Source organism: Lutra lutra, chromosome 7 (assembly GCF_902655055.1).
Source record: "Lutra lutra chromosome 7, mLutLut1.2, whole genome shotgun sequence".
Taxonomy (NCBI): Eukaryota; Metazoa; Chordata; class Mammalia; order Carnivora; family Mustelidae; genus Lutra; species Lutra lutra.
The window spans coordinates 77,020,684-77,092,772 of NC_062284.1; positions in this window are offsets into that span (position 1 = coordinate 77,020,684).

Consider the following 72,089-nt stretch of genomic DNA (forward strand, 5'->3'; position numbering starts at 1 on the left):
GAAGCTTAACCAACTGAGCCACCCAGGTGCCTAGAAAACTATAACCTATCGTTGAAGCCTAAATATAAAAAAAAATTAAAATATTAAATATTAAGTCTCCTTGTATACTGAGGCACTTTTCTTTTTCCAGATAGCGACTACATGAGTAGTACCCCTTGTTTAGGGAAAGATGGTTTCAAGAGAATAGCAGAACAAAGACAAAAGTCTAATATTCTTGTCTTTGGTATTTTAAAGGATACTATGCAGGTATAAGACTACAAAATGAGGAAAAGGGTACATACCACACAGAAGCAGGTTTTTTCTCCTGGAACCCTCACCAGAGTAGAGAAAGCTCTTTAGAGCTGAAAGTAATCAAGTAATCAAGATGCTGTATGATTTTTGTACCCCTTCCTGTTCCACTTGAGGTGATTTTAAACTGATGGGGAGAAAGTGGAATCCCCTGATAACTTTAGGGACTTGCAGTTAGGTAAAAATTTGTGCTGCCATAGTACTGTGTGTCTTCTTGGCAGAAGAAAATAGAATGAAATGGCTAAATGGGTTCTCCATGCACCAATTTACAGGATAGGTGGATGGTTTTTCAAAATGATCTTGGCATAGCTTTGTGAGTCAGAAAAATTGGAGGAGACTTGCAGCAGCTTATGTGGCATGGATGGTATGGTGAGACAACATGAGAGTGGACACCTCAAATGATACCATTATGAGGATTTTAATGCCAGATTGGAGAATATACCTCAGTGGATATCACTATAGCAATAGTGATGGAGGATAAGATGCCACCATCTCCCATTCCACCTTTCACCAAAATGACCTTAGTATTTATATACAATACCAGAAAGAAAAGGAAAGGTAGGAGGAATCCTTGAGTCTGCCTTGAATTGGCAAAATGATATTTCTTTTTTGTCTGGGACAGAATGGGATTAAAATCAAAACTAGGTTGAGTTCTGGAAAGTAAAGAAAATTACTGTTCTGTACAGTTGAGTTTGACAGTGTTGTACTTACTACCCTTGTCTTGCTATTCCATTGATTGAGCTGTCTTCCTAACATAGAATTCACCATAGAACTCATTTTTATGTATATAAAACACAAAGCAGAAAGATAAGGAAACTGTTACCACCTTAACAAATTTTCTCCTTTTCCTTTGACATAGGCTAAGTTTATCTGTAAGGGAGGGATCTCAGTTCTGTCTAGAATCATGTTTGGATGCCAGGAATAACAGTTTATTTTCCTCTTTGCCTTTTATCCACTTGAAGATAATTCTCACTCTATCATAGATGGGTAGAAAGAAACATTGTTCTTTATTAAAATCCTTTCCAGGTAGGGGTGCGTGGGTGGCTCAGTGGGTTAAAGCCCCTGCCTTCCGCTCAGGTCATGAACCCGGGGTCCTGGGATGGAGCCTGGCATTGGGTTCTCTGCTCAGCAGGGAGCCGGCTTCCTCCTCTCTCTCTGCCTGCCTCTTTGCCTACTTGTGATCTTTGTCAAATAAATAAAATCTTCTAAAAAAAAATCCTTTCCAGGTAATAATTTTTTGGTTCTAAGTAATGATTTTTTGTTACAAAATATTTTTTTACCAATGGTGACTCCTAAATTTCTCTCAAGGAACGTAGGGAGGCAATCTGCCATGAAGATCAGAAGTGGCTGCATTTGCAAAGACACACCATATATTATTTCGATAGAGGTAATGGAAAAATTAACAAGGATTACTCATCAGCCCTCATCCAATGGCATCCACAGATGATGAAACATTTCATTATTAGTTCTCCTGTGTTCTGCCTTCTGCAATGGCTTGTATATTTTATTTAATTGGTAATATGTTCTGCTTCAAATTTGATCAAGGATTAGGTAGAGAAGATGATTCTCAGTGGTTTTAGCCTGACCATGGAAAAATGTCCATAGAAAGTACTTGGATATGTTAGTGCTGAGATTATGTCTGGAAGCTTCAAAAATAAAAGCTGGAAACTTTGATCTTCCATTTTTATTTTCTAGCTATCTTAAATTATGTCACAGGAGGCATTCTAGATCATTTATTGCTCTTCAGTGTACTGTACATTCCTTAATCCAACTTTCAGATTTAATTCTTCACTTAAATAAGACATGAATGTATCAATGTATTTAATCTTAAAATGGCAAGGTAGCAATCTCCTATTTCAGTGGTGATTGTTTTATCTAACTCTGAAACTTGGAGAGAGAAATATATTTTAGGACCTAGAAACTATATGACTTAAAAAAGTTGATTTAATTTTTCAATAAAAATACTGAGGATTTTGGTCCAAGTAGTAGAAAGTTCCCCAGCCTATTCATTTAACAAGTACCTATTTAACACATACAATGGAAAAGGCACTTGTTCTAGACATAAGGATGTAGTCATTAAAACCACCAATTCTCTCCTTCTCTCAAAATCCTAGTAGAATGAACAGACAACTAATAGGCTAATTTAAAAAATAACCCAAAATGAAAGCAACAACAAACAATAACAAGATTTTCTGATGAGTGCCTGAGTGGTTATTTTACAATGATTTTCAGCTCATGTTCTTCTGAGAAGTTAGTATTTAAGCTGAGTCTTAAATAATAATAAGAAGGCAGGTATGTGAATATAGTCTGGGAGAGTTTGGGAGCCAAAAGGATAATTTTATGAATAGCAGTTCTGGAATGTCAAAAGTCTACTAGATGAAGTGAATGGCAGCTTGAGGGAAATAAGTTTAAAGGGGTTGGTGTGGGCTGATATTGTCTGTAGGTGTCAGGGAAATTGGATTTTATTCCCACAGTGATAAGAACCTAGGGTAGGTTTTAATACAAAAGCATAAGGTGACTTGTTAGATAATTTAAAAATACTACTCTCTATTATAATCTCAGTGATTAAATAATATATCTAAAATTTGCTTAAAAAATATTTGGAGAAGTATTGGGTAGGAGCAAATGAGGTTCAGATGAAACTAGATTAGCCATGATTTTTTTTAAAAAGATTTTATTTATTTATTTGACAGAGAGAGATCACAAGTAGGCGCAGAGGCAGGCAGAGAGAGGGGGAAGCAGGCTCCCTGCCGAGCAGAGAGCCCAAAGCGGGGCTTGATCCCAGGACCCTGAGATCATGACCCCAGCCAAAGGCAGAGACTTGAACCCACTGAGCCACCCAGGCGGCCCAGCCATGATTTTTATACCTGTCGAAGTTAGGTACATGAAATTCATTATACTATTTCTACTTTATATATATTTGAAAGTTTTCGTAATACAAAGTTTTAAAAATATATAAAAACCACAACTTTCCCCTCAACGTAATAAGCAATCTAGGCCCAGATTTAGATCTATAAATAGTACCCCTCACAAAAATAGAGAGTTAATAGGATAGGTCGTGAGACAATGGTGGCCAGAAACATAGACTGGATGGTGGTGCCATTTATTGAGACAGGAAAGATAAATCAGACGATTGCAGATTGGAGAGGGCACTGGAAATTTAAGGTTCATTTTGGAAATGGTAAGTGTGAGATGTTTATTAGATATCCAATTGGAGTTATCAAATAGCTTCAGTGTGTATATGAACCAGGAGTTCAGAGAGAGGGTAGTGCCTTAGGTGGCATTATTTGTTCACAGGAATTTGTCTCTTCTTCTCCCTTGCCATTTCTTCCTATAGGTAGGACATGCTTTTTACTCAGTTACTTTGGATCTGGCCACATGACTGGCTTTGGCCAATAGGATAAGAATGGACTTGAAAGTTGCTTATCTGAGCAAAATCTCTAAATGTGCTAGCATGTTTTGGTTTGGTCCCATTTTTCTGCTCTCTACTGTGAGAGTAGTAGTCTTTGATTCTCACACCTGGGATCTGAGATAAGATGAGATGACACTGAGCTGCTCCTAGTCAAGCCCATCAGAGTTGTTAACACTGGAGAAGCAGGCACAAGAAATAAATATTGCTGAAAGCCATTGAGATAATTACAGATATTTGTTATCTCAGTAAAGTCACTTGATACAGTCAAAGATGGAGATATAAAATTGGGAGTCATTGGCTTATTAACTGTAGTTAAAGCCATGGTATTGGTGAGATGATCTAAGGAAAATGATGATTTTAAAATTGCTTTTTATATTGGGAAATAGACTTGACAAAACAAGACAAAACAAAACAAACAACCCCACAAAACCTAGAAGTTCTTGGAAATTTATGACTAAGAGGGCATTTATTTTTTGTTTCTGTTACATGTAGGTTAGTAGGATTTTGAAAATTGGCAAGTAGATACTTTAAGTCAACATTTGAAAAGTATTTTTTCATGATGTATATCAAGTCAAACAGAATGTGAAATGCCTTCTTAAATTAAACATCATCACAATACTGGAATTTCTGATAATTTTTCAAGTTTTCACAATGTAGTTGAAATTGGAGAAAGTTCACTTGAAATGAGTTGATTGCTCTGTGCCTAAAATTAGGTCACTAGCTTTAAAACATAAGAAATATGATTTTAGATTATATTGTTTCTTGGTGTAAGTTTCTATCATGAAATGTATTAGGCTTTGTTTTAATTAGATGAAATAAGGCATTTCTAAATTGATGACAAATGTTTCTTTAAAATGCATATGAAATTATGCTGGTTGGCAACTTGTTAAATTATTATGGAAATTTCACACTTCCACAATGATATGTTTCATTTGCCTTTGATTTAGGGTAAGTGTCCTGTTATAAACTGCCCACTCCTCTCCATATCCACTCTGCTTAGCAATTTCATGGACATCTACATGCACGTGTATTTTCCTTAGTGCTCAGGGTCCCAAAGAAATTATAGTCAAGATGGGGGGAGGTAGGGTTAGTAGAAAATGATTATTTTAGCAAACACTTCTCTTTTCATTTTTGAACTTATATTCTTTTTCTTTGAGTGGTTTTTCTCCTATGGTTTTAGATTTTATTATTATTAATTAGTATGGCTCTTTAAGGTACTCCCTTTCCTTAATCATTTTTAATAACAAATTTGAGTTTCTTTTACTTGCTTGTTTCTATGCAACTTATTAAAGTCCTAGAAATAATACTGAAATATGACCTTATACTACTATAATCCATCCTATCTAAATATAGTCTAGTGATAGGATTTGCCTCAATCCTTTGTTCTCAAATAAAAATTTTATCATGTTTTATTAAGTTAAGGAGAGATTTTTGGGTGACCTCATGAATTCTGTATTTTCAGTAGTTAACAACAACAACAATTATTATAACTGCCATTTTTAAGCTCTTACTATGTTTCAGGTATAACTATAAAAACATTACATAACATATTTAATCTTTATACAACCACCCTATTAGAGGTGGGTTTTGGTAATATTCCCACTCAACAAACGAAGGAATATGCTAAATAACTTGCCCAGTGTTATGTAGCTAGTAAATTATGGAGTCAAGGTTAAATCTCTGCTCTGTCAAATGCTAAAGCCTTCATGCTTAACTCTGCTTTATATAGTTGCTTATTAGAGTAGACTAACAGCTCTATCACATAAACTCCAAATCTCACTAGTTTAACAAAGTAAAAATTTATTTTTCATTCATGTCACAGTTCAGTCAGATAATTGTCATGAACCTTCTAAGCTCTTTTGATCTAGAGTCTTTGTTCTTCCCTAGAACCACAGTAGTGGTGGTCATTATTCAAGTGGCTATTAAATTTAAAGGGATTAAAATGAAAAACTCAACTCTTCGGTTGTAGTAGCCACATTTGGCTCATAACTGTTGGGGAGTGCAGATATAGAACATTTCTATCACCACAAAATTTCTGCTGGACATCTTTGTCTAAAACCTCTGTTTTTTCCTCTTGGACCTCTGTTTCAAGCCTCACTATGGTTTGTCAGGGAGATTTTTTGAGCCAGACTGAGGTCTGGTATATTATTTCATTCCACTTTCCATTGGTCAGAATTCAGACAAATAACTGCACCTAAATTTAAGGGAATCTGGAAAATGTGGTTGATCTGTATGTCTAAGAGCAAAAGGGAAATGGCTGGTGAACAGTCAGCCAGATTTTATATTAGTGTTGCTCTAAATCTTTCTTTTCTAAGCATTTGCTAAGTACTTATTTTAAATAGCAATCTCTAAGTATCTGAAGTGCATTTTAAAACCCTCACAAGAAATTGGGGGAAGATTAGATTATTGTTCAGATCATTGTCTTTGCTTTTCCCCTTACCACCTCTGCGGGAGAAGTTTTCTTCCACATCTTCTTGATGTTGGGCCTGCCATATAATTCGCTTTGGCAAATATGAGTGAAATGGCATTATCCTTGTGTAGAACTTGGGTCCTAAGAAGCAGCTTGTTTTCCTACTTAAACCTCTGGAAGCGTCAGAGCTCCACCATGAAGAAAACATGTCTCCAGGTAGCCACTGCCCATCCAGTTCAGGCCCAGAATGAGACACATAGAGCTAACCCAGACTTTATCCACTCACTAAGCCATCTTGCAAATCTTTGAGTTAGAAAATAATTCTTATTCTATGCCTACATGATTTTGTGGGGTTTGCTATGTAGCAAAAGCTAGTATAAATTTTTGAAGAAACTATCGTAAGGAAATTGAAACCTAGACTGGCTAAGTGTCCTATATCACATGGTTATTGAATAGCCAAACTGGGATTCAGACTAAGTCCCTCTGATTCCAATATACATATCTTTAATCATTATTCCATGCTGCCTCTAAGTAGGCATATTATTTTCCGGTACAAAGAAACATTATTTCGAAAATAGGGTTTCTTACGCTTCTGCTAAATATTTCTATTATTAATAGTTTAATTTTCTCACTCTACTCATTAAGCTCTCCATATTTGTAAACTTAATTTATGATTTGTACACATATGTGCATATATCAATGAACAAAATTTTGATGTTTTCTAAAGAATGTAATTCTTCAAGTGAATTGTTAGATTGGTTTCCAACAAGTTTCTCTTTTTGAAAGGTGGTGATCTCTTGGGTAGGTGATCCTGGTGGGTCACATTGTGGTCAAGTTGAATGAATACAGTGCATGAATTCAGGCAAGTATTCCTTCAAGTTGGGTTTGAACAATTATCTCAAAGAAGTAGCACCTTTTGGTGAGAGCTCAAGAGAGATGCTTTTAAGAATGTTCATATTTCCATTTGTGCAAAGGGGCTTTGTTATTACTTAAGTAGCATATGGCTGTGAAATGAGAGATGAGCTCTTGCTAAGCTGCCAAGCGCACTTGTGGACACTGAAAATACAAAAAATAAATAAATGAGCAAGATGCAAGGAAATCTTATGGTTGAGAAAGTATTAGTATAGTTGTGAAATGTTAGTGTAGTTGAGAAGTATTGGCTACTGACAGTTTGTTGCACAGTTAGGATATGTAAAACATGTTCAAACAGTGTAAAAGGGGGTTTTAAAAACTCTTAAAGTTATTATATTTCCCATTGTGTATTTTTTTCTTTTCAGATGTTGTTGTAAGTTAAAATTATATGGCTTTCTAATCATTGTAGCCAATATGAACTAAATGAAATGAAAATTGAATATTGCCCTAATATGACTGCAACCTTATTAGGCATCCCAGCAGCATTAGGCATCCCCAAGGAAATTTTTAGAACTGTGTGATTACTGTTCCTACCCAAAACCAACTGAATCAAAATATTTATTTTAACAATGTTTCAAGGTTTGATGAAAGGTAATGACAGAGAAATTATAAGTTATTGTCCAGAAATCACCAAATTGCAATTCTGTTATTAACCAGGCTAATATTTTCTTTTACAGTAGTCAGGAAAGGAATTACTTACTAAGGTCAAATGGAAAATAAGATGAGAAGAAATGCGAAAATATTAGCTCTCTTATTCTGTAATAAATACTTGACTACCAGTTAATGTCCAGAGGAGTGTGAAGAGAGGTTGTTTTTGTTGCTATTGATATTGTTGTTAATGGTCAAAATAGGGAAGAAAATGTGACAATTCCATTATTATTTGGTTTATAATCCTATCAAGTTAGCATACATTTTTTCTTAAATAGTATTAGGTACATAAATAAGAGAAATATTATACACTTACTTTATTTGACTTAAAACCTTGGCCAAAGCATTGAAATAAACAAAATGAATAGCTTTGGAAATTAGAACAAAATTAACATGAGTATCAATAATGTGCTAATTGTCTTTCCTTTCTGTTGACTTTAGGAGAACTTGGGCCATAATATACAAGAATATGACTTAGTTCTGCTATTTGATGCCTTACTTCCATATCTTTGTAATAAGCCAAAAACTTATTTATTCCAATAATGTCCAATTTAAGATTGATGTGATTTGCATAAGTTACAATAGGGCTCATGTTTGTTGAAATATCTGTAATAAATATTCAGGTAAAAGTGCTTAAGATTGTAGAGATTACAATGAGGTTCTTGATATAGTTTCTTTTGGCGAGGATTTTTAGAAGAGCAATTGGCATGTTCCTATTGAAATGGCTTTTAATTTATTTTTTAAATTTATTACAATTAGTCAAAGGATTGGTTGCCAGTTAACATCCTAATTTATGCTGTTGGGTTTTTTGTTTTTCTTTTCTTTTGATGGGTCAGTGTAAGGAATATATAATTCTTATTATAAAATGTTTTATTTGTTCCACAAAGGGAAGTTGTATTTTTATCCAACATCCAGGCTCAGTGTGTTTCATTAGCATTGCTTCTGCTGATATGTTCTTGTTTCTGTGTTTTAGTTTATATAACCATTGGTAGTCAAGCTAAAGAAGCTATCCCTGTATGGACACACTGGGAATAAAAGGAGTGTGACCTACTTATCTTTCCAAAATGAGGATATGGGTGGAAGCTTAGCAACTTTTCAAAAGTCAGTCACTATCGGGTGCTATTTGTCCAAACTTGGAGACTGCCTACAATCTTGTTCAAAAATGTCTTATTTCCTAGTGTCAGAGGTCACCTTTCTTCTTCTTTAGTGCTGTCAATTGGCTTCTGATGCCATGATTTCAAGGACATCAGGAAAGCACCTTTGTTTTCAGAGGACTTTTCTACTGCTTACAAATAGATTTTTTTTTTCCTTTCAAATACTTGACATTTAGCTATTTTATTTTATTTTTTCTTTCTTTTCCTAATTTTTTAAATTTATTTTTTAATTTAAATTCAGTTAGCCAACATATAGTACATCATTAGTTTTATATGTAGTTTTATATGTAGAGTTCAATAATTCATCAGTTACATGTACATTTATCTATTTTAATGAGATAGTCTATATTACTTAGAATGAACCTTAAAAATGTCAAATGTAATTCTTAATATTTACATGTGTGTCCACTTAAAATATTTTGATTACTACAAATCTTGAAAAGTTAACCTCTGATCTGGGTAGAATTTTTTTCTTAAAAAAAAAAATGCATAGCATAACTTGAGAGCTTAGTTAATTGAGTAGGCTAAATGCTAGTAGGAGGTTACATGGTGGGCCCTGAAGCCAGTGACAGATGTCATTGGGAAGGCAGGGAAACATTTTAAGACACACAGAGATACGAAGGAGAAATCAATGTGAAAATGGTGTTAGAGATTAGAATGGTATCTAAAAGCCAAGAAATACCAACTGTAGCTACCAGCCTCCAGAAACTGGTAGAGGCAAGAAGAACACTCCTCCAGAATTTCAGGAGGGAATATGACCCTGCAGATACCGTGCTTTTGGATTTCTGGCCTCTAGAACTCTGAGAGAATAAATTTCTGTTGTTTTAATCTACCAAATTTGTGGTAATTTGTCAAGTTAATCTTGGGAAATGAATACACTGCTATACCAAATTCCCAAACCTCATGACTTAGCAAAATGTATGTTCATTGCTTATTTACACCTCACAGTCTGTTGTGTTGTCATATATGAGACTCTGTTTAATGTGGTTACTCACAGACCCATATTCTACCCATTGTGTGATTCAGCTATTCTCAAGAAATGGCTTCTAATATCTCTGCAAAAGAGAAGAAGGAACATAGACAATCTCATGGGTTTTGTTTATTTGTTTATTTGTTTGTTTTTGCCATGTGTGAAAGTGACAACATCACTTCTACTCACATATCTTTGTCAGGTTTCAATCATATGACCCACACCCCTAGCCCTCAAACAAAGGGATATGTGGAAAATGTAGTCTTCCTGTGTGCTAAGGAAGAAGATGTGTTTGGTAAGTACATAGTATTTTCTCTGCCAGAGTCAGTCTATAGTATGAAGTATCTGTTTCACTGTTTCTTTTAAACATAGAAAACATTAATGACCTCTCCAGTGATGCAGACAACCCACAGTTAATTCAGTCACTGCTTCCAATTCAAAGTCTAGAATCTCTAGGTGATCTATCTTTTCCACTGGACCAGCATCCTATAAATTAAAATGTTTATTTGATTCCCTTCTCTCAAAACCCAACAGTGACAACATTCTCATATGGAAAGGTAAAGAACAGCCTCCACATAATAGACTCTGGAATAGAGAAATACTGAAATCTGCTTAGTGAGCAGGTGAAGGCCAACAGTCCTCCATTGTTTTACACCAGGCTCATGTTTTCTCTTTTTGTCAGTAGAATTCTGTCACAGATTTTGTGTCTTTTGACCTGTTTGTTTTTTGTCAGTTGCATGTGCCAGTAGTCACATCTAAAGATTTTCCTCAGATATGTTATTGATGGGAGAGTCTGTGTTGTGTGAATGGAGCTCTCCATTCTCGGATTCCCCACAAAAAGATTTATGTGAGGATCTGTGCTTGAATAAAGACAGCCAGAAGGAAAGTAGCAAGCAGAAAGCAGTTTATTAAAGAGGAAGAATACTCTTTAGTGCAGTCTTTAGTGTACTTAAAGTGGGAAAACAGACGAGTTCTACAAGGTGGAGCTGACCCCTAGGTTGTTTTGGGATTGGATGTTTGTTGGGTTTTTCTGGCCTGGGAAGAGCTGTGATGTACAGTGGGGTGGTCTCTAATGGAGCTCTTTCCAATCATTTGGGAAATCCTCCCACAGGTTGGGAGGGGGAGTTTTTGACCCTACGAGGTTCATATCAGAAACATCATGGCACCCTTTTCCCATGTTTTGGGGGGGGTGGTTAATCACAGTGCAAATGCATCATAATAAGTCTAGGGGTTACCCTGGGGTGGAGGTAGAAGAGGAGACCACATGCTCTACACCTGTGACTCCAAGGTCTTGGAAGCTCCAAGATTAGGATGTTATACCTCTGGGTTTCTAAGATGTACCCTATTTATCACCATCCTTTCCTCAAGTTCATGTCTCTTTCATTCCCCAATGAAGGACTTGGAACTCTGCCTTGGGCTGTTCCTTCTACTGCTCATATCTAGCTTCTACCTAACAGCTTATAGCTCACAAATCTGTTTATCTCCTCTCTTCTTCATTTTCAAGCATCTGACTCCCTGCTAATGCCAGCTCATCTCCTGAGGTTGTCAGGGTTTTTAGGATGGCTGGATTACAAATCTGAATTTGGCCACAAGAATGAGTGACTCTGTTCAAAGACTTCTATAAATTCCATCTCTTACCAGTTAGGGTCTAGAAGCATATAGCAAAGACCCCGCATTTCTAGATTTTCATTCTCTTTTATTTTTGCTTGCAAACCTTGCCACTTTTTCTTAGTCCATCTCTTTATTAGAACTATTACCAAACAAACAGCAGAAACAACTGGCACATACTGTTAATGGTTTTGTTTTCTAACCTCTTTCCCTATAATAAGTTCAGCAGACACAGAGTGTAGGTGACAGTTTTTGAAATGTGTGCAATACATAATATGGATCTCTAGCATTAAGCCTGTGGGATCTGTTTCCTCATCATCTACCATCTGACTGCTAAATCAATTCTATACATTTTATGCTTCTGTTATGGCAGTACTCAGTTTTCTATATTTTTTAGCATTTCTAGTTTCTATATTATTTAGAGTAAGATCTCTGCTAAAATAAACAACTTTGAAATTCAGTGGCTTATTAATAAATATTCATGTCGCAGTCAATGCAAGTTGCTCTGCTTGGTCAGTTAGGGACCCAGGCTCCTATTTTCAGTATAAATCTCCAAAAGACTGCTAAGGAGAATAGTGAAAATGCAGGATTTTTACAAAGGGTTTGTAGTTGTGTTTATACATCAATTCTACCCCAAATCTACTAGCAGAACTAAGAGATATAAACCCCAGTCTGGAGAACAAGACAGTCTCAGTATTAGGTCTTCCTATATTCCCAGGAAAATGAAATGGTTTGGAAAACACATAGCATTTTTCAAATGTAGGCTTCAGTATAATCTTCTCTCTTTTCTCTCTAACTAAATAGTCAAAGGTAGTTCCAAGTCAGAGGATAGGGGCTGGGAAACCATCATGATCCATTCATTCAGCTGTTCAGGGACCAGGCTGCATCAGCTTTATCATCCTCAGGTCACTCTGAGCTTTGATATCCAGACAATAGACAGTAAAGGAAATGGGGAGAAGGCATACCCATTTTTCAAATATCTGGGCCAAAAGTAGTACACATTGCTTCCATCCATTTTCTATCATTTAGAATAGGCCCCATTTAGAGACAAGAGGGGCCTGGAAGTGAAGTTCTGGGATGACAGCTTGTTTGCTAGCAATAATGCTAGCAATGGAAGAAGGAAAATTTGAGAGACTTTCATAAAGGGCGAAAGTGCCTATAAATAAGAGAAGCTTCAAGACAAGAGAACAAAGTGAGGCTGAAAGGCTTACTCATATATTTGCCTAGAATTTGTCTTGTGATTGATTCTTACAAAGGTAATATATTTTACCATCATTTTAAGTCTGTGATTGCCTGAATTTATGACACATTATTATCTTAAAGGATTTGTTTAATTTGCTAGTCTTTTTTATCTCACCGTCTTATTGTTTAGGTGAATGGGTGTCTTGCCTTATCAATTTGCCATGGGTGTGACTTTCCCTTTTGAATATCAGGGTGTGAGCATAAGGCTATAGTGTGACCATTCTAGGCCACACAGTGTATCATTTTTTTCTTTTCTTTTTTTTTAATGTAAATAACCATGATGAGTCTTTTTTAGGACTGAGAGCAAGATCCATAGCAGCAGTAAACACCAGCAACTTTTTAAAAGCAGTTTTCATTTAACAAAACCACAAGGACAATCAACCCATAGTTGCAAATTCATTGCGCGACTTTTCCACCTGGTGTCTGAGGCAAGGAGATCTGACTCAACTGCCTTAGCTACTCCACCAGTTAAGTTGTACATTTACCAAGATTCAGCGTGTGTATTCCTAAACATGTTTATGCGAAGAGTACTTTTTATGCTAACTATATAAGATATTATTTTGTATACTGTTAAAACATTGTTAAAATAATGCTGTTAGATACTGTTAAAAATGTGAGATAGAATTATTTGAGGGTAAAATGACTCTAAAGGTTTGGAGAAAACATAAAATTATGAAAACTAAATCATCTAAATGAATCTGCACTTTGCTTTCCAACTATCTTTAATTTCTCACTCTACTTAAAGGAATGGAATATTATTAAAAAAAAGAGAATAGCTTTTTTTTTTCATTTTATTTTATTTCTTTTCAGTGTCCCAGAGGTCATTGTTTTGCACCACACCCAGTGCTCCATGCAATATGTGCCCTCCATAATGCCCCCGACCAGGCTCACTCAATCCCCCACCCTCTTGCCATCCAAAACCCTCAGTTTGTTTCTCAGACTCCAAAGTCTCTCATGGTTTGTCTCCCCCTCCAATTTCCCCCAGCTCACTCCTCTTCATCTCCCAATGTCTCCCGTGTTATTCCTTATGCTTCACAAGTAAGTGAAACCATATGATAATTGACTCTTCTGCTTGACTTACTTCACTTAGCATAATCTCTTCCAGTCCCGTCCATGTTGATACAAAAGTTGGGTATTCATCCTTTCTGATGGAGTCATAATACTTCATTGTGTATATAGACTAGATCTTCTTTATCCATTCGTCCGTTGAAGGGCATCTTGGTTCTTTCCATACTTTGGTGACAGTGGTCATTGCTGCTATGAACATTGGGGTACAGATAGCCCTTCTTTTCACTACAGCTGTATCTTTGGAGTAAATACCCAGCAGTGCAATTGTAGGGTCATAGGGTAACTCTATTTTTAATTTCTTAAGGAATCTCCACACTGTTTTCCACTGTGGCTGCACCAACTTGCATTCCCACCAACAGAGTAAGAGGGTTTCCCTTTCTCCACATCCTCTCCAACACTTGTTGTTTCCTGTTTTGTAATTTTTGCCATTCTAACTGGTATAAGGTGGTATCTCCATGTGGTTTTGATTTGAATCTCCCTGATGGCTAACAATGAGGAACATTTTTTCATGTGTCTGTTAGCCATTTGTATGTCTTCTTTGGAGAAGTGTCTGTTCATGTCTTCTGCCCATTTTTGGACATGATTGTTTCGTGTGTGTTGAGTTCTTTATAGATCTTGAATATCAGCCCTTTGTCTGTAATGTCATTTGTGAATATCTTCTTTCATTCCACAGGTTGCTGATTTGTTTTGTTGACTATTTTCTTTGCTGTGCAGAAACTTTCGATCTTGATGAAGTCCCAAAAGTTCATCTTCGCTTTTGTTTCCTTTGCCTTTGGAGACAATCTTGAAAGAAGTTACTGTGGCTGATGTCAAAGAGGTTACTGCTTATGTTCTCCTCTAGGATTTTGATAGATTGCTGCCTCATGTTGAGGTCTTTTATCCATTTCGAGTTTATTTTTGTGTATGGTGTAAGAGAATGGTCGAGTTTCATTCTTCTACACGTAGCTGTCCAGTTTTCCCAGCACCATTTATTGAAGAGACTATCTTTTTTCCACTCTATATTTTTTCCTGCTTTGTCGAAGTTATTTGACCATAGAGTTGAGGGTCCATGTCTGGGCTCTCTACTCTGTTCCACTGGTCTATGTGTCTGTTTTTGTGCCAGTACCATGCTGTCTTGGTGATCACAGATTTGTAGTAAAGCTTGAAATCAGGCAACATAATGCCCCCAGTTTTATTTTTCTTTTTCAACATTACCTTAGTAATTTGAGGTCTCTTCTGGTTCCATACTAATTTTAGGATTGTTTGTTCCAGCTCTTTGAAAAATGCCAGTAGAATTTTGATCAAGATAGCATTGAAAGTATAGATTGCTCTAGGCAGTATAGACATTTTAACAATGTTTATTCTTACGCTCCATGAGCATGGAATGGTCTTCTGTCTTTTTGTGTCTTCTTCAATTTCTTTCATAAGTGTTCTGCAGTTCCTTGAGTACAGATCCTTTACCTCTTTGGTTAGGTTTATTCCCAGGTATCTTATGGTTCTTGGTGCTATAGTAAATGGAATTGATTCTCTCATTTCCCTTTCTATATTTTCATTGCTAGTGTATAAGAAAGCAACTGATTTCTGTACATTGATTTTGTATCCTGCCACAGTACTGAATTGCTGTATGAGTTCTAGTAGTTTGGGGGTGGAGTCTTTTGGGTTTTCCGTATAAAGTATGATGTCATCTGTAAAGAGAGAGAGTTTGACTTCTTCATTGCCAATGTGAATATCTTTTATTTCTTTTTGTTGTCTGATTGCTGTTGCTAGGACTTCTAGTCCTATGTTGAACAAGAGTGGCAAGAGGGAGCATCCTTGTCGGGTTCCTGATCTCAGAGGGAAGACTGTCAGCTTTTCCCCATTGAGGATGATATTCGCTGTGGGTTTTTCATAGATAGATTTTATCAAGTTGAGGAATTGAGATTATTCCCTGCATATTCGTAGACCACAATGCTTTGAAACTGGAACTCAACTACAAGAAAAAATTTGGAAGGAATTCAAACACTTGGAAGCTAAAGACGACCCTGCTTAAGAATGTTTGGATCAACCAGGAAATCAAAGAAGAACTTAAACAATTCATGGAAATCAATGAGAATGAAGACATTTTGGTCCAAAACCTATGGGATACAGCAATGGCGGTCCTAAGGGGGAAATACATAGCCATCCAAGCCTCCCTCAAAAAAGTGGAAAAATCCAGAATATACCAGCTCTCTTTATACCTTAAAGAATTGGAGAATCAACAGAAAATTAAGCCAACCCCACACACAAGAAGAGAAATAATCAAGATTAGAGCAGAGATCAATGAGATAGAAACTAGAGATACAGTAGAACACATCAATGAAACTAGAAGCTGGTTTTTTGAAAGAATCAATAAGATAGATAAACCATTGGCCAAACTAATCCAAAAGAAAAGAGAGAGAACCCAAATTAATGCAATTATGAATGAAAAGATCATGACTAACACCAAGGAAATAGAAACAATCATCAGAAATTATTATCAACAGTTATATGCCAATACGTTAAGCAACCTAGGTGAAATGGATGCATTCCTGGAAACCTATAAACTTATAAAACTGGATCAGGAAGAAACCGACAACCTGAATAGACCAATATCTAGTAATAAGATTGAAGCAGTGATCAAAAACCTCCCAAAAAACTAGAGCCCAAGACCTGATGGATTCCCTGGAGAATTCTACCAAACATTCAAAGAAGAAATAATACCTATTTCCTGAAGCTGTTTCAAAAAATAAAAATAGAAACAGAAGGAAAATTTCCAGACTCTTTCTATGAAGCCAGCATTACCCTGATCCCCAAATGGAGCAAAGACACCACCAAAAAGGAGAATTTCAGACCAATATCCCTGATGAATATGGATGCCAAGATTCTCAACAAGATTCTAGCTAATAGGATCCAACAATAGATTAAAAAGTTCATCCACCATGACCAGGGGGAATTATCCCTGGGATGCAAAGGTGGTTCAACATTCTCAAATCAACCAATGTGATAGAACAAAACAATAAGAGAAGAGAGAAGAAGAAGAGAGAAGAACTCAATTTATGCAGATAAAGCATTTGACAAGATACAGCATCCGTTCCTGATTAAAACAACCCAAAGTATAGGGATAGAGGGAGAATAGCCTTGGTTTAATCAAGAAGAATGATAAGAAATTCCAACCAAGAACCCTGCTCCCACCACCTGCCTAATAGCAGACACTGGGGGTGCTTAGTGCACCATTCACATCTTCTCTGTTTCCCTACAGTTTCAGTGCAGAGTACCCAGTACATTTACAGAATCGCCTATTAGGTTATTTGCATTCTCTGACTCTACTTAAGGACTACAGAATCAGTCCAGGACCAAGGCCACTCAAAATGCTAGGGATTTAATACCTGCGTGTGCAGCCTTGATTCAGTGAGGCATGGGGATCAGTGAATAAAAATACAGCCAGAGTCTATCTCTTTTTAGATGTACCACACAGTTTTTCAGAGGCTTCTAAGTATGATTGAATTTCAGTAGCTATGGCTTAAACTACACATTGTTGATTTTCTTACCTTCTCTGAATCTATTTTACTGCATTCTTACTTGTGCTTTCTGGGATCACTTCCCAAATAAGCCACCTGCACTTAATATTTAGATCAGTGCCTGCTAAACACAAACTGATATACCTACTGAAAGAAAAAGTTTGGTCACGTATGAAAATATGACCACATTTTTGCATATCTCAATCTCTCTCTCCATATCTGTCTGTTTATTTAATAAATTGCTTAAGATAATTTCTTACTTTAATTGGATTTTTGATTAACTGGTCAACTTCTAGTAGCCATTATTTTAGATAAGATTTCTATCAAAGTTTGTTTGTCTGTTTTGTTTTGTTTTGTGATCCAGATTGAGCTTAGTGACTAAAAACTCAGATTCTGGATACTTAACTGCTTTGTATATACCAGCTAAACATACAGATGTTTTAACAACATGGTATTTGGGGACAACAATCAGCTTTAACTTCTAGGAAGATATTTGGTGAAGTACTCCTTTGTAAATCAATGTCGAGGCAATTAATTACATCCATACAACAGGATATTATAGGGGGTCACCTGAAAGACCTAAAATTCTTGTTCCCCCCCTGCACAGTAAAACAATTTAAATTTATTTTCTGGTCAGCATGAGAATCCATATATTTTACTTTTTTTTAAACCCTAGATTTTGTAATTTATTGACGTAGACCTTCATAGATATATTTTTACAACTTTTTTTTTTTTTAAACTATGCATTAACAACATGGGACATCCACTTAGTTTAGGACAGTGCTGAGCAGATTTATTTTTTTTTTTAAAGATTTTATTTATTGATTTGACAGAAAGAGATCACAAGCAGACAGAGAGGCAGGCAGAGAGAGAGAGAGGAAGCAGGCTCCCTGCCGAGCAGAGAGCCCAATGCGGGACTCGATCCCAGGACCCTGAGATCATGACCTGAGCCGAAGGCAGTGGCTTAACCCACTGAGCCACCCAGGCGCCCATTGCTGAGCAGATTTAAACCAAATTTTATATCATACTGTTTTTGTGTCACATAAACATCTATAGGATCCACAAAATTATTTCAGAATGGCAATGCTCTGATTTCAAAGTTTCTCAAATGAAGAGAACCTTCCCAGATTAGTTTACCAAAAAACACAGTTATATGAAGCCTAAAATTTACCATCTATTTTGCATGAAGCATTTGTTGCTCACTTTTTTTTTCCATTTTATCTTATTTCTTTTCAGTGTTCCAAAATTCATTGTTTATGCACCATACCCAGTGCTCCATGAAATACATGCCCTCCATAATACCCACCACCAGGCTCACCCATCCCCCCGCTCCCCTCCCCTCCAAAACCCTCAGTTTGTTTCACAGTCCACAGTCTCTCATGGTTTGTCTCCCCCTCTGATTTCCCCCATCTCACTTCTCGTCTCCATCTCCCAATGTCCTCCGTGTGTTATTTCTTATGTAGCTCACTTTATGCAAGCACCAACAGGAAAGTGCTACAAGCATTAATCCAGGAGTGGTTTTACTGTATGGTAGAAATGTGCTAGGGAGAAAAAAAATTAGGGGTGGAAAGATTAGCTTTCTTTCTTTTGGATTTTTTAGTCATGAGGATCTTTGTTAAGGAAGGGAATTTTAAAAGTCTTTGGACAAGAAGAGAGAGGAAGAATGACAGCACTGAGCAAGAGAAGTCAAACAGGGTTTCCTGAATGTTCCTGAGTGGAACAATTGGAGAGATCAGAGAAGTCATGATAATTCAATGCAGTCACACAGTGTGTTTAAATAAAGTTTCCTTTGCCTAAAATAATTGTAAAATTTAAATTCCAGCCAGGTATTAGGTATAAAATGACTCTCTTTTTCTATTTAGTTATTCTGTGAAAGTGTAGAAAACCTTCTTATACACCTGTAAAATTGAAGGAGCAGACCATACTTTCCCTATCTATTACACGTTGATTTTTATAGAAAAAGAGAAAAACGGTGTTCAAACTATAATGAAATACAAAATATCCATTAATAGATTTTGATAGTCTTTGGGGTGGGGTATTTGGGAACATAAAGGAAGTTTTTCTTCAGGAAGATTACAACTCAGAGAGGCTAAGTTATTTTCAAAATTTCATAATTCTGGGTTATTTTCGGCAAGTTGCCGAAGTTAAACAACTGTTTTAAATTTAATAATAGCCAATTCTTCCACTGTTGGAAGCAGAGATGCAACAGCTTTTATAAAAGTTCTTGCCTTATTAACAAATGCTAATTATGAGTAATGGAAGTCAAATTAGTTTCCATCTCTCCAAGAGCTGTACTGTATTTGCAAAGAATTTTAAAGAAATTGAATTAATCTGTTTGTTTTAATTACAATTTGTTTTCATAACAGCCAACCAACAGGTGATACTTACACTTGCTTGAATTACATCCATGGGTTATGTTTTCATGTTTGTAGCTGTATAATTTATTTTAGCTCAATGATAGTATTTAGTAATAAAATAAAACATAAATATTTTAAGAACAGACTGAAGATGTTTATTCCCTATATAGATTATTACCTATTGGGCATGCACTTAACATCTGTGATATCGAATATAAAATCCAAATTACCTTGAATACTCTCTGCTACATTTCCTGAAAAGTTTACATTTTCCTCTCATGAATTGGGTTGCCATGTTTAGCAAATAAAAATAGACAATGACAGTATATTTTCCTACATTTTTTTTCTCCCCCATCCCACTGTTACCTCAATTACTATAAGGTGTATATTTTTACTTTTTAAAACGGTAGAAGCCAAACAAAAAAGGAAATTGCTTTTTCTGGTCAACAAATCATAAAGCTACTAAGAGATAGATGTTCCTCTTCCTTGCTTTAAAATTGAGTTCCTTATTAGACACACTACGAATGCTTCCAGATAAGGTTCTAGTGCAGTTCATTGGGGGAAGCAGAGAGAAGTATAGCTATCAAGGGCAGGTTTTATGAGGGTGTATTGCATCCTTAGGGCCAGGAGTTCGAAAGGTTCTTTTTGTTGTTTTTGTTGTTGTTGTTTGTTGTTTTAACTTCCTTGAAAGGAGTGTCTCATGGGGGAAAAATGAAATCTTAGGTTATAGGAGTTAGGGAGGAGGTTTAATTAAATATTGTGGGATAAATCATTTAATTTCCTTGAAGTTCAAATGGTGTCTCTGGGGATTCTAGATATTTTTATCAATCAGCATTTAATGATTATTCTGCACTAAACTGCAAGAATCATAGGAAGACTTGGGCGCCTGGGTGGCTCAGTGGGTTAAGCCGCTGCCTTCGGCTCAGGTCATGATCTCAGGGTCCTGGGATCAAGGCCCGCATCGGGCTCTCTGCTCAGCAGGGAGCCTGCTTCCCTCTCTCTTTCTCTCTGCCTGCCTCTCCATCTACTTGTGATCTCTCTCTGTCAAATAAATAAATAAAATCTTTAAAAAAAAAAAAGAATCATAGGAAGACTTGATTTCTATCAGGGAGCCCAACTGATTGCTAATCTTAATACTGTAAAATAAAATCTCAATACTTTGGTGAGCCTTGATTTCCTTATCTGTGATACTAGACTGGACCAATCTACTCTTAACCAAACAGAGGAGGTAACATTTCTTAATCAATTGGGGTCTTAAAATGACTGAGTTTTTAAATGAATTACATCAACATTTATATAAACCTCCTTGTCTTTGGATTTTCTTCTTATTTTTTTCACGTCGTTGTTTCATCTACCCACTCCAAGGTTAAATTTGATCAGATGTTTGAATATAGAATTCATACAAATATCGTGAGATTCACTTTTCCCATAGAGTAGAAGTTTGGCATGTAATTTAATAGCTCTGATTATTGCTATAAACATCTCCTTCTCCTCCATCTTCTACTTCATCTTCCTTTCTTCTTCCCTTTGTTAAACTCTCATACTCCTAAATAAGGGATTAGTGCTAGGTCAGTAATTTTTATTGTGTTTGCTAAATGCTTTTTTTACTTACACATTTTTATAAGTTTTCTCTGACCAATGGGAAACAAACTCAAATGGAGCTCCTGCTGTTGCAGTTTACTCTCTTGCTCATTGGGTCTTTTGAAAATATTTTATTTTGATCCCTGGATATGTTTCAAAAGAATACCACATAAAAGACCTTGGAAAAGATTAACTGGATAGGGATGGGAAGTATAAATACATTACCTGCAGACCTAAGATAGTGTAATACTGTGTAATACTTTTACTCCAGATGTATATGCCATTGCTTAGTAATCTAGACATAAATAATTTTTAGAATACTTAATGACCAGATAAAAGATCTTCCTTGAAATTCTTTACTTCTAAAATCATTTCATTATTTTAACCAAATAATGTTTTTCCTACAAATACACACACTTCCTAGTGTCAGATGGCTACTACCCAAAACTTCATTATTCCTTAGAAGATGGCTTAAGTCTCACTCTCCCTGAAGTTTGCTTCTGGTACATGCAGCGAAATCAGGTGTATGTTTTGTTTTGTTTTGTTTTGTTTAAGATAACAGATTGATCTCTGCAGTCTATATTGTGGCTGACTGAAGTGTCCTTACACATTGGGTCAGCTATCCATGTTGACACAAGGTTCAGAGAACTCATCTCTGAGCAGCATTCATTCCCTGGAAGAAGGAATGGATAATGTTTAAGGATAAGAATAATGAAATCATGATGGGATCTGGATTACTTAAGTAAATGAAAGCAAAACAAGACAAAATCTCTGGAAGAGAGATCTTAGTATTTTTCTGTTTGTTTCTAAGTTTCTATGACATTGAGGAAGTACTAGTATCACAGCCACTTCCTAGTGATAATTGCCCTCCCAATAAATGTCCTTTCCTGATTTTATGAAAGTATAGATTATAAAGGATTTTTATCAATTTAATTTAATTTCATGAGATATAACAATGACAAAGAATCAAATTTTCCTTCCACATGCTTTTTCAGGTCTTCACCATTTATCAGAATCTCATTTTATTTGAGACACAAATAATTATGTGGATGTTTTATTAGAGGAAAAAAGGGTGCTCTGTTATCAAATTTGGATTTTTTTTATGAATACAAAATTAAATAGAAAGCTGAAATTGTAATCTTGGAATTCTGCCAACATTCTCCTCTTGAGAAAAATATTTGGGATCTGGGTTATCCATATTGGCTGTCTTCATTTTCACACTCATTTCACAATTACTTTTCTGTCCACGTTATTTTTCTTGAATTGACATATATTTAAACTGTGTTTTATGTAGTGTTTAATGTTTCTTAGTAGATAACTTGCATAGATATAGTACCATGAACCTAGTCATTCACCTGAAAGCCTTTCTGTGAAAATAGGCACTTTAAAAAATACAATGGACTACCTGTTTTCAAAAATTTACTGCATGACCACTGGGATATTCATGTTACTGAGGAAAGGTTCTTGAATGCTATTGAAGTTTTATCAGTTCCTGTCTGACAAGAAATAGCTTGGATTGGCTATGAATGGAATGAGCCAATAATGGAGATAAACATCAGATAATATGTGAGTCCTTAAGACACTTTTGAGATATGATAAAACATGTCAGGGGAACCTATCTCAGTAACCTTCGAACCACAGAGTATTAGTTTTGAAAGATTAATCTTAATAGAGTTTGAATCAATTTATGCAATTCCCACATACACAATGAGACAGCAAGGTGCTTCTGTCTATTCTATTTATATTCCCTGAAGGTTAACTTTCAAAATGTATGTGTACTTTGTATTTGGAGAGCTGTCAGATGATTTTTAAGACTAGAAAACAGATTAGATTTTGAGACTGAATTTCTTATCCCACAGGGAATTTACATTTAAGCAGAAAGTCGTTTTGTGTATAAAAATGAAAGGAATTTAAAATTTTTACTTGATTTTTGAAGGATAAAGAATACAGACATTACGTTAAACCATAGGTAAAGTTTTAAATATATTTCAAAGTGGGCTATGTTCCTAATTACATTGGGTGTACAATTTAAAATACATGGTTTTAAAATCACAGAAAATATTCTGTGATTTTCATGGAAATTCTTGAACTAGTTTGTATGTTTTATGCATGAACACTTGCAGTGGCAAGCCAAAATGACTTATTGGAAGGAGTGTATTTCCCGTAAGCACCTGAGCACTTGGGTGATCTATGCTTTTGGTATGGCACTAGCTTAACTAGATATGAGAGGGTTAGATATTTTGGGAGTAGGGTCATTAACATAATGTGGGTTCTTCTGAAGCCAGGGGAATATAGGTGATCTAAACGCAATCAAGGTCATGAAGCAGCACCTGATGTTCAAGTCAGCTAACATTTTTTTTTTTTTAAATTTAGGTCAGCTTGATAGAAGGATTTTTTTTTTCCTAAATATATATAACCATGTTAAGCCCATTATAAGATTATAAAAGGAAAGTGATCGTTATACCAGCAAATATGCCTTTGTTGAGCCTATCCTGTGAATGTTTATGGTCTTACATATGTGCAATTAAGGTAGGAAAGAAGCCAGTTTAAAGAAAAGGCAAATTTACTGTTGCAGTATGAATTCAAGTCTTTTTTTCCCCCCAAGATTTCATTTATTTATTTAACAGAGAGAGAGAGAGAGAGCAGGAACACAAGCAGGGGGAGTGGGAGAGGGAGAAGCAGGCTTCCCACCAAGGAGGGAGCCTGATGCGGGGCTTGATCCCAGGACCCTGGGATCATGACCTGAGCCAAAGGCAGATGCTTAAGGACTGAGCCACACAGACACCCCTGAAGTCAATCTTCTTAGTTAAAAAAAATTTCTCTCAGGGCTCCTGGGTGGCTCAGTGGGTTAAAGCCTCTGCTTTCGGCTCAGGTCAGGATCCCAGGGTGCTGGGATGGAGCCCCGCATTGGGCTCTCTGCTCAGCAGGGAGCCTGCTTCCCTTCCTCTCTGCCTGCCTCTCTGCCTAATTGTGATCTCTGTCTGTCAAATAAATAAAATCTTTAAAAAAAATTTCTTTCTAAGCGATGATCTTTAATGATGGTGAATTGGATGAGCTGCCTTTTTTTAAGAGAGAGGCTGTGGCAAGATAAGATGACAGCAATATGATTTGTAAAATTTTCTTTCTGGAGCTTTTATAGTTAATAAGTAAACCTAATTATAACTATCCCACAGTAAATTATAACAATATAAAGTTGATGACTGCTAAAAATCAGCAAGTTTGCAGTGTTTTCCAGCAGCTATTTCAGGCTACTTTATGAAGGGTGTGAAACAAAGATCAGTCAATCAAATCAGGATGACATTCATTTACAAGAATTTTGAAAAGACTAAAGATATAGCTGAAATTGTTAGCTCAGCTATAAACCTGATGTAGAGAAATTATCCATGTAATTTCTTGTCTACTCTACTCTTGTCTACTCTTTTTACTCCTTGTCTTCTAGGTCAGACATGGTTTTATGTGTAAGTCCAAAGTTGCAGTTTGCCATTTAAATAATTACATAGAAAATTACAAAAAAGGACAGAAAATCCTATCTAGGTACTTCCCTTTGACATTGTCACAAGAGAAATGTAATTTATGCCATTACCTTTAGATAATACTGCATGATTCCATCCCAGGCTCCTATGAAAATTAATGATCAACATGGATATTATGTTCGAGGGAGGATTTCAAATGTTCCTTGAAGCCTCTCTTAGGTTTGTAAATATTTGCTTCAGACAAAACTCAAATGTAGATGAATCTTTTATATCTATATCATCTATATCTATATCTATGTCTATGTCTATCTATAATTGCACAGTCTAATCCGTAATTGCACATAATTTTATTTCTAGACCCATATCAATGCTTTTACCCTTTTCTCACAGATCTTCTTGATGAATCATTTCCATTGCTCTATTCTGGACACATTCCAAGGTTTCCACATCCCTCTTAGTAGTGGAAACACACAACAGTAGTGATTTTTTTTTATGAGCAAAGCTGAATGGAATCTCATTTGTTTTTTCCTCTGCTGCAAGACTTTGTGGGACTGTCAAGGAGAAAATAAATATTTGTTGCTTTTGGTAATGAAAAATTATGTATGACTCAGCAACACATGGTGAGCAGATGTGTTGAGTAAGAGCCCACTCCTGTACATCAGACCTGTCACTGACTCTATAAATAGAGAAAAAATAAGGGAGAATAAGCTGCATCCCTGATTCTGCTCAATTGCATTGATTAGAAATTCTAAAGTTTGGGTTTTAGATATAACAATGATCCTGTCTGTATGGATGAGTGGTCAACACATATTTAAGTGAGCCATGCACCTGGAAAACAACTGTCCCTCAAGCCCCATCACCACATACAGAGGCTGTCTGAACAATGAGAGTCTTTTGGATGTTGAAACACAGAAATTCAATGGTGGATATCTTGCTTTAGAATTGCTAGGTTTGCCTGATTAAGTTGACCATCTCTGCCTTTTCCATTCTTGCAGGTAAGAGCTAAAATTTTACCTTGCCCATCCTGGATAAATTGGACTTGCTCTGACACTTCTCCTAGAAGATGTCACTGAGCTTTCGTTTGCAAAGTAAATGCTTACAAAAGACATTTCTTCTGGATAGAAATCTGCCCTATCAAATTGCCCCTCCCTTTTTTCCCAGATCATTTTTTCAGTTTGGGAATTGACAAGAGAACTAGATTTGGATTAGTAACTACAAGAATTGAACTGTGTAGAGTTTACAAGGTGTCTGCATGGCTTAGTCTGTTAAGCATCTGCCTTTGGCTTAGGTCATGATGCTGGCTCAGGGTCCTGGGATGGAGCACCACATTGCATTGGGGTCCCTACTCAGGGGAGAGCCTGCTTTTCCCTCTACCTCTGCCCCTTCCCCTGCTTATGCTCTTTTTCTCTCTCTGTGTCAAATAAATAATTAAAATCTTTTAAAAAATGTGGAGAGTTTACAAAAGGGCCACTGCTTAGACAATAAGTATCATTTTTGTAGGTGCTGATTCCCTGGAAATAATACACTTGTGACTTTGCAATGTGACTGTTTTCAAGCTTGCATTAATACTTTGATACTTACAGTAGGGGATTTTTTTCATAATACTTGCAAAATGCAATGGGACATATATGCTCCTATGTCTTATAATTTTCTGGATAAATGCTCTATAAACATAAGAAGAAAGGCAGGGCAATTTGAGTGATCCTATGAGAAAGACTATTATGTTATCATATTGAAGTCCAGGAACCAGCTTTAGTTATCTTTGTATATGATAAAACACTACTATAGTCCCCAAACATAGTACATACTCTGTATTTTTTTCAGACTACATTAACAGTTCTCTTACAGCTAGCCACTATTAGAATGAGATTTTGAAGCAATCTCCCAAAACCCTAAGTTAAGAGTGTTTCCCCTCCCAAGCTATCTCTTGGTCACTTCATGAAGATGTTTTCCTTCGTTGATAGGTTATGATAAGTTTCTTAAAAAATCGATAAGCCTGACTATTAAAAAGTCTGGGTTTTGTTTGTTTGTTTGTTTATTTAAGCAGATTGAAAAATTTACCTTCAACAATAAAGGCAAATTTTAACCCTGGGCTTTGATATCATATAGCATATGTTCCTTTATTTCAAAGTTGAAAATACAGTAATAGTTAATGAAATAACTATGATCACTGGATTGTGATGGAACATACTTTCTAAAATCAGTCAGTAGCTGAGACACTGCTTTAGTATCTGTACTACAAAGAAGAATTGATAAGAAATTTTTCTATTTTGTGCCATTTAGAAAATGCTGATTAACTCTCATTTAGGTAGGAGTCTCACTCAGCTACAGGGCAGCATTTATTAGAATGTCATTCGGGGCGCCTGGGTGGCTCAGTGGGTTAAGGCCTCTGCCTTCCGCTCAGGTCATGGTCCCAGTGTCCTGGGATCAAGCCCCGCGTCAGGCTCTCTGCTCAGCGGGGAGCCTGCTTCCTCCTCTCTCTCTGCCTGCCTCTCTGCCTACTTGTGATCCTTGTCTGTCAGATAAAAAAATAAAATCTTAAAAAAAAGAAAAAGAATGTTATTCTTTCCTTTTGCTTTCCACTCCCTGCTTTTTCTTTTACACTTTGTTGCCAGCACTGCTTATTCACTGAAAATTACTAACACTTTGACCTCTTATTTGAGAATGCCTTACTGATAGACATGGGAAAGACTGATAATTTGCAGAATGACCTAACTAAATTTCATTGCATGGAGATCTAGTGGCCAATCTTTGTCAGCAGCGGACACCTGAGTTATTATCCTAGGAAGAGACGTTTTTGCTCCTTAGGCTCATGAATGATAGGCATTTTATAAGCTCTTTCCAAATGATATAAAGTTAAGGTCAATAAACCTTTGGATTAACTATAGTCAGGAATAATTTTATTCTGATTTTTTTCCAGCAAAATTAAAAAAAAAAGCTTTCTCTCTTATGTTTTATAGCCCCCAATTTTTTTAGCCCCTCTCTAGTATTTTGAGTTAACTTCTAGTCTCCCATCTCACTTCTTTTTCCTCTCTTCCTCTATTTATCTTAGGCATCAAAGTCTCCTAAAATAAATATCTCCTTCCCATAATTTAATGTATTATTTCATTGGCCTTACTTATAAATTGCTCATTTTCTTACTATATAGAAAAAGAACATAATATATAATATAATACAAAATAATTATCTATGTACAAATTAATTACATACAGTGTGGAAACACACTCCACTATAATTACTGCTCATTGACATAAAATATCTGCTCCAAATCAGAAGTTTCACTTGCAGTTTTGATGGTTGTTTTATTTTTCTCTTTAGAATAGATGCTCTTGTTTTCCTCACTACTTTATTCTTAATTCAGTTTTATTGTAAGGGCTTGATCTATTACTGAACCTTTCTGGCATATATACGTGTGCTCTCTTCTACCCCAATATTTTGTAGTGTATAATGTGTATCATCACCAGTTCCCCATTTGTCATCTGTCTTGTCCTAAACCAAGTCTTGCCCATGTTAAAAATTCTATAACTGCCATCATCTTGGAAATGTCATGACATTCATGGATCAATAAAATCCTTTCCCAGAGAGGATGAGAAATATATGAAAAGAGCTTACTAAATTCAAACGGTTTCTTTTAAAGGTCCAAAGGATGAGTAAGAGATTTGTATGAAAGTGATTTCAGGGAGGGGTTGTTGGATGAGAGTAGGATGACACTGACAAGGTAGGTTATAGTGGTGGGGAATTGAGGGGGGGAGAGGAAGTTCAATTTGAGATGCCTTTAAGATTCCTTCATCCTAGAGATTATTTTCCTTAGAAGAGTGCAAGTGAAAGGGTGAAGAATTCAGGACTGCAAAGTGCAGAGGCTCCTTAGTGGCCATCAAGTCTCTGCGGTTTACTAGGCCACACTAAGATATAATGAGGTGCTTTGTATGCGCTGTGTGTAAGAGAGAAATCAGCTCACCAAGTGCCTTTTTGGGGGGATGGACTGTGATGACTTACAGTCAGGCGCAGCTTTGTGAATTTGAGGGATCATAAAGATGCTGGAAGGAGTCCTGTGTGTCCAGGGAATCGGATAGGAAACAAAAAAGGATTTTGATGTCCATGCCCTCAATGTCACCCTAGAGCAAATAAGGAAAGGGAAGAATTGTGTGATAAAGTCTGTGACATCAGAAAAATGGGCAAAGTAATTTTGCAGTTATAGTTAGAAAATCATTAAAGTCTGATGTTTAATAGGTAACCGAAATGAAGAAGGTAAGCAGAATGTCAAGGTCCTTTTAAAGAGCTTAAAGATTACAAAACAAATCAAAGGTTCTGGCATCTTCTCAGACACTTGCAAGCTGGAGAATTCACAGAGCAACAAGGTGCATGGGGTTTCTCAATTTTCCTTTCCTTGAACAAAAAGCAAATTTAAACAAAAAGGGTATACAGTGTATGTAACAACAATGCTGCCAGATGTACATGATGAGACCTTTAAAATTTACCCATTTTCTAAAATCAAACAGAAATTTTGGCTTATTACTTTCTATGGACTTCAATAGGAACAATTCAGATAGATATGCTTTTTCAAAGCATTTTTAAAAAGTCAAGGCCAACCAAAAACACAAGACAGTCCTAAAATTCAACAAGATTTTCTCCAAGAGGCAAAATTAATATACTGTAATTATGTTCCAAAGATTACAAAACACATGCTCTTTTACTAATATGTTATTGATTAATGGTGTATTAAAAATTCATTTTCAGAGTGATGGAAGAAGTTAGAAAATTAGTATTTAGATTAAAATTAACTTTTAATTTTTCAAGATAACATAAATATAGATAGAAATTTTGCTTTTCTGTCATCCATTGAGTGGAAAGAGAGCAATGAAATTATACTTGATTCTAATTTTAAGATATAGCTGATAAAGAACTACAAATTCATTTCTGTAGGGCTTTACCTAAAAATCCATTTAATAAATCTGTTCTAAATATTTTTCATTTTTCAGGTACTGTACTTGGATTGTATGAATTTCTGAGGCAGATAAACAGATTTATTTACAGAACAGAAAGGCTTTGTAGACCACATATCATTAGATTTGTCATAAAAGATGAAGATAAATACTATATGATCTCACTTCATGTGGAATCTAAAAAAAGAATGAAAATTTTTTCTAAGTTTGAGATGGCCATTTTCAGATTTTTGAATGATAATGACATGATTGATTGTCAATCTAATCTGACAGTAGTGTTGTACAATAGTTTGGAATGGGAGATTCTGAGACATGGAAGACAGTTAAAAGGTGGTAATGAGAGGGAAGAGCATTTTAAGTGCATTGGCAAGTGTTAGGAGAGTATAGGGAGCCTGGGAAAAATTTTGACGTGAGTAGTTTGATTGCTGTAGCGAAAAGAACATCTGGAGGAGAATGGGAGATCATATTTAAAAGTTAGATAAGGCTGGACCACTAGGAGCCTTGAATTATGCACTAGAGACTTTGAAACTCATTTCCTAGATAGTTGAAATGGAATTATTGAAGGATTTTCAGTAGGAAAATGACATGATTAATTGATGTGTTTGTTGTCATGGAATATGATTGCTTAAATATCATTAAAATGTGTATTGACTACAAAAAGCACTTCCAAAATACATTAGTATATTAATGAAATTGAATCATCTGAGGCTTAAGTGTTTCTTTATTATTGCCCCATTAGTCCAGAACTGAACATCAACTCTATTTTTGTACAAAAAGATATGCACATGTAATGTATCAGTCCTCAATTTTAAGATGTATTATTGAAAATAATGTGACCAATATTTGCCTTATTCAAGTTTGAATACACCTAGGCATTTGATTAGGGCACAGATATTACTTCCTCTTTCAGTTGCCATTTATGACTACATATTTTAATTTCTCCATACATTTCAAAGTATCATGTGATTTTTAATTGCTGTACACCAAGATCCTCTTACAGTCTTGCACACAAAGTTTATGACCTTTAACTACATTCTACCTAGGACCATATGTTTAGACATTATTCTGCATGTGGACAGATTATGTAGATATTAGAGTTGCTTCAAAGTTAATTGGTGTCAACCTGTGATCCATATACTTGTTTTGGGTAAATGTGAGCCTACTACCATTTTTTTAAAATAGTCAAGTGAAGACTTTAGGAAATACTAATGAAAATGCAAAAAAAAAAATCTATCTGTGCACTGGCAGTTCTGTCCTTTTACAACATACATCTTTTTGTATCAAAGCTCTGAGTCACAGTCATTGTCTTAAATATTATTGAATGGGTTTTTTTTTATTTTATTTTTTATAAACATATATTTTTATCCCCAGGGGTACAGGTCTGTGAATCGCCAGGTTTACACACTTCACAGCACTCACCATAGCACATACCCTCCCCAATATCCATAACCCCACCCCCCTCTTCCAACCCCCCTCCCCCTATCAACCCTCTGTTTTGCGAGATTAAGAGTCACTTATGGTTTGTCTCCCTCCCAATCCTATCTTGTTTCATTTACTCTTCTCCTACCCCCTTAAATCCCCATGTTGCATCTCCTCTCCCTCATATCAGAGAGATCATATGATAGTTGTCTTTCTCCGATTGACTTATTTCGCTAAGCATGATACCCTCTAGTTCCATCCACGTCGTCGCAAATGGCAAGATTTCATTTCTTTTGATGGCTGCATAGTATTCCATTGTGTATATATACCACTTCTTCTTTATCCATTCGTCCGTTGATGGACATCTAGGTTCTTTCCGTAGTTTGGCTATTATAGACATTGCTGCTATAAACATTCGGGTGCACGTGCCCCTTCGGATCACTACGTTTGTATCTTTAGGGTAAATACCCAGTAGTGCAATTGCTGGGTCATAGGGTAGTTCTATTTTAAACATTTTGAGGAACCTCCATGCTGTTTTCCAGAGTGGTTGCACCAGCTTGCATTCCCACCAACAGTGTAGGAGGGTTCCCCTTTCTCCGCATCCTCGCCAGCACCTGTCATTTCCTGACTTGTTTATTTTAGCCATTCTGAGTAGTGTGAGGTGATATCTCATTGTGGTTTTGATTTGTATTTCCCTGATGCCGAGTGATGTGGAGCACTTTTTCATGTGTCTGTTGGCCATCTGGATGTCTTCTTTGCAGAAATGTCTGTTCATGTCCTCTGCCCATTTCTTGATTGGATTATTTGTTCTTTGGGTGTTGAGTTTGCTAAGTTCTTTATAGATTTTGGACACTAGCCCTTTATCTGATATGTCATTTGCAAATATCTTCTCCCATTCTGTCAGTTGTCTTTTGGTTTTGTTAACTGTTTCCATGCTGTGCAAAAGCTTTTGATTTTGATGAAATCCCAATAGTTCATTTTTGCCCTTGCTTCCCTTGCCTTTGGTGATGTTCCTAGGAAGATGTTGCTGCGGCTGAGGTCGAAGAGGTTGCTGCCTGTGTTTTCCTCAAGGATTTTGATGGATTCCTTTCTCACATTGAGATCCTTCATCCATTTTGAGTCTATTTTCCTGTGTGGTATAAAGAAATGATCCAATTTCATTTTCTGCATGTGGCTGTCCAATTGTCCCAATACCATTTACTGAAGAGGCTGTCTTTTTTCCATTGGACATTCTTTCCTGCTTTGTCGAAGATGAGTTGACCATAGAGTTGAGGGTCTATTTCTGGGCTCTCTATTCTGTTCCATTGATCTATGTGTCTGTTTTTGTGCCAGTACCATGCTGTCTTGATGATGACAGCTTTGTAATAGAGCTTGATGTCCGGAATTGTGATGCCACCAAGTTTGGCTTTCTTTTTCAATATTCCTTTGGCTATTCGAGGTCTTTTCTGGTTCCATATAAATTTTAGGATTATTTGTTCCATTTCTTTGAAAAAAATGGATGGTACTTTGATAGGAATTGCATTAAATGTGTAGATTGCTTTAGGTAGCATAGACATTTTCACAATATTTATTCTTCCAATCCAGGAGCATGGAACATTTTTCCATTTCTTTGTGTCTTCCTCAGTGTCTTTCATGAGTACTTTATAGTTTTCTGAGTATAGATTCTTAGTCTCTTTGGTTAGGTTTATTCCTAGGTATCTTATAGTTTTGGGTGCAATTGTAAATGGGATGGACTCCTTAATTTCTCTTTCTTCTGTCTTGTTGTTGGTGTAGAGAAATGCAACTGATTTCTGTGCATTGATTTTATATCCTGACACTTTACTGAATTCCTGTACAAGTTCTAGCAGTTTTGGAGTGGAGTCTTTTGGGTTTTCCACATATAGTATCATATCATCTGCAAAGAGTGATAGTTTGACTTCTTCTTTGCCAATTTGGATGCCTTTAATTTCCTTTTGTTGTCTGATTGCTGAGGCTAGGACTTCTAGTACTATGTTGAATAGCAGTGGTGATAACGGACATCCCTGCCGTGTTCCTGACCTTAGCGGAAAAGCTTTCAGTTTTTCTCCATTGAGAATGATATTTGCGGTGGGTTTTTCATAGATGGCTTTGATAATATTGAGGTATGTGCCATCTATCCCTACACTTTGAAGAGTTTTGATCAGGAAGGGATGCTGTACTTTGTCAAATGCTTTTTCAGCATCTATGGAGAGTATCATATGGTTCTTGTTCTTTCTTTTATTAATGTGTTGTATCACATTGATTGATTTGCGGATGTTGAACCAGCCTTGCAGCCCTGGAATATATCCCACTTGGTCATGGTGAATAATCCTTTTAGTGTACTGTTGAATCCTATTGGCTAGTATTTTGGCGAGAATTTTTGCATCTGTGTTCATCAAGGATATTGGTCTGTAGTTCTCTTTTTTGATGGGATCCTAGTCTGGTTTTGGGATCAAGGTGATGCTGGCCTCATAGAATGAGTTTGGAAGTTTTCCTTCTATTTCTATTTTTTGGAACAGTTTCAGGAGAATAGGAATTAGTTCTTCTTTAAATGTTTGATAGAATTCCCCCGGGAAGCCGTCTGGCCCTGGCTTTTGTTTGTTTGGAGATTTTTGATGACTGTTTCAATCTCCTTACTGGTTATGGGTCTGTTCAGGCTTTCTATTTCTTCCTGTTTCAGTTGTGGTAGTTTATATGTCTCTAGGAATGCATCCATTTCTTCCAGATTGTCAAATTTGTTGGCGTAGAGTTGCTCATAGTATGTTCTTATAATTGTCTGTATTTCTTTGGTGTTCATTGTGATCTCTCCTCTTTCATTCATGGTTTTATTTATTTGGGTCCTTTCTCTTTTCTTTTTGATAAGTCTGGCCAGTGGTTTATCAATCTTATTAATTCTTTCAAAGAACCAGCTCCTAGTTTCGTTGATTTGTTCTATTGTTTTTTTGGTTTCTATTTCATTGATTTCTGCTCTGATCTTTATGATTTCTCTTCTCCTGCTGGGTTTAGGATTTCTTTCTTGTTCTTTCTCCAGCTCCTTTAGGTGTAGGGTTAGGTTGTGTACCTGAGACCTTTCTTGTTTCTTGAGAAAGGCTTGTACCACTATATATTTTCCTCTCAGGACTAACTTTGTTGCGTCCCACAGATTCTGAACCGTTGTGTTTTCATTATCATTTGTTTCCATGAATTTTTTCAATTCTTCTTTAATTTCCTGGTTGACCCATTCATTCTTTAGAAGGATGCTGTTTAATCTCCATGTATTTGGGTTCTTTCCAAATTTCCTCTTGTTATTGAGTTCTAGCTTCAGAGCATTGTGGTCTGAAAATATGCAGGGAATGATCCCAATCTTTTGATACCGGTTGAGACTTGATTTAGGACCAAGAATGTGATCTATTCTGGAGAATGTTCCATGTGCACTAGAGAAGAATGTGTATTCTGTTGCTTTGGGATGAAATGTTCTGAATATATCTGTGATGTCCATCTGGTCCAGTGTGTCATTTAAGGCCTTGATTTCCTTGTTGATCTTTTGCTTGGATGAACTGTCCATTTCAGTGAGGGGAGTGTTAAAGTCCCCTACTATTATTGTATTATTGTCGATGTGTTTCTTTGATTTTGTTATTAATTGGTTTATATAGTTGGTTGCTCCCACGTTAGGGGCATAGATATTTAAAATTGTTAGATCTTCTTGTTGGATAGTTCCTTTGAGTATGATATAGTGTCCTTCCTCATCTCTTATTATAGTCTTTGGCTTAAAATCTAATTGATCTGATAGAAGGATTGCCACTCCTGCTTTCTTCTGATGTCCATTCGCATGGTAAATTCTTTTCCACCCCCTCACTTTAAACCTGGAGGTGTCTTTGGGTTTAAGATGAGTTTCTTGTAGGCAACATATAGATGGGTTTTGTTTTTTGATCCATTCTGATACCCTGTGTCTTTTGATTGGGGCATTTAGCCCATTAACATTCAGGGTAAGTATTGAGAGATATGAATTTAGTGCCATTGTATTGCCTGTAAGGTGACTGTTATTGTATATTGTCTCTGTTTCTTTCTGATCTACTACTTTTAGGGTCTCTCTTTGCTTAGAGGACCCCTTTCAATATTTCCTGTAGAGCTGGTTTGGTATTTGCAAATTCTTTCAGTTTTTGTTTGTCCTGGAAGCTTTTAATCTCTCCTCCTATTTTCAATGATAGCCTAGCTGGATATAGTATTCTTGGCTGCATGTTTTTCTCATTTAGTACTCTGAATATATCATGCCAGCTCTTTCTGGCCTGCCAGGTCTCTGTGGATAAGTCTGCTGCCAATCTAATATTTTTACCATTGTACATTACAGACTTCTTTTCCCGGGCTGCTTTCAGGATCTTTTCTTTGTCACTAAGACTTGTAAATTTTACTATTAGGTGACGGGCTGTGGACCTATTCTTATTTATTTTGTGGGGGGTTCTCTGAACCTCCTGGATTTTGATGCTTGTTCCCTTTGCCATATTGGGGAAATCCTCTCCAATATTCTCTCCAACATACCTTCTGCTCCCCTCTCTGTTTCCTCTTCTTCTGGAATCCCAATTATTCTAATGTTGTTTCGTCTTATGGTGTCACTTATCTCTCGAATTCTCCCCTCATGGTCCAGTATCTGTTTGTCCCTCTTTTGCTCAGCTTCTTTATTCTCTGTTCTTTTGTTCTCTATTCATTTGTTCTTCTATATCACTAATTCTTTCTTCTGCCTCATTGATCCTAGCAGTGAGAGACTCCATTTTTATTGCACCTCATTAATAGCTTTTTTGATTTCATCTTGGTTAGATTTTAGTTCTTTTATTTCTCCAGAAAGGGCTTTTATATCTCCTGAGAGGGTTGCTTTAATATCTTCCATGCCTTTTTCAAGCCCAGCTAGAACCTTGAGAATCGTCATTCTGAACTCTATATCTGACATATTACCAATGTCTGTATTGATTAAGTCCCTAGCCTTTGGTACTGCTTCTTGTTCTTTTTTTTGTTGTGAATTTTCCCCCCTTTTCATTTTGTCCAGATAAGAGTATATGAAGGAGGAAGTAAAATACTAAAAGGGTGGCAACAACCCCAGGAAAATATGCTTTAGCCAAATCAAAAGAGATCCCAAATTGTGAGGGGGGAGAAAGGGGATAAAAAGGGGTTCAGAAAGAAAAAAAAAAAAGGAAAAGAAACTATTAGAAAAAGAAAGCCGATAAAGAAAAAATATAAAAAGGAAAAAAAATATATATATATATATTAGATAAACTATTTAAAAAACGTTAAAAAAAAGAACGGTAAAAGTTAAAAAAATTTAGCAGAAGAAGAGAAAAAAAATGAAAAAGAAAAAAAAATTAAATTAACTGCAAGGCTAAAGAATCATGGGGAGAAAGCCATGAGTTCTGTGTTTTGCTTTCTTCTCCTCTGGAATTCTGCCGCTCTCCTTGGTATTGAAACTGCACTCCTTGGTAGGTGAACTTGGTCCTGGCTGGGTTCCTCGTTGATCTTCTGGGGGAGGGGCCTGTTGTAGTGATTCTCAAGCGTCTTTGTCCCCTGCGGAGTTGCACCGCCCTTACCCGGGGCGGGCTGAGTAATCCACTCCGGTTTGCTAGGTTTGCTTTCGGGAGCTTTTGTTCCCTGAGCGCTTTCCATAGAATTCTGGAAGACTGGAATGAAGATGGCGGCCTCCCGTTCTCTGGCCCGGAGGTGCCGAGAGCCCGGGGCCCCACTCCTCAGTGCGCCCTCAGAGCACAGCGCCCAATTACTCCTGCCACCCTGGCCTCCGGCTGCGCTCTGAGCTGACCGAGCCTGCGACCCGTTCAAGGTAACCCCGAGCTGGGAGTCACTCCTCGGCTCTGTCTCTGTAGCCGGCTTCCCTGTTCTAATACCGGTAAGCTCTGCGACACTCAGACACCCCCGATCCGTCTGTGACCCTGTGGGATCTGAGGCCGCGCTGACCCCGCCTGGGCTTCACCCCGGTTAAGCCTCTGGAGCAATGTCCCTCAGCGGAGCAGACTTTTAAAAGTCCCGATTTTGTGCTCCGTTGCTCCGCCCGGATCCGATAGCCAGCTCCTCCCCCCGCGGTCTATCTTCCATTCGCTTTGGATTCACTTCTCCTCCAGTCCTACCTTTCAGATAGTGGTTGATTTTCTGTTTCTAGAATTGCTGTTCTTCTTCTCTTCAATCTCCCGTTGGATTTGTAGATGTTTGCAATCTTTAGATAAGCTATCTAGCTGATCTCCCGCTACCTGAAGTAGTCTCAGCCTGCTACTTCTCCGCCATCTTAACTCCTCTCCCCCTTGAATGGGTTTTTGTTTATCTTCGTCAGATGTGCTTTCCTTGAACTACATGAAAGTTACATCTTCAACGTGATGAATTGTGGATAGGTTATACAATACACAGGAAGACCTAACAGTGCTTAAACTGAAGAATCGTTATTGACAAGAGTTTCTTTCACTTATATTAAGAACATATGCTATTGACTATCACCAGTGGGCTTGGCATTTGAGTCCTAGTGGTGGTAAGAGCATTGTTGACTATACAACTTTAACAGAACTCATGAATCCAAATGTTATAAATATTTTCCAACAATTACAAAAGTATAACAAGTAATGTAATTAAGTACTGTATACTCAACATGAAGCTTTGTCAGATCTTAACATTAACAACATAAACATTGACTGGCATCTTAAATAAATAAGTATTTAAAAAAAATAAATAAATATAGAGATAGTAGATCTTTCTTCTTTTTATGACCTGCTCTTTTTTTTGTTGTTGGGTTTCTTGTGATGTCCCTCAGCATATGTGTGCATAGTTTAGAAGGCAGCTAGTGAACCTGGAAGAATTTGATGTCAGATTTTGGACATCTGACTTATCTGTGGTTCTTTCTCTGGAAATTTGCTCGTCAAGTTGTAGTCAGTTTGGTTGTCTCAAGCGCCAACCTATGTTCTTTATCCCAGAGAGATCGCTGCTTTCTGGTAAGGTGATGTTTTCTACCATCTGAGTGAATTAGAATATATCCTAAGGAAAAAATCCAGGATAAATGTTGACCTCCTGTCATGCCTATCTTCTGTGAATGATAATAGTTCCTCCAATTCCTGCTTATAGGGACTCTTCAGTGCTTTTGAATATTTATATCTTAAATATGATATAGCTTTTATAATTTTGGTAGGAGATTTATTCCAATAATATCTATAGTCTATAATGACCCCACTTCAATGTCAAATAAGAAATCTTTTAAAATTATATTTTCCTGTTGCTTGTTACTAGTGTTTGAGAACTCAGTATGTGAAATTTTTATGAGCTAATGATTTATAGGAAAAACGAAGAGCTTTCTCATTAGTTCTATTATTTTACCTTTATGTCCTTTTAGATTTTTTTTTTATATAGGCAATTCTTTCTTTAAAAAAATAATTTATTTATTTATTTGTCAGAGAGAGAGAGAGAGAGAGAGAGAGAGAGTGTGTGCAGGCAGGGGGAGCAGCAGGCAGAGGACAAAGCAGGCTTTTCACCAAGCAGGGAGCCTGATGTGGGACTCGATCCCAGGACCCCAAGATCACGACCCAAGCCAAAGGCAGATGCTCAACCAACTGAACCACCCAGGCATCCCAATTCTTTTTTTTTCCCTTGTAAATAATTTGCTGTACTCTGGTTCATTTATAGTCATTTTACTTAAAATTTATTTTTCTTCTTACAAGTTTGCCAGGACTTCTTCAATCTTGAATAGATGATACTATAATGGGCTTCTTTTCCTCCATATTTCTGATTTTAAAGGGAATGCTTATAACATTTAGAATGATTATATATCTTTGTTTTCCAAGAGTAGTTATTATTAAAGCATGCTTACTAGTAATGTTTCTTTTAGCACGTGAGAGGTCTCCCAGGACTTCTACTTCTGGAAAGGATATAGAAGCTAATGATGGCAGGCCAGTGATCTCTTCTCTGCAACTGGAAAAAAACTGGGGAAATTATAAGAATCTTATTTTTAAGGGATTACAGAGCTTTGAAAGCAATGAAGATAAAATGAAATTATAGTGAAGATAAAATGATAGTGAAATGATGATCACTAGCCACTGTTTTTTGAGTTACTTCAGGAATTTTGAAAGTATAATGAAGTTTGTACTTGGACTGGTCAAAGAGCCTCTTCTGGAGGGAAGAAAAATCAGGAAAGCTTTTAGGTCTTAAATAAGGTTAAAACAACAATTGGGAAATTTAAGGAACCTTAGATACACAATAAACTTTAACAAATGTATGTTTTTTGGATTTGGAGAATGTAAAGGGAAGAGGAATCAAGCCAAAAGGTGGTGTGAAATCTTTCGCATTAGCTACTGAAGAGCATTACCTGTTGGGAAAGTGGGTAGCCCTGAGTACATTGCTGGACTTGTGCTCACTCTACATCTCCTGGATTTTGAAACTTTGTAGGGAACATGCATTTTGGGAACTGTGAGAGACAGAACTCAGGCATTTTTTTAGGATGAAAGAAACAAATACCCAACAATCTCTTGGTCAAAACTTGGAAGATCACACCAGAAGAATGAAATGAATCAGAGGTAGACTCAGTCATTAAATCTTCAACCATGCCCTGTGCCAGCTAATTTTTTTTTTTTTTGCTATATTGCTATAATCAACTTTTGACATCAACTTACAAAAACAGAAGGAACTTTTTCTGTTGGAAGATAATAACATCTGTTGCCCTTATAGTTCTTTTATGGATCATTTCTGGAAAATAATAAAATATTTACTAGGCATTAAAAAAGGAAAGAAAACATGTTGATAATAAAAAGGAAACACACACTAGAAGCATATCTTTATTTGATCTAGATATTGGAGTTGGCAGACAAGAACTTTAATTGTGACTGAATATGAAAAATTAAGAAATATAGGAAGAAAAAGCATTAAAAAGATGTAACTTCAACAAAAATAGAAATCTTTTAAAAATAATCGGATGGAAATTACAGAGCTATAAAATATTACACAACTCAAAAGAACTTACAAAGAACTCAAAAGATGATGTACAAACACATGATTGTACAAACACAACTCAAAAGAACTTACAAAGTACTCAAAAGATGATGTACAAACAAATTGTACAAAGCTGAGGACAGGATGAGTTAATTCATAAATAGGCAAATAGAAAATACTAAATGCAGAGAGGAAAAGAGTAAAATTAAAAAATAAAACAGCATAAGAGACATGTGGACATACTAAGAAGCCTTAATGTAATTATAATTGGGATCAAAGAAAGAGAGATGAGAGAACATGTGTCAGAGGCAAAATGCAGAGATCAGGTAACAGAATTTTCAGTATTTGAACAAAGATACAAATCAGGGCATTCAAAAGCTTACCAAATCTCAGAACAAATAAAAAAAAATTACACCAAAGCTCATCATAGTAAAACTGTTAAAAAAGAGTAAGCATTCAAAAATAAAAAGGATGCATTGCTCTCGAAGAAATAACCAGAATGATAGTGACTTCTCAGAAGAAATGATGAAAATTAAAAAAAAAAATAGTGATGATACTTCTAGAAAATAACTGTCAGCTGAAATTTTTATATCCAAATATGTTCTTCAAAAAATAGGGTAAAATAAATTTTGAGACAAAGCTGAAGTAATTTGTCACCAGAGGACTTCCACTAAAAAACAAACTAATAGGAAAGGGAAAGTGATCCCACATGGAAATGTGGAAGTGCTATAGGTAATAAATACCAGTAAGATAAATATATAAGCAAGTGTAAAAACTATAGATTACCTAAAATAATAGTTATATTGTTTTTATATTATATAGATATATGTAAAATATATACCTAATATATATTAGAATGAAATTATATTTAGAACTTAAATGTATGACTATAATAATATAAATGGCAAGAGAGGGATGCCTAGATGGCTCAGTCAAACATCTGTCTTTGGCTCAGGTCATGATCTTAGGGTCTTGAGATCCAGCCCTACATGGGGCTCCCTGCTCAGTGGGAAGTCTTTTTCTCCTTCTTCCTCTGCCTCTCCCCCTGCTCATGCTCCTGCTCTCAAATAAATTAAATAAATAAATAAATAAACCTTTGAAATAAAATGAAAGTCAAGAGAGATAACTGTATTTTGAAATTCTGTGATTCCAGTCAGTATCAGGAATGTAGTAAGGATAATCAGTTTGTTAGATTCTAATAACTCAGTGATGGGTGTTGTAATATCTAGTATAACCACAATAAAGATAGTAAAAGAATATATAATCTACATGTTATTTGAAAAAAACAAAGGGACTTATAAAATATTTAATTTATCCAGAGATATAGAAAGACAAAGAATGTAAAGCAGGTGGACTAAATAGATGAAAACAGTAATAGGGTAGAGCCAAACCAAACTATAATTATATTTTATGTACATGAATAAATATCATATTTAAGGATTATTCAATTTGGATTAAAAAACCATATTCTCCTTATAAGATAAACATTTTGAATATAAGGACACAGAGAGGTTAAAAATCAATGAGTAGAAAAGAAATATACAAATCCTTAACAAAAGTTAGGTGATTTAGCTATACTGATGTTAGAGTAAACTTTAAGGCACAAGGCATTTAAAATAAGAAAGAAGCACTTCATGGGGCACCCAGGTGGCTCAATTGAGCATCAGACTCTTGGTTTTGGCTCAGGTCATAATCTTAGGATCAAGCCCACACTGGGGCTCTGTACTCAGCAGGGAGTCTGTTTGGGATCCTTTCTTTCCCTCTCCCTCTGCCCCTTCCCTTGCTCAGGAGCACACACACACACACACACACACTCTCTGTGTCTAAAATAAAGAAATCAATCTTTAAAAAGGAGACACTTCATAATAATGAAGAGGCTGATCCAGCATAAGATACAAAAATCTTAAATCTATATACAACTCAAAACAAAGCTTCAAAACATCCAAAGCAGAAATTGACAAAACTAAAAAGTAAAAGAAACAAATCTACTGTTGCAGTGGAAGATGTTAACACTCCTCACCTCTATCAACGACTGATATTTAAGTATATAAAAGATATACCAAAAAATTTAAGTATATAAAAGATTGAACTATATAGTTAACAACTTGCCCTAATTGTGTGTGTGTGTGTGTGTGTGTACACACACATGTATATATATATGTGTGTGTGTGTGTGTGTGTGTATCTATATATCTATATACCTATAGATATATAACCGCAACTAATGATGGCAGAATTCACAATAGTTTTTCTTTATTTTTTTTTAAAGACTTTATTTATTTATTTGAAAGAGAGAGAGAGGTCACAAGTAGGCAGAGAGGCAGGCTGAGAGAGGGGGGAAGCTGGCTCCCCATTGAGCAGAGAGCCCGATGCGGGCCTCGATCCCAGGACCCTGAGATCACCACCTGAGCCGAAGGCAGAGGCTTAAACCACTGAGCCACCCAGGCACCCTAGTTTTTCAAGCTTATATAATACATTTACTTAAACTGTCCATTTGCCAGCACAAAGCTTCAACAAATCTGAAAAGATTGAAATAATACTGATTGTGTTCTATGACCATGATGTTACTAAACTAGAACAAATAACAAAAATCTAAGTAGAAAAACTCCCTGGAAATAAGACAGTACATTTTAAATAATCCATGTGTCAAAGAAGAGCTCAAAGCCAAACTTAGAAGTTATTTTAGGGGCACCTGGGTGGCTCAGTGGGTTAAGCCGCTGCCTTCGGCTCAGGTCATGATCCCAGGTCCTGGGTTCGAGCCCTGCATCGGGTTTTCTGCTCAGCAGGGAGCCTGCTTCCTCCTCTCTCTCTGCCTGCCTCTCTGCTTACTTGTGATTTCTCTCTGTCAAATAAATAAAATCTTTAAAAAAAAAAAAAGAAGTTATTTTAAACTGAATACAAATGATAATACAGCATATTAAATCTTGTGAAATTAAATCTTGTGAAATACCTGGAGATCAGGGTAAACTTAGTACACAACAGCTAGGAAAATATTAGCACTTCAAAATTAAAGAAAGTAAAAGGAAATAATTAATATAAGAATAAAAGGAAAGCAATAATTACTATAAGAGCAGAGGACAATAAAAGAGAAAAAAACAAATATGCAATAAAGAAAACATAGATGAAAGCTAGTCTTTGGCAAGTCTAATAAAATTGATCCAAGCCTATAAAGATTAATAAAGAAGAAAAAGAGTAAAACATAGATTACCAATATCAAGAATTAAAGAGGACATAACCCCATTCTTACTAACATCAGAAAGACAATAAGAAAATATTATGAAAAACTGTACACTAGTAAATTTGACCATTACTTATAAATTTCTAGAAGAAATAAACATATCTGTACAGTCTGATACCTATGAAAGAATAGTATCTGTTATTTAAAAATCTCACTTTTTTAGTACTAAATGATATTTATTTAAAGAAAGAAATAACATCCATTCTGTACAAACTTAGAGATTAGAACAAAATTGAGACCATAGTAACTTAATTCAAAAGTGTGACTTAGATTGTGAGATGGAAATTTTAGGTAGTCACCTCTCATAGATACATAGACTTATTTGAAGATGATGTGATTGTATATAGAGAAATTCCTAAATTTTCTATAATCAAAATTTGCTCACTAAAAGTCAATGTAACAAAAGTGAACTGTATTTCTGTATTACAGCAACAAATAGGAAATAATTCAAAATTGTAGCAATTACTGACAAAAACATCAGCTACCTAAAAATTAATATAACAAAAATATGCAAGAATTGTACATTGAAAACCATGAAACATTAATTGAGAAAATTTTAAGACCTAAGTAAAGGACATACCATGTTCATGTAATTGGAAGAGTCATTATTGAGGGATTTTTAATTATACCATAAATTCATGTAGGTTCAGTACAATCCCTATATTTGAAGAAATTGATAAACTGATGCTAAAATTGGCATGCAAATGCAAGTAGAAAAAGTAACCATTAAGAAATTGAAAAGGAATAATAAAACCATAGGACTTACACAAGGAGATAAAAAGATTTTTTTTTTAAGATTTTATTTATTTAGGGGCGCCTGGGTGGCTCAGTGGGTTAAAGCCTCTGCCTTCGGCTCAGGTCATGATCCCAGGGTCCTGGGATCGAGCCCCGCATCGGGCTCTCTGCTCGGCAGGGAGCCCGCTTCCTCCTCTCTCTCTCTGCCTGCCTCGCTGCCTACCTGTGATCTCTATCTGTCAAATAAAAATATATATATATTAAAAAAAAGATTTTTTTTGCAGAGAGAGAGAGGAGGAAGCGGGCTCCCTGCCGAGCAGAGAGCCCGATGCGGGGCTCGATCCCAGGACCCTGGGATCATGACCTGAGCCGAAGGCAGAGGCTTTAACCCACTGAGCCACCCAGGTGCCCCAAAGATTTTTTTAAATAAAGACATTTTAAAGCTATAATTTTAAAAGTATGTTATAGGCAAAATGATAGGAAAAATATATGACAAAATGGTAGAGTGCCTAGAATCAGACCTATACTTATACAATCACCTGACTTATGACAAAATTAATTTTCAGGTTTATTTATTATATATGATAGTCTTTTTAGTAAGTGATGCTGTGTCACTTGGTACCTATATAGGAAAAAAATAAATCAATAAATCCTGGTATATCTTTACCTCACACCAGACACAAAAATTAATTACTGATGTACTGTTGATATAAATGCAATCAGCAAAACAATAAAGCTTTTGGAGGAAAATATAGAATTCTATTTTGGTCTTACTGTAAGCAAAGGTTTCTTCAGAAAGACACAAAAAGCATTTGCTATTAAATCAATACATTGTAAAATGTTATAATTCGGAACTGCTATTGACTAAAAACCCATGAGATTTAAAAACCACCCACATAACAGGAGAAATGATTAGCAATCAGATATATGAAATATCTATTCAGAATGTATTTTTTAAAACTACAATAGTAAAAAGACAAATAAAAACCCCACTTGAAAAATTGGGGAAAAGTTTGAAGAGGTATTATATAAAAGAGCATGTCCAGATGAAGATTAGATTTGCAACTTCAGTATTTACCCAGCGAATGCAAAATAAAACTCCCTCTTATCACTGGGGAAGAACTGGAGCACCTAAAACTCTCATACTCTGCTAATGAAAGTGTAAATTACTGTATTAATTTTAAAAAGTGGCTGTATCTAATAATGTTCAATGTGTCCATACATTATGGTTCAGCTATTCTTCCTATGTATACACTCTGAAGAAATGCATACATATAATTCCCTTAAAATATGCCCATAGTGTTTGTGTCATCATTAATAATGATAAAAAATCTGTAAAGTACATAAGTATTCATTTAACAGTAGAATTGATAAGTATATGGTGTTATAATTACACAATAGAACACTATATAGCAATGATAATGAAAGGACTATGATTATATACAAAAATAGTTTGATCAGTTTGGTCACCTTGTAAGTGTTTCAGATTAATTTTGATGTCACTTGCAGTTAGTTAATAGATACGTCTTACCAGATTGAGTAATTCCAATTCATTCCTAATTTTAAAAACTTGGGTTATATGTTAAATTTTTTGATCAGTATTATTGTACTATAAGTTATATACAGAAAAGCACATTAATCATAAGTATTCAGCCTGTGGCTTTCACAGAGCTATAACACCTATGAAATCAGCCCCAAATCAAGAAGCATGACCCTATCAGGGCTCCAATAATTCCCCTCATACCCTTTCTCTTTCACTATCCATTGTCCATATCTGCCTAGAATAACTGTTATTCTCACTTCCAACATTGTATGCTAGTTTTGACTGTTTTTTGAATGCATATAAATGATATGATACCATATTTATTGATTTATGACTTATTTTACTTAATATTATGTCTATGAGATGCATCCATATTGTTTTCTATATCAGTAGTTGTATCTGTGTGGTAAATTAAAATCATATTTTTTTATAACACTATCTTTGAATTCCTAGATACTCTTTTTTTTTTTTAAGATTTTATTTATTTATTTGACAGAGACAGTGAGAGAGGGAACACAAACGGGGAGTCGGAGAGGGAGAAGCAGGCCTCCTGCCAAGCAGGGAGCCTGATGCGGGGGCTTGATCCCAGGACCCTGGGATCATGACCTGAGTCAAAGGCAGACGCTTAACAACTGAGCCACCCAGGAACCCCCCTAGATGCTCTTAATTCAGTTGTGATGTACTTTTTTGTACACTGAAATAATAAGTTTTTAATCGTAGAATCACTTCACTTTTCTTAAATAGTATGTATCTATATTCATTCCCATTTTGCCCTTATGTAATTTTCATATGAATGTAATGCTCATTGTATAAGGTGAATTTTCTCTTATTTGAGTCTCAGGGACAAAGTTTTTAAGAGAGAGATCATTTATTAATTTGTGGTTTTAGAAAGCAATATAAATTGTCTTAGTAAGATTTTGAGAGAGAGGGAGAGAGTATGTAGATCAGTGTACAGTAGTAGTTCCAGTGATTCTTAATTGGGGAGCCATTTTCTCCCACAGAGACATTAAAGTGATGTCTGGAGACATAATTTTCATAACTCTGAGGGTGCTACAGGCATTTAGTATATAGAGACCAACTATGCTGCTAAATATCCTGCAATGTACAGGGCAGCTTCTGGCAACAAATACTTACGTCAGTAGTATTAAGGATTAAAAACCCTGGTATAGACTGACTGGATTATTTTAATGGTTACAGATCTTTTACTGAGCCATGTCTGCAAGGAATTTGTCTTTCTAGATGTGTAACCCTTTTAATTGAATGCCCATATTCATTGGCTAACTTTGTTGTGAGTTTCCTTTCCTACTCTTAATCTCTTCTATAATTAAATCTCTGTTTGCTATTTATTGGATTATCAGTTTGTGGGTGTTCGTGTTGGCTTTTACCTTGTGCCAAAGGTATGTTAATCAAACGTGTGCTTTTATATTAATTTTGTAGCTTAAGATTTGTGGGACCATACAGTTTGATAGTTTGATTTACAACTTCAGATCCATGTTAAGCTTAGGCCTATTTTGAATTCTTAGGGCTCTTTATTCATCCAAAGTCCATAGTTTGGATAGTTCACCCAAAGTTTACTTATTGTCTCTCATTACCTGTACGTATGTGTGTGTATATATGTATACCCAGTCTTTAACTGAGGGTGCACTCAGCTTTATGAGGGAGTATTGTTGATAATTTCTTATCCCTCTTAGACACAAGTGTGTTATCCTCATCTGAGCATTAAAATCCAAGATCCTTTATTAAGGAAAGAAATTAACTCTTCCCCACTACACCCCAGTCAAATGATCAGCTCCTGTATCTCCTTTTTTTTTTACTTTTAGTTACTTTCCCAGTTTCTGTTCCTTTAAATTTCTCATAAGTATAATTTAAATATTGGCCATGTAGGTAAAAGTATGCTTTAAAATTTTATTTCACATTTCTAGTTGTCACGTAGTGCATTCATTGAGAGACAAAATGATAACTCTGAGTCCAGTAACTCAATAACTTGGAACAAACAGAGGCCCGAAGGGGCTGTACCACCAGGCACAGCCAAGAAGTGCAGGCATGGAGGTGAAGCCCCAAGTGCAGGTAGGCTCTCGGTTTTATTATCCTAGAATGTAAAGTATGCAAAGCAAGGAAAAAACAACTCAAGCAAGCAGTCACTTGAGGGGCAGCAAAGAACTATGTACATGATTTTCAGTTTAAGTCCTAGTTGAGGTGTTAACTAAGGGGTTACACCCTTAGTTAGGATGGGAGAGCCATCCTTAATAAGCCTTAACTACCTTATTCTCCACCATCATTGCTGTTTTTAGCAATGAGGTGTTAACTAAGGGGTTACACCCTTATTAAGGATGGGAGAGCCATCCTTAATAGGCCCTAACTACCTTATTCTCCACCATCATTGCTGTTTTTAGCAAGTACTGTTTTCAGTATGGAATGATGGGGAAATGGTTCACTTTTACCACATGCATACAGCTTTTGCCATATATGCATGTTCTTTTTTTACTGTTTTGCCATATATGCATGTTCCTGTTTTTACTGTTTCTTGTACCTGCTGAGGTCTTGCTCTCCCACATCTAGCTATTTGGGATCAGGTGGATCAGGTGGATTTTCAAATTACTTAGATCATCATATTGCTGGAAACAGAATTAGTTCCACTACTTGAAATAAATAACATTTTTGTAAGTTATTTGAAGTAAATCTCTCATAATTTTGACTGAATTTATATTTGCCATTTCAAGAGAATTCCTTGATTTCATAGGGTAAAGCTGTAATAATGAAATAAAGAGAATAACATCTATGAAATGTTTCTTGGATAAAAACAATATTGCTAATGTTCTAGGACAAAAAGTCAGTGCCAGGCCTTATTCATTCTCTCTATCAAATCAAGAATTTATGTAGGTTATCTGATATTGAGGCTTTTTTTTTCTTTTTAACACTTTTGGAGAAGTTCCCATTTTACTAGGCAGCTCCCTCCTGGAAAAGACAACCAGTGCTAGATTTGTTACTATTTAATGAATTTATTTGAGTATTAAAAAATAGAGTCTTTGTAAGAGTGAAGGTTTTTCAATTATCAGCAACAGAGAATTAACTGCTAACTTAAGTATAAATGTATGAATTTAATAGATAGATACTAACTTAAGTAGATTAAAGGAAAAACCTGAAGAAGTAGGTTTTGAAAAAATCAAGAACCACAGTAGTTTCAGGCATTTAGGTTTTAAGAATTGTTGTATAGTTTCTTCAGAACTCACAGGATGAAACAGCTCAGCTCTTTTTAATCTTTGTCACTCAGGCTGATTGATATTCTTTGGAAAGAAATTAGATTGACCTAGCTTTGGTCATATGTCCATCTCTCACCTAGTGGAAGCAGAGAATCTTTACAGAAAGTCTCACAAAGACCAAAGGGAAAGCTTGGTTTTTGTATCTATTAGACACAGTAGTGGTGATACTACATAAACAGCCACAGAATCTCCTCATCATATAATGATAATTATTTCTGTTCATGTCTCAGTGAGTTGGCTAGGTTTGGCTGATCTTGGCTGGGCTTATCTGACTTGGCTCCAGGACAGATGTTGTTTTAGCTCTGCTCCCCTATTATTTTTCTGGGACTTGTGGATGGCAGAGGGACATCTGTTTTCATGCCAATAGCTGAAAGACACAGAGGACACTGACACAAGTATCTTTGAAGCATCTCTCTCATATCTGCTATCATTCTGTTGACCAAAGCAAATAGCATAGCCAACACTTCATCAGTGAGGTAGGAAAGTGTTCTCTGCTTACTATTGGAAGAACTGCCATGGTTAAGAATACAAGTAGGAGGAGATATTGAGAATAAAAAATACAATGTATTCTTGCTTTCTAAAGGATCATTTGGGTGCTATAGCAAAAGATTGGGAAAATTACTAGACTTGGAAAAATTTCATATATACACCACAGTGTCTAAGCTATTACTCAAAAAGTGCATTGCATAAAGAAGTGAATATAGGGAAACTTGGGAAAACCAATTTTTATTAACTGTATTTTAGAAAAGAAAAAGTTTGGGGACCCTGTGTGGCTCAGTCGTTTGGGCATCTGCCTTTGGCTTGGGTCATGGGTTCATGGGTTCATGCCCCACATCAGACTCTCTGATCAGCAGAGAGCCTGCTTCTCCCTCTCCCTCTGCTGTTCCTCCTGCTTTTGCTCTCTGTCCCTCTTTCTCTCTGTCAAGTAAATAAATAAATAAATCTTTAAAATAAAGGGAAAAGAAAAAGTTTCTTTTAAATCATGCATAATTTAGGGGTGCCTGGGTGGCTCAGTGGGTTAAAGCCTCTGCCTTCGGCTCAGGTCATGATCCCGGAGTCCTGGGATCGAGCCCCGCATCGGCTCTCTGCTCAGCAGGGAGCCTGCTTCCCTTCCTCTCTCTGCCTGCCTCGCTGCCTACCTGTGATCTCTGTCTGTCAAATAAATAAATAAATAAAATCTTTAAATCATGCATAATTTAATCTGTAACATAATCAGTTTCTAGTTTCATCTCTTGGTGGTAAATATATTAATAGAATTTTCAAAGGTCACAGATAGGGCTGAATCTAGAGGATGTTAGGATACTTTCCCTTGTGTTTTACCCATATACCCTCCCTTCCTTTGAAAACATTTATCTCTAATCAAATTAATATGTATATGATTTCAATCAGAATGGGGAAAAGAAATGTTATGTATTTTGGGGAGCTCTGAGGTACAATCCTGAAGTCTCTTCACACTAACTTTATTCACCACTTCTCCATTATGCTTTAGTTTCCTAATTCATAATGGTATGTATAAAAGACATAGGGCCATTATAAAGAAACTACAGGTGAAAAGATGAGTATCTATTCTTTAAGAGAAGTATTTTCAAGGGTTCTGTCCTTAAGTAGGATCAAGGGAAAGAATGTAAGAGTTTAGGTAGAGGAATTAAGATGTAGGAAAACCGTCAAAGTGTGTATCTCTTTAAGAAGAAACGAAACTCTTAACAGCACCCTTTTTTGAATTTACTTGGATGATGTCTTAATTTCCTGGACCCTGTACACTTGAGATCTGTTATCCTTATTGGAATTTTTCTACATTGGGCATATTGTCCACCCAACATCTTTCCTGCATTCCCATGGTGACATGATTTAATTTTCGTAGGTTTCTTCTCTGGTTTTCCAATATCTGGGATCTGGATCTAGTATCCAAGATAGTGTCTAGCACACTATGTGTGCTCTTTAAATTTTAGAGAAAGAAGGAAAGCAAAAAAAGTTTCCGTTGCCAGTGTATTCTGAAGGGAAAACATTCTATAAGTGCCCATCTGTGGAGAACCTGGGTTTTCCCAGGAGTATACAACACTACACAATAGTGTTAGATGATGAGGACTTGGCAGTAGATTTCCACTTTAGAGATCCAGAGTTCTTGTTCGTTGTGACTATCTCCTCTTGGGCTTGTCTGCCTCTTCGTTCTTCTAAGCACGACAGTGATATCAGCTGAATTTCATTCCAACTCTTCTCCTGAAATTGGAAAGCTTTGAATTTCCCTCTTGGCTGCAAGGATCAAGTTTAAATGCTCTTTCAGCCTCTTGCTGCATTGGGAGCCTACAGGATATATTCTGTCTTTGCCATGGAGAACAGGCCTATCAAGCATGTGGTAGAAAACCTAAGGGGGTTGCTTGTATACGGAAATTGGCCAGTATAGTGAGCAGCTTGCTTCAGCCCTTATTGCAAACATGTTAATTCAGGCTTAGTTATGCTAAAACCTCGAAGGCCTGCCCTTTAAAAATTAAATCTGTTCTTTCACACAATTATTGGCTGAATATAAATTATACTGTGATCCTAACTAAAGCTTTGCCACAGCTGTGAGAATAGTTTTGCACAAATCAGCTAGCTTAGCCTGAAAAACTGCCATGGCATGGGGAAGTAGAACTTTGGTCACATGTGTTTTGCTTTGCAGTGTGTCAAATTGCTGTCATGGCAAAGGACTATTTCCTGAATAATATTTCAGAGCTCTGAGCTACTACCCTTTTGGAGTGATCCACCTGCAAATTGGCTTACTAGAGATATTTGGAGGTCTAAAACTGTATCTTAAAATGATCCTGGGTTATTAGTAAGTTTGAATACTCATTATTTGGGTCTTCTATGTTTAGACTGGCATTAATAATTTAATAATATATTAAATTTGACTATATGAAATTGACATTATTCAACCATTTTTGACCTACAAAAATGGCATTTTCAACGTAGTTCAGCCTAAAAGCTTTGATTTCTAAAGCCACTTAAATAATTCCAATATTTCTATTCTAGGTATTTTAATCACTAAATTATTAATCAGTTGATAAATATGAACAGTGAGGAAATTGGCTCATCTTAAATTCTCTTTTTGAGGCCTTAGAGCTTTGGGGCACATTTTTGCTTTGATTGATGTAGTCCTTCAGAAAGGAAAGGAGCCTTCATGCTGATGTGGGAAAGAAAGGCAAAATAAAAACTGAATTTCCTTACTACCTACAGCCCACTGACAAGTCCTTGAAACAGGCAGAGTGACATTCCTTCAGGACCTCAGTTGCCTTGATATTAATACTTTGCTAAGGGCAAAAGGCAGTCTTAGCTGACCCCCAGAATCCTGTGAGTCTACTTTAACATACAAAAATTCCTTTGGAAACTTCCCTTATCTCTACCTTCAAAGGTATATGCTGGCAATCATCCCTTAGGCATATGGCCCACGCATATACATCAGAAGGGTCTCATGACTAAGGTTTTGTTGGACAGTAATAAGTGACTTTTTCCTAACAATAGCTAGCCCCTCTCAAGGTCCTGGAAACCTTGCTTCCAAAATTCCTTGGAGATAAGCTATCCTTAACCCACTCCCAACTTGGAAGTATATAATGGGACACTCCTCCTGACTGCAGTGCAGCTCTTTCTGTCCACAGGTCCTGTCCCTGTGCTTTAATAAACCACCTTTTTGCACCAAAGACATCTCAAGAATTCTTTCTCGTCCATCAGCTCCAGACTCCAACATCTTTCCTATATCAATGCTATCCTTTTTATTTTCCTTTATATTTCCCAAGGCAGATGTCCCGAGGGTTAGGAACTCCCTATTTTTTTCTCTTTCTCTGGCTCACTCCTTCCTTCCTTCCTTTCTTTCTTTCTTTTTTTTTTTTTTAAAGATTTCTTTATTTGGGAGAGAGAGACCACACACTCATAGGAGTGAGGGGGAGGGGCAAAGAAAGAAGGAGAGAAGCAGACTCCCCATTGAGCACAGAGCCAGATGTGGGCTGCATCCCATAATCCTGAGTTCTTGATTTGAGCCAAAATCAAGAGGCACCCAACTGACTGAGCCAAGCAGGCACCCCTCTGGCTTCTCTCAAGAAAAGTTCTCATTCTGTTCTCTCTTATTAGTTGATAGTTTTGCATTAGATAAGAAAAAAAAAATCTTCAAAGTTTTACTTAGAGTTCTGAAGAGGAACCCAGCTTCTCTTTCCATAATCATAGAAGCCAGAATAAGCTTAAACTGCTGCTGCTTGCTTCTGAGCCAGGGTACTTCACCGGCAAGAGCTACCACTGGGTCAGCCCTCCTTTTTACTGATGGTGTGATCCTAAACAGATTAACCTAACCTATTTGAGCAAAGCCTCATCACTGGTAATATGGGGTTAATACCACTTGCCTCACAGGCCTAATGGAATGGCTAAATTTATAATATATAAGCTATGATGTGTGTACTGTCCATAGATACTCAGTAAATGTTATATCCATTTTATTTCTTTAGGTTCTTCAAACCCAAGACAGATTTCAAGCAGAGAATTATGTAGCTGCAGACTTTATTTTCCCTCCTTTTGCCACAGCTGTTAGGGGAAATTAGAGAAATTGCAAGGAGTTTTATTTTCACTTCTTTCACTAAAAGTTTTATTCCCCTAGTAGTGGAACTCTGTTCTAGGAGGGTAATGTTTTGTGCCTTTGTTGTGTTCCAGGGACTTCCCTGATAAATTTGGAGTAGCTTGTAGAATAAGCATTAAAGGGAGCTGCCAACATGATTTTCTAAACACAAAAAAGAGTATTTGTGATTGTGCATATCACTGGTATGAAAGCACTTTGCAGTATTAGTTATGCTATAAATTGAAACTAGTAGTTATGTGTAATATTATTACAATTCCCCAAATGTTAATGAGCTCAATTGTAGATGTGTATGATATAGATGTAGGTCTGTATGTTAATTCATCCTGAAAGTCTTGAGGATTATTAAGGACAAAGAGAGATGAAAAATTCTTAAGCCAGTGACTCTGATTATAGAATATATAAGATATCAGAATGGTTTTTATTACCTAATTTAGCATTTTTTGGAATATCTACTATAAGCCCATCACTGTGCTAAGAGCACAGTCTCTCTTGCTGCTCCTTCCCCTGGTCAATTACTTGTATTTCCTTACTCAATCCCTATTGAAAAAGCTCTGAGAGACCTCTGTCAGCTTTCTGGAAAGTCTCTGCTCAGAAACAGAGAGGTATCTGTGCTGTATCTTTAGAGAACAGAAGTGTGTTAGTTGATGGCTGTACTGGGTGCAAATACAGCTATAGAGCTGAGTGAACTGCCTACTGGAAATAGCTCCTTCTAATTCAAATGAACTTCTTTATTTATTTAATATTGCCTTCAACTACCAGTATTGCTTTGGGAAAATTCTATTCTCTTTGGAAACACAAGGTTAGACAGGAGCCTAGGAGTGTAAAGTGTAGGGATGGAAATACCAAAGCATCTATATTGTTTATTGTCCAAGTTGTACTTTCTTGCTTTTTTTTTTTCCTGCAGGCTCTTGTATTCTCAGTCCATGAGAAGAAGAGAAGCAAATTTTCGCTTCAAGGCTTGAGAATACATTTTACACATGTTATATATAACATTGCCAGAGGTGGGATTTAAACTGTTTTGAATTTTTATAATTGGTAACATCGTGGATGGCTTCAGGTGTTTTAGTTTTACTTGCTTTTATTTTTTTCTCATAATGTTAGATTCTTTTTTTTTTTAAGATTTTTTATTTATTTATTTGACAGACAGAGATCACAAGTAGGCAGAGAGGCAGTCAGAGAGAGAGAGAGAGAGGGAAGCAGGCTCTCTGCTGAGCAGAGAACCCGATGCGGGGCTCGATTCCAGGACCCTGGGATCATGACCTGAGCCGAAGGCAGAGGCTTTAACCCACTGAGCCACCCAGGCACCCCATAATGTTAGATTCTTATTAAAAGTTTTCTTGTTAAGTTAACTTTGATGCACAATTAATGTTTTCTATCCAGACTTCCTATTCCTATATCTGCTACAGAAAATACAGCAATTGTGTCACGATGGAATATGTAATATAACCATGATATACCTACTAATTTGTTGATGACCAATTTTTAAAAATTCTGTAATGTAGATTCCATTATTGATAATGGGTATAAGAATGTGTTCTTTACATTTTTCACAAATGAATTGAGAACATCCATTTTGGTTGAATGCAATTATTTTTACTAACATGATTAAAATATATGCCATAAAAATATAAGCTTTACATAAAAGCAGGTGTATATTTTTAAGCCAAACACTTTTTACTTTAAAAGAGTTATACTCTGACCCAAGATAACTCAGATAATTGCACTCTTATCTAAATAGTCAATCTGTTTTTTTAGATTGATCTTTTTGTTTACAAAATGCAAGTATTCCTTTGGAGAAATTTTCATTAGTTGTTCTGTAGAAACTCTTATTACTATTGCTGATCCCATTTTGTTAATGGTGCATAGAAATATATAGAGGCTTTTAGGTTAGCTAAATGTTGCGCAGTAAATTTTTGAGAGACAGGTACTAGAATATGTAAGCGTATCTTTTATAGGAGAGTATTAATTTATTCTACCTCATGCTTTTCAGATTATTTATAGTTTTTACTTATTGAACAAAATGAAAAACACTGACCATAGTAGATTGTTTTGGTAAAACTGCATCCCTATGTCTTTAGGGTCTTTGTAGCTTTCAGGTGTATGAGAGTGGTAAATTCAATAATGGGGGTATAAAGAGTCAAAGTGATGAGGAGGGAGAAAGTCCAGAACAATCTGTGGAATGATTTGTGGTGTCAGAAGGGGCACATGGAGGCTGTTTTACTGTCAGAGTTGTCAATGGATGCAAGCAAAAGTAAATTTCGTATTTGATATTGACAGAAATTTGGCAGTGATGAATCATAGAACTTGAATAATGTAAAGCAAAGGGATTCAGAAAAAAAGAAAATAATAGGAAAAAATGGATAGCTATGTGTGGTTTCCTCGCCTCTTTCCTACTTTGTTATGGTTGCTTACAGTGATTTCATTAAATTCCATTGAGAAATAAAAATAGAAAAAATGAGGTCATTTAGTAATTTAGTAATAGTCAATTTATTTTGGTATATAATATTCTAGATCTCCGTCTTGGAACAATTCCCAGTGGATATTCTACATACACTCTTAAACTCTTCATCATTCAGTAAGAATAGCCTTTATGCCACTAAGCCCCTAGACAAAGATTTATGCCAAAAAATCTGTGTGGGATTGGTGAGACAGTCTCTCATCACTAATTTCATTTAGAATAAGAATCCTCCCCCCCACAAGTGGTGAGTTTTAGTAGCTAGGTAGCAGAATCCAATTTGAGTACTTAAAAAAGTTCTATTAAGCATGAAATTTAAAAATAAAACCAAAAGAATGGGGTGGAAATACTGAGAGCCTCATATGAAATAGTCTATGTTGGTTATTCTAGGGTTAACTACTAAGTTCTCATTACTGGGATATTGCTGACATCCCTGGAAAGTTGTAGATGGGACAATAGTGTTTTGAGATCCAGTTTCCTCTTCTGTTAACCTCTGAAATGAGTTGTCTCTCATTGTAAATGCTCAGTTGTTCCGTAGAGGAGGCCTTACACCTTTAAGTTCCATCTTTATAAGCTTACTGCCTCACCAACACAGATTTCATCAATGCTACTAATACAGTTCTAGGTTTACCTAATGCTCTATACCATTCCATAAATGTACGTAATGCAAGAAACTCCTGAAATCTGGAGGATTGTCTCTCTTTATTAGCAGATAGACTAATGCTTACTAAAAGAACCTCCTAAAAGAAATAACTCAGTGCTGGAGCTGCCATCTGAAGCAGGAGAGTTCTAAGAGATTTTTTAGGCTTTCAGTAGCTCTGAAGGTTCTCCCCATTTATTCACATAAACATTATGTTGTGGGTATTTCTTGTCTCCCTGTTTAAGCTGTCATTCAAGCAACCAGGACTAGGGTTAAAAACTATTTTCAGTTGCAGTAATAGTGTCTTACCCAGCTTTTACATTGAACTATCTTATCTAAGCCCAATTTCAAAAATATTTTTTAACTACTCACCTATGTGCTATTTGATGGCCAAAAATATGTTAAGTGGGACTAACATAAGTGGTATAGTGTGGCACTAGAGTTAAGAAAATAAATAACCACTATAGTGAGACATATCAAAAGTGAATAGCAGGAACAGACCAGTTTGGTTGTAGTCTCATTATAGAAACATGTGTTTGAGCTTCACAAGATTTCTATGTTTTAAATCTAATGCCAAGTTTCACAAATGAAGTGACAACAGATACTTCTAAAGCATGAGACATAAACCATTAATAGATTTAGCCATAACACTATATGTAAAATAAATACATAAATAAAGTCAGGATTTCTAAATTTAGACTGTTTTACTTCTGAAGAATTAAGCAGTAATATAAGAGATAGATAGTAGACATATCTTGACAGGGAAATGTCTGTTTCTATACTAGAACTCTCATAGATCTTCATAATTCTAGGAAAATGTGTGTGATTTTCTCCAACTAGAAACCAGTAGTTTCAAACAAATAACATTGCAGATGGAATTCCAATATCACCAGCTGCTTTAAGTGAATCCCAGAAATACTAGAAAACTCACTTTTATTTATTCTTGCCCTTGGCCCACCTACCAAATCCCACCTGCTCCTGAGAAAATACAGTTTATAACATCTGTAACAACCAGCATAATGTTAATGCTATGTCCACAATGACTTTTTAGTAAAAAGTTGTTTATGATAAAAAAAATGAGGACTGTTAATGCAGTGCAAATTACATGGAAGGCTTGTGTTGATGGCATTTATTCACTTAGGCAATGGTTAGCTAACCACTGCTTTTACAAATAATTAAATCTCCATTCAGAAAGAATTATTACAAGTTTGGCTGCCAAAGACTTTTATTATGAGTATTCTGATTAATTGAAGGGACACTTATGATCTAGGAACACATTTTGAAATCACTTTTATAAATTAATTTTATATATACACACTGTACATTTATATTCTGTGAATGGCTCAAATAATTCTTATCGCCTGAAAGTTTAGATTCACTATTCCAGATTGTATTTTTTCACTATTTTGTGTTTTATAGCAGCTATCAAATGAGCTCAGTTATTTTCTTTTATTTGGTATTTGGAAAAAACAAAAAAACTGTTAGTTGTCCCTTCAAGTAAAGTGAACATATGTAACAATAGCAATGTCAGTATCATTCACTCTTTGTAAGTTTCTTTTCTGGATTGAATGTTATTTAATAGTGTTCTAAAATCATGATTTCTGCTGTACATCATCATTATCATAATCGTTGATATTAAGTACTATCTATTAAGTACTATCTATTATCTATATCTGTCTATCTCTATATCTACATCTATCTGTCTGAAGCCAGAGGTTATATAATCTCAAGTGAGAGAGACAAATGATGGGAAAGATCATCCCAAGGAAATATGGGTTAATAGCACATTGATTAAGACCATGGTCAGCCTTAACAATACAGTTCCCTCTGAGCCTTTGAGGTCTGTGAGTGTGTGAACACACATTTTATCTTTCTGTATTCTCAGTTTCCCACTGGAATAGGAACTTTTCAGAAAAACCATAGCATTTTTTTCCCCTACCAAATGGACTTACTCAAGAAACAGAATAAACATTTAGAGAATTTTTTAAAAGTTGTGTTCTAAATTATGCTAAGTGAAATAAGCCAGAGAAAGAGAAATACCATATGATTTCATTTATATGTGGAATCTACAAACCATAACATTAACAAACAAAACAAAACAGAAATAGACTCATAAATACAGGAAACAAACTGTTGGTTACCAGAGGGGGGAGTGGTTTGGAGGGCAGGCAAATAAGTGAATGGAATTAAGAGTCACAAACTTCCAGTTATAAAACAAGTCACGGAGACATAATATACAACATAGGATATATACTTAATAATATTGTAATACCTTTGTATGGTGACAGATGGTAAATAGATTTATGGTGGGGATCATTTTATAATATATAAAAATATTGAATCACCATAATGTGTACCTGGAAGGGACAGAAAATTGTGTGTTGATTATACTTCAATAAAAAAGGAAAAGTGGGGAGTATGAGATAAGAAAAAGTGCACAGTGCATGAAACTGAATCAAAATTATTAATTAAAACAATGAGAGCAATGACTAATAGTCATGATTATACTGAAAAATTAAACCAGTAAAGAAGGTGAAAAACTGCAGAAAATTCTCCTAACTCAAAAAGAAAAGATGTGACATGGAAGAGAGACCCAAAACATAAATGATATGATATATGATATGATATGATATGATATGATATGATATGATATAGTATATATATGTTTATTTAAAGTTATATATGTTTTTAAAGTTCCAGATTGAAAATAATAACTGATGGAGATGTCATAATTAAATAAATAATTACAGTATACTATCCTAACTTGGAAAGACTTGGATCTTTGAATTGAAAAGGATTACTGTTAGTCAAAATTCATTTAAGAAGTTTTTATTTACACATATGCTGGATTTTTTTACATTTAAAAATAAATTTAAAAGACGAGAGGCATCCAGTTAGGAATAGAAAATAGGTTCAGAAAAAAGGAAAAAGATAATCACACTGATTTCATATTTCTCATATGAAAGATTTGGATTAGCATCCAGAGATTTTCCTTAAATCTAAGAATTCTCTCTGTGTGAAGACAACAGAAAAGTATTCTCCGATTTCTTATATCCTTTTGCTAAAGAATACATTCAAATAAAGGCATAAAAATCATGAATTGATGAAGGAATAAGTTGCTTCTACCAAGGGATTGAAGCCAATTAAATAAAGATCTGTCTTACAAATTAATGCAGTTTTCAAAGAAAAATTCCAAGTTTGAAAAAAGATGATTCCATAAAAGTAATTATAAGAAACTGACATTTCACATTTTTTTTTTTAAACATGGAAAAAGAAGGTAGTCAATGGGAAAGGATTATGAGGATTGGCATACTAAATATTAGATGCTATGTTTGGCAGGTTAATAAATTTTTATTGTTATTACTGATAAGCAGACAAAATAATATGAACTAAATATAAGCATAGTAGATTAAAATAAAAATATGTCTTTCAAATCACTAGGATAAAAAGTAATAACACACATTGAGAAGTTTATAAAACAGAATATAATGGATAATCCCAATTATACAGACATATTTATACATATGTAAATATAAATTATTCATATACATTTATTGACATTCCATTGAAAGATAATTATCTTTAGGTGTTGGTTGGCAGATTATTATAGATTTTTTTTTAAAGATTTTATTTATTTATTTGACAGACAGAGATTACAAGCAGGCAGAGAGACAGTCAGAGAGAGGAGGAAGCAGGCTTCCTGCTGAGCAGAGAGCCCGATGTGGGGCTCGATCCCAGGACCCTGGAATCATGACCTGAGCTGAAGGCAGAGGCTTTAACCCACTGAGCCACCCAGGCGCCCCAGATTATTATAGATTTTTATTTGTTTTTATTTTACACACTTTTGACAATATCAATTATATAACTATACAAAACAATAATATGTTTTTACTAGTCATAAAATTCAAGTGAATTTTATACACAATGACATGATTAATACTTCTGGGGGTTTTAGATATCAGAGTATTTTCAGTGACAAACTTGAAGAGATAAACCTGACTTTTTTTAATTACTTAAGTCAGTTACCTTTATTTTTATTTTTTAAAAAGATTTTATTTATTTATTTATTTGAGAGAGTGAGCGAGGGAGAGAGAGAGAGAAAGAGATGGAGAGTACTTAAGCCAGGGAAGAGGCAGAGTGAGGGAGAAGCAGACTCCCCCCTGAGCAGGGCGCCAGATGTGGGGGCTCCATCCCAGGATTCTGGGATCATGACCTGAGCCAAAGGCAGATGCTTAACTGACTGAGCCACCCAGGTACCCCAAATAATTTACCTTTATAATATACAATGAGAGTAACATTTGTTCAAGAAAGAGAGGTTTAATTGTGTATTTATGATGTATTTGACTTAATACACAATAGAAATGGAAAGTAGTTAACATGGAAATTGAGAGAAATAGCCTTACACTGTACTGTACTATAAATGCACGTATTCAGCATTGTCTTGAAGAGGCAAAGACCTCAATATCCCAAAAAGTCATATTGAAAAAAATATTCAAAGCAAGGCCAATACTGGGTTTCATTTTGTTTTGAGTCTTCAGAAAAGTGCACAAATACAGGAATGAATATTTAGAGAATGAGCATTTCTGATACTATTTAATTTTAATAATTTATAAAACTCAAGTATAATTAACTTTCAGTGTTATATTAGTTTCAGGTATACAGTATAATGATTCCATAATTCTATACATTTCTCAGTGCTGATCAAGGTAAGTGTACTCTTCATCCCCTTTATCTATTTCACCCATTAGTTCACCCAACTCCCCTTCCCTCTGGCAACCACCAATTTGTTCTCTGTATTTAAGAGTCTGGCTTTTTGTCCATCTCTTCTTTTGTTTATTTATCTGTTTTGTTTCTTTAATTCCACATATAAGTGAAATTGTCAGGTATTTGTCTTCCTCTAACTTATTTCACTTAGCATTATACCCCATCCGTGTTGTTACAATGACAAGATTTTTTTTGTAATAATTCTTACCCACAGATTTATAATTGAATGAGAAAGTATGCTAAGAATTTGATCTACTTTTAAAATTTCAACAAGAAAAATTAGGTAAAAGATAACATGTCTGCACTTGGAGCAAAAAGAGCTTACTTCCAGTTATAGGCTGATTTAAAGTATATTTAAAGTTGATTTGTCACCTGGTTGATGATTCTTTACTAAAAAGTTGAAAACTTATTTTAGGAGAAAAGTGAATCTTTTGTACTGTTTATAATTGAAATTGGAATTAGAAATCTAAATAGCTTTATATTTTGAAGTTATGTTGCAATAGAAACAAGGATTACATCCTAACTCATAAAAGTATTCTTTTATAAAAACTTTGTGTGGTAAACATTTTTATTCCAAATTTTCCTTAGAAGAATTAAATAGAAGAAATCTTATGAGCTAAATGTGCTAGAACCTATTTTGGTGCTTGGAAATTGCATTTGTCACCCACTTTTCCCTTTCCAATACCCACCCACCACAGGCTGACTCAATAGGTGGAGCAGGTGTCATGAATTCCAGTGAGCTCATGAAATGTTGAATGTTGTTCCCATTCCAGTCACTGTTGCACTCTTATTCTTAAATTCTTGTAGGAACTCACTATTCTTTGTTGACTTAACAATTTAGTTGACTTGTATAAGAATTTAGACAACACTCATTTTGAGCAGCTGTTTTATTTTGTCCTGGTGAGATTATTAAAGTAAATGAATCAGAGGTTAAGGGAAATGATGATGCTCTTTGACCAAATATTTCAGGTACAGAACGTCTCTTTTTTTTTTTAAGATTTTATTTATTTATTTGACAGAGAGAGATCACAAGTAGATGGAGAGGCAGGCAGAGAGAGAGAGAGAGAGAGGGAAGCAGGCTTCTTGCTGAGCAGAGAGCCCGATGCGGGACTCGATCCCATGACCCTGAGATCATGACCTGAGCCGAAGGCAGTGGCTTAACCCACTGAGCCACCCAGGCGCCCCCAGAACGTCTCTTAAAATTTACTTCTTTGGGGGCACCTGGGTGACTCAGTGGATTAGGCCTCTGACTTCGGCTCGAGTCATGGTCTCGGGGTGCTGGGATCGAGCCCCTTGCGGGCTCTCTGCTCAGCAGGGAGCCTGCTTCCCTCTCTCTCTCTCTCTCTGCCTGCCTCTCTGCCTACTTGTGATCTGTCTCTGTCAAATAAATAAATAAAATCTTTAAAAAAAATTTACTACTTTGTTATATGGACTAAACATACAACTTCCAATTAGGAAACTTAAAATCTTCTAAAATTTGAAGCCACTTTCTTTATAATTATACCATATATAAACTTAGTCTCTCTTATGTAAAGTTTTAGGAGAAGGATTGAGGAAATTCTTTCAATATCTTCTTACACTCACTTATAACAAGTTGTGAATTCAGGGTTTGAAATTCACTGATTCTTATCCTATAAATTAATCTTTTTGCTTAGATTAATACGCTAACAAATGATTTTCTTTTATGTAGGTTAAGCACTGTTATGAAATTTTATTGGCTAATTAAGAAAATAAAGCTAAATCACAAATATCTGTATGTGTAGATAATTCATTTTTCCTGCTTATCCCAAAACTTAATTTGAGCTCCCTTTAGTTACTAAATTTACATTACTTGTGAAGACAGCCTGGTGTAGGGGAGGAAACATGAACACTTGAGAAAGACTACCTTTGTTTTAAGCCTGGCCCTCTACCTCTTTCATATATTAGTAGGATATAACACTGGAAAAATTAATAAAACTAGAAGGTTCATCTATTAATGGGGAAAAAGATAAATACTGCACAGGAACATTTTAAGGGCTTAATGAGGCAAGATATTTTAAATGCTTGATGTTATTTAGTTCATGGTTGGTATAACAAAATCTTTTCTGCTTCTGATCATCTTTTGTTGAAAGTTCTAACCAGCTGTGAAATAAATGTTCTAAAGCAGGCACAAAGAGAAGAAACCTAGATAATTCACAGACAAAAAAATCAGTCTCTGGATGATCATCTACAGTTAGAATAGTCAAGATAGATACTGTCTTTCTAACTCTATTGTAAATGACTTTGAGATAATTATTAACCTCTTACAAATGTATCCAGTTTTTAAATGAGCATTCTGTGGCATTTAGGATTTATGTATGTACCTAAACTTATCAAATTGTGTACATTAAATATGTGCAGATTTTGTATATAAATTATACCTCAGTAAAACTAAAAAAAAAAAACCAAACCAGTAAATAATTATTCAAGAGATTCCTCAAAAAATATGGTGAAATAATAATGTGTTTTCCAGATTATCATTTTTTTTAAAGATTTTATTTATTTATTTGAGAGAGAGACAGTGAGAGAGAGCATGAGCGAGGAGAAGGTCAGAGGGAGAAGCAGACTCCCCATGGAGCTGGGAGCCCAATGTGGGACTCGATCCCGGGACCCCGGGATCATGACCTGAGCCGAAGGCAGTCGTCCAACCAACTGAGCCACCCAGGTGTCCCCAGATTATCATTTTTAGGGGCAACTCATTGTCTTGTACCAAATTGTACTAGATTTCACAATACTCTTAATATTTATCAAAGTAAAGCAATGTCTAATGTAGCAATACAGGCAAATACTCCTGAGAATTATGGTCAGTGAGGTATTTTAAAATTATAGTTACTCACAGACACCAACTGATGCAGAGACTACTATGTATCTGTATCAGTTAGCTGCTACTATAATAATGATATATAACAAACAGCTCTACAGACCCACCTCCCCCCACTCAGTAGCTTATATCAACAAACTTATTCTCACACTCACAGGTTTGCGGGCTGATTTAGGTTGGGCTAAAATGAGTCGCTCTTATTCAGGCTGTGGGTTGGCTGGGCTTGCTTCCAGACTCATGTCTGCTCAGGTTTTGGTCTATTTCACATGTCTCTCCTCCTCCTCAGGGCATGCTCTTATCAAGGTTAAGAAAAGAATGCAAGGGCAGGCCAAAAATCCCTAACCATATTAAAATTTTTGCTTTCATTCTTCTGCTAACATTTCCTTTGACCAAAAAAAATCATATAGCCAAAGCCAATGTTTTTGTTTTGTTTTGTCTTTTAAACATTTTACTTATTTATTTGAGAGAGAGCGTGTGAGATAGAGGGCAAGGGGAGGATGCAACAGAGGGAGAGGGAGAAGCAGACTTCTCACTGAACATGGAGCCCAATGTGGGCCTTGATCCCAGGATGCCCAATCATGACCTGAGCCTAAGGCAGATATTTAACCAACAGAACCACTCAGGCACCCCTAGCCAAAGCCAATATTGATGAGAGGAGGAAATATATAGTGCAAACTCCCCTGAAATGTACTCTAAAATCTTATGACAAAAGGTATAGATACATGGAAAGTGAAAATGTGAGAACAATCCAATCTACTGTGGTGTTCACTAATTTTTTTTCCCCTAAGTAAACTATTAAATTATATTTCCCTTGCAGATAGCTGGTCCCAAGTGTCTGAATGATGCCAGCACAATGTGGTTAGAAGTGATGAATACCAGTTCCATGCTTGGTGCATATAAAATATCTCATGGTAGTCTCCATACTCTCTTTAAATTGTTTACTGGCTGATTGTGGAGGAGACCAAGGCCCTAGAATAATGTGCCTGAGTTAAATAATGGAAGAAACCCAAACCTCCACTTTATAAATACTATGGAGTCCCTAAATAGCCTCACATTTATTTATGACATTAGGGATAAATAAACTTATTGTGTGAATCTTTTCATATTTTTGGCATTATTTGTGATAATAGGCTACACATATTTGACTTTGCAACTTTTAAAAATCTACTCTAAATATTCAAGTGTCTAAAATAATTTTACTCATGACTCAAGAGATCATTCTCAAAATTCCATCAAGAATGTAGGGGATCTAATAGGACATGACTCCAGAGGCACTTCATTTGGCAGATTGGGGTAAGAGAGTGGTTACAGACTGAGAAGGCTATCATTCATAATGGTAGGATGGAGTTCAGTAGATGCATATACATATTTATAGGTGCTTTCAAACTGAGTTATTTGACAAGTGTGGTTAGGGAAAAATTTGAAAAGCTGTGGGCATAAATTTTGTTCTTTAATCGAATTACTCTCCTTCCACCAAAATTATTACACATACATGGCAAAAAAATTCAAATTGTGTAAAAGGATACACAGTTAAAGCTAAGTCTCCATGTCTTCCCAGATATAACTAAGTTAATGATTTCTAACGTAAATCTTTTCTCTTCGTATATACCCTACGTATGTCTTGTGGTGATTCTTAATGCTGGTATGAATACTGATCTCTATACTTTTAAGAATTGAGTGTTAGACCTATACCTTTTTTATTCACTGCTGTGTAACTAATGCCAGATGGTACCTTGACAATATCTGAGGTGATGCTGTGTGACAGTACCTATTGTGATGATCAGAATTTATGCTTCAAAGATTTTATGACTTGGAGAAGATGCCAAATTTCCTTCTAACCAAAAATATTATGTTCATTCCTGATGCAATTTTAAAATATTCAAATTTACTTTGATTTATTTCTACTTGGGAATGCAATCTGGAATTTAGGGACTGTATGTTTTCTGTAGCAAAATGATGCATGATTGCAGGTGAAATTATGTAATTTCTGCGAGTAGGAGAACAAGGGTGTACAATCTGAATTTAAGTGATTCCACTCACCTTTCCGTAAGTACCTTAGGTTAGAGATTATTTCTCTTCAAGTGACAGGGTCTTTCGTGTATCTCTACCTCTGCTCTTAATAAGTGATTAGTTAGGGGACTGAGAATCCATTTTCCAAAGCTGTAAACCACACTTTGTATAAGGAGGAATTGGAGAGGTCATTTGTACCACTGGCGTCCAGATGGCTTTGAAATTTTGAAGAAGCTCAGTGTGGAGGCTGTTTGGAATCAAGGGCAGATTTGAAACCATATGGGACTGTTTTAGTCTAGAAAAGTTAAAATTTATAAAGAAGAATGACTAAAAATAAACCCACTCTTGGGCAGTGACTAGGGGAGGAGCAATCGCTCAGAGTTTGGAATACTGGGTTCTTGGCTCCTTGACATAAAAATGTGAATTTTCTTCTCCCCTCTCCTCCCCTTTCTTGGCCTTTCATGACCCTCCGTCGCTTTGTTTCCTGCTTGCTTTTTCTGAATGGGGACTTTATAATTTTGTTGTTTACTGTCTGTGATGCAGGACTGTTACTGTCAGGTCTGTTGAAAAGCTGCCATGGAAAGGGTCAGCGTAGTCATTTGTTTTTTATGGAACCTCCTCTCTATGCTGGCAAAGCCCTAAATCATACCCTTGTTCTAGTAGACAAAGTAAGAGACAAAATGGGTATTTAAAACAGGGGAAATAAAACATCAGTCAAAAATCCCTAACAGAACTGTTTATTTTACTCTCACCTTTAATCACAAGTAGAATTATTTTTTATTCCCAAATACAGTGAATCTAAGCTTTTAGCTGAGCATTTAGTGGAACATCTACCCAGTAAGCTTTGCTTATGTTGCAGACAGCTACCCTGAGGAGTGATTTGAATTTAAATGTGATTCCCTTATTAGTTTCTGCTAACTGCAAATATCCCAGGCACTTAATTAAGTGGCTGAGTAATGTATGAATGCTCACTTCTGCTTGTCATGCAGAACAAAGTGATGTATTTATATTCCATGCACAATATGAAATTTAATGACACGGGCAACAGTAATTTAGAAAACCTTTGTTTTTATTGTCCTTGTTTTTGCTTAAGCAATTTCTCCGCTTTGTCATAGTTTGGCCAGGACAGCGATGTAAGATTTGGTCCAAAACTTAGCTGCTGGCAGGTGACATTTCCTAATGAACCAGAGGTTCTCCTATGCCATCTAATAACTTGAATCATTGGTGGGTTATTTTTTTTTATTAACTATGTTTTTTTACTTTTGTTCCTTACTATAATTTTTAATTTAATAGCAGAGAACAATTGTTTTTATTTAGGTGTTTAACCATTGAAACAAAAGGGAAAAGGTGGATTCTCCTAGGGTTTGATTGAATATATTGGGTTGCAAAGTAAACAAAAAAGCAACCAGTACTGCCTTTTGAACATTAGATTGTGGGGAACAAAATATTGAGGCCACATCTCCTGCTAAGTGTTTTAGAGAACATTTTCATGTCTGTAGGTTTAAAATATGTGTATGTGTGTGTGTGTGTGTTTTAAATATATGTATTTTCCCAAAGCCAGGACCCCAGTTTCCCTCTATCTCAGTTTCTCTGGGTCTCTCTCTCTTAAGCTCACATAATACTTCGAATACCTCTAAGTTAAATGTTTACGTTTTGAGCTGTGCATATGTTTTTTCATTTGGACAGCTGTTTGACTTGTCAGATGGTGCTTCTGTGGTGCAAAGCAGAAGGAATTCATGTCCTTTCTATTTCAGTTCCTCTGCTCCATGTGTGGGGTTGGGAGGCTCCTTTAATTGGAGTCCTAGCTCTCTGTTCTGGAAATCCTAACCTCAATTAGTTGATTCTCTTTATAAAGACAAATTTCTTTTGTTTCTTAATGGACTTCAGTGGTTGGTGAATTGGGTCAAAGTTGCAGCATATTACTTTCTGGTATAAAATGTATTTTATATCCTGAATTCTGTACCACAAGAAAGCTACAGCATTCACCTGAACTGTAATTCCTGACTGGATGGGGAACTGTATGTAAATTATGTACTCCTGCTTTCACATACCAGTATCATCTCATTCCTGTCAGCCCCAGCCACACTCTACCCAGGCCCAACCCAAAGCAAAGCAGAATGACATCAGGCTGCCCGGACAGTGCCCCCTCACAGTCACGGATGGAGAGGCCCTACTGCACGGTCAGCTCTCGGCAGCACTTTTCCTTGATGTCTCACTAATCATAAACTACTCTGTGTAAAATGATTCATTCATTTATCATAAAATGATACATTTGGCAAAATTCATAGTTCTGATGTGAACATATTTCGGTCTTTGCTGCTCTTCCCTTATCAAACACCCAGTTTTAGGTGTGCTGACAAGTCATTGAGCATAGGAGTGGGAAAACACTGTAAAGGCAGCATAAATGCCAGGAGTTGTTCTGATCTCCTAATTTCTGTGCACCTGCATTTGATGGTCTCTCTCTCCCTTGCTCTGAAATCCAATCTTCTGTCTCAGCCCTTTCAGCCACTATGACCTCACCATGTGCCCCTAACTGGAGAGGAGCCCAAGTTGGCTGCTTGTGATCAGAGTCTGCATATGTTGAGGGGAGGGATCTCGGAAGGCGGCTAACAGTATTCCTTCAGCCAGCAATCCCTTCAGGGAAAAGAAAGGTGCTTCCTGTGCCTGCATTATACTACAGACTATATACAAACTCCAGCTAAAAGTGACCATGGCCAGTGATGGCACCTTCCCTTAACCCTCCAGCTATAGAGCTCAGCTGTGAATATTATTCATCTTGGCAGGGAAAAATCCTCCTTCCTTTCTTTTCTTTTTCCTTTTCCTTTCTTTTCTTTTTTTCTTTTCTCTTTCTTTCTTTCTTTCTTTGTTTCTTCTTTTTCTTTTCTTTGTATAAAGATCACTGTCTTTCAATATTCAGCTGATCAGCAGTGACAAACCCCATTTAACTGCTCACTTCTCCAGTGAGGCTTCGAGCTTTTAGGCATCAAGATTAGTGAGCCTCTCTTCTGGGTAGACCAGTTTGTTTCTAAGTGACATAAGAGCGTTGCCTGGGGTGTGCACTGGGTAAGGCTTGTCAGTCGATATATAATTTTGCTCTTTTGATGGATATTCCAAATATTTACTACAAGCTGAAGAGACTAGAAATATATATGCTCCTCTGTCTCTCCTAATCACATTAGATTCTTTTTATTTTGAATGTCTGATCATTCCTAAGAGCAGAATATCAGGGTTGAAAAGATAGTTCAGTCTATGCATCCATCTGGAAAACATAGTTAAATGTTCAGTCTATATATCCATCTGGTGCTTCAGTCCTAGCCATAGTACCTTAATGTTATCTAACCTAGGTTTGAATGCTTTCAGAACTAGAGACTCCTACTCTTAAAAAGCAGACACTTTTGTCTTTGGATAATTCTGTTCAATAGGGTCCCTCCTTACCCCTGCACACAGACAAACACACTGAGCCCTTGCCACTAAATCTCCTCTCTTCTTTCCTTGAATTGTTGGAGTTTGGAGGATAGATATCAGATGGAACACTTACCAGTTATTGCGGAAGACCAGCTCCAGTTTCCTATAAGAGCCTATCGATATTTTTTTATCCTGTCCTAATATGCAAGGTATTCTCTCCTCCTGATTTGACATCTGTAAGTGTGATTGGTACATGTTACTGAGGACAGTATAGACTAGTACTTAAGTGGCATTGTGGATGAGATGAGCCTGGGTTCTAAGTCTAGCACCACTGCATAATCCATTGTCCAGACTTAGAGTTAGTTACTGGACCTCTGTGAGTTTTAAGTTTCTTTATTTATGGTAAAATTTCTGTTTATTTTTTCCAAACTTAATATAACCTTTAAATTTTTTAACAAAAAGAAACGCAGGATGAGTTTGGATTATTTTCCAAATATAATTCTTATACCATCAGAATCAAGTAGTCATTTTCTTAAAATCACTTTATTAAGGTATGGTTAACATGTGAAAAGCTGTACATGTTTAATGTATACAACCAGATGAGCTGGGGATAAATACATTATGTATCTGAAACCATCATTACCATCAAGGTCATAGACATAACCATCACATTCCAAAGTTTCCTACCATTGTCTTTATTATTATTCTTAATGGTTTGTTTTTTTTTTTAAGCCAAAGTTTTTTATCTTTAAGAAAGGGAGATCGTGATAGTACTACTTCATAGAGTGGTTTTCAGGAGTACAGGGGATGATATAGAAAGGATGTTTTCCAAAGTGTCTTGCACATACATGGGATTTAATAAAAGCCATTATTATTGCTGTTATACTGTATATATTATATATAATTGTTATATATAATATATACTTATAATATATATTATATAGGATACTTCCTATCCTATATTCAAATTGAGGGCCAAACTGTGTAGTTTTTTTTTAAGATTTTATTTATTTGAAAGAGAGAGAGCAGATGCATGAGAAGGAAGAGGCATGAGGGATCAAGGGGGAGGGAAGAGGGGTCAAGGGGGAGGGAGGGGGAAAGGGAGAGAATCTCAAGCAGGCTCAGTGCTCAGCCTGAGTCTGACAGGGCCCTCCATCTCAGGATCCTGAGATCACAACCCTGAGATCAAGACCTTAGCAGAAACCATGAGTCAGACACTTAACCAACTGAGCCACTCAGGTGCCCAAGGGCCAAAATGTTTATAAGGAATGAAGCAAGGCCCGTCTCTTTTAATCTATGTCTAGATATTTCTCAGATTGATGTGGATCAATTTAGTAAAATAATTTGAACATAATTTTTTTCATAGTTAAGAGCATAGCTAGTTGTACAGGCATCCAGATAATTTTTATCCATCTCTCTCATATGTTTATCTTGAGTTTTTCAATCTGCAATGAAGACTTACAAATAAAGATAGATTGTTAGTATTTGTTCTCTGTGGAACTGGATTATTAGGACCCACCTATCTCTCTCTCTTTCTTTTTCTTTCTTTCTTTCTTTCTTTCTTTCTTTCTTTCTTTCTTTCTTTCTTTCTTTCTTTCTTTTTTCCATCTAACTATTTCTTTTATTAAGTTTCCTATAGTATTTTCTGGGAAATTTTTCAAATGGAACCTTCCTATTTTCCATTTTTAAAAATGATAACTATATTATCCATCTCCATTTTTGTATAATCTTCAGTATTCTTCTGTGGTCACCTATCATGGCAATAATTGTTCTGTAAGTGATCTCCTTACTCTGATAGGCATTCTTTAAGCTTCTCTTACATGAATGTTATTTTAGAATTCTGATAGTTGAGAGTTGTTAAACTAACTTGGCATTGTTAAATGATGATAGGACAGCTATAACAATGTTATCTTCAGATCTGGACTTTGTGTCTCTTTAGAATCTGATAATCAGCAAGCAATTCAGTAAAATAAATGTTCAGATGTGGAAAAGGACACACACATTCAAGTACTCTGTGAAGTACGTTCATTAGTTTTGGGGATATAAAAGAAAAGTAAGGAAAATTCATTGAGTGTTATGTGTCAGGTATTGTTTAAGCTCATTTCATAACCTTATTTTATTTGCTTTTCCAAACAACCTCATGGTGTAGAGTGACATTACTGGCTTTTCATACAGGAACCCCTGAAGTTCAGAGAGATTAAAGGACTTTGTCCAAGATACTTGTGTGAGTAAGTAGGCAGCAGAATCTAAATTTAAACTAAGGTCTCACAGATTTCATTTGGCTCTTATAGACTTGAGAAAAGTGTATGCATCTTATAAATAAATCAGATACTATACATGTGGAAATTTGATTTTTCATAAATTAGTATCTGTAGTCAATTTCAATTTAATTTTCATTAAATACTCTAGGGAGACGCATACTGTGTGTGTGTATATATATATATATACACACACATACACATATATATGCCATATGTATACCATCAGTTTAGGAAAGTGGTTTTCTTTTCCTGGCTTTTCTGAGATAAAACTGACTTGAGAAATTAAAATAGTGGTGATGGTGGTGGTGGTTCATTCCGTATATGGCTATTGTGGACATTGCTGCTATAAACATTTGGGTACACATACCCCTTCTGATCACTACATTTGTATCTTTAGGGTCAATACACAGTAGTGTGCTTGCTGGGTCATAGG